General features: G+C 39.4%; 2 protein-coding genes and 1 pseudogene across 3 annotated transcripts; 1 reads left to right on the top strand and 2 right to left on the bottom strand.

Moving 5' to 3' along the window:
• Positions 1–4,926: 4,926 nt before the first annotated feature.
• Positions 4,927–6,180, bottom strand: PGK2 (phosphoglycerate kinase 2; the record flags this gene model as incomplete). The annotated part of the gene is made up of 1 exon (XM_084889350.1): positions 4,927–6,180. One exon carries the CDS (start codon positions 6,178–6,180, stop codon positions 4,927–4,929), a length of 1,254 nt encoding a protein of 417 aa, XP_084745476.1.
• A 12,573-nt stretch (positions 6,181–18,753) lies between these two features.
• CRISP1 (cysteine rich secretory protein 1) lies at positions 18,754–42,005 on the bottom strand (the record flags this gene model as incomplete). Its single annotated transcript, XM_084890471.1, has 7 exons — positions 18,754–18,884; positions 20,529–20,617; positions 22,593–22,690; positions 30,484–30,632; positions 31,716–31,806; positions 34,951–35,079; positions 41,913–42,005. The coding sequence occupies 7 exons, from the start codon at positions 42,003–42,005 to the stop codon at positions 18,754–18,756; spliced, it is 780 nt and encodes a 259-aa protein (XP_084746597.1).
• Positions 42,006–52,487: 10,482 nt separating this feature from the next.
• Positions 52,488–52,899, top strand: LOC311625458 (phospholipid scramblase 3-like; annotated as a pseudogene). The gene has a single exon. The product of its transcript is annotated as a phospholipid scramblase 3-like (transcript).
• Positions 52,900–72,089: the final 19,190 nt, after the last annotated feature.

Genomic DNA, 72,089 nt, shown 5'->3' on the forward strand with positions numbered 1-72,089 from the left:
ATTATGGGGATTCCAACTGAAATTTAAGGTGCAAGGCCAGCCTGGCATTACAGAAATGAAAAGTTTAAAAAATACCTTTAAAACTGAGTTCTGTGCTGTATCCCGGGTCTGTTATTGCCTGAGGAAATAATCTTACGTGTCAAATTACAGTGGACTGGGTTTTTTTTGAAGAAGAAGAGATACTTTTAATGGACTTAAAATATAGCATGTGATTTCCCTAATAAGAATGGATTCCATAATATAATATCTGAAAAGGTTTGTTAAAAAATCAGAAAGATGTTTGAATTTTAAAATAAATTAAAAAAAAAAAAAACACCCAATTTTTCAGGTTTCTGTCCACCATGTAAGGAGCATAGAAACTGCCATTTTTGTCATAACAAATGAAAAGTTGAACAAATATAAACAACTCTTCTTAGGTCTGTTAGAGAAGTTAAGTCACAGGGCAATCTGCTGCCCCCAACACTGCAGAGACAGACAGGCAGATACGCGAATCACAACTTACCAGAGCAGAAGCCCACCAATCAAAATCTCCACAGACACCAGTGCCTAGATGGCCACACTGTTACAGTAATTGAGGAATTGCTGGACAAGTCTGAGAGAGAAAGAAAGCATGCAGGGAACGCAGTCACTGGGAGGTCCCCATGGTCACTCTTGTGAATTTTGCCTCCAAGTACTCCATCAGGTTCTCCATCAGGAGTAAATAATAAAGAAAAATCCCCTCAGGCTTTTGGTTGGAGGCTGGAGGAATTAACCATTTTGAAATATGACAGAACATTTTGATCTACTCAATAAAGCCTGACCTTAAGATAAACCACTTTACCAGAGACTAATTTGTTTGGTGATTTATTAAGGGAAATACTCACCTAAGCCTACTCTAGCTTTCCATAGGGGGAGAGATATATCAACCCCAGCCCCCTCCGTCTATCCTGTCCAACCAAGGAGGTTGAAAACCAAACAACAAACAAACAAGCACTTGTGAAGATCACAGACCAGGGACATACATGGCCTCATTAAAAGTCTGACACTTAATCCTAGGACCATAGAGTAATTATTTCCCACCATACCACTGTATTTCCACAGCTCCTTTGCCCAACTGCATCATACTTGTGTGTCAACGAAAAATCACAAACCATATAAAGGTGAAAAGAAGAAACAATAACAACACAGTTTGAAGAGATAGAAGAACAAACATCAGAGCCAGACAGGGATTTGGAGATTATCAAACTGAACATTTAAAACAACTATTATTAACTAGGCACCAATGGCAGGAATATTTCTGCAAGACTTCCGAAGGGCTTCCCTCCCCCCACCTCTCCAGCTGAGGCAGGACAGGCGGGACAGGCAGGGCTTGCCCCACCAACCATGTGTCCACTGCTGCCACCCTCTCCACAGCTGCACGTGCTGCCACCACCACTATCCACCTCACCCTACATGCCAGATCTGCTGTACCCGCTACTGCACACCTTGCCCGTCCTGCCCCTCACACACTGCCAGTGCTTTCCCTCCAGCAGCCTCAGCTGCCTTGCTTTCCACTTTCCCTCCCTCTTCCTTCTATGCTGTCTTCAGTCTTCACTCCTTTCTCCCTCTGTGTATGCAAATTAACTGCCATCTTTGTTGGGTTAATTTGTGTATTCACGCTGATAGGCTGGTGGGCATGGCTTTATAGCAGAGTGATGGTTAATTTGCATATTACTCTATTATTAGGTTAATTAGGAAAACTCAGTTCCTCCCTAAATAACTGTTCAAGCTGCTGTTCTGTGGCTGGAGATTAGGTCAAGTGTGTGTGAGCAAGTGTGTGTGTTCAGGCCCTTTAAGAGGATGCCTAGGTCTACAGCAGCCCTCAGTCTCAGCTGGACTGAGTCCCTGCTGATTTTCACAGCTGGCTGTTGTGGAGACTTCTCTTCCTGGCACTGGAGCTCCAGGCTGGGGAGCCTGGTATGAGGCTAGGACCCCACATTCCTGGTGGGACTCTCTGCAGCAGAGATATCCCTGTTGAGTCTTATACCTTTGTTAAAACCTTTCGAATGTACAACACCAAGCGCGAACTCTACTGTGAAGCATGGACTTTGGCAGTAATGATGTGCCAGTGCCAATTCATTGATTGTAACAAATGTTCACTTTGCCTATGAACCTAGAAAACTGCTCTAAAAACTATATTAAAAAAATAAACCAAACCTAAAATGAAAAGCAAGTGATTCTATCAGGGAAAACAAATATTATCTTGAACAATATTAGAAAAGAAAAAAGAGAAAATTAAAAAGCAAGTTAATAAAACAAGTAGTATATCTCAAGCTCATCTGGTCCTAAGAAGAGTATCCGTGTAAAGATATAAAAATAAATGATTTGAATCTTCACATCTGATAAGATAGAATAGCAGGGACTAGAATAGTGCCTATCATTGGAAACTACAACACCTGAGTGGGAGGAAAGAAGATGGGCTGCTGGTTGCCCTGTTTACTTCCTGGAGAAAGTTTCCCTGCCACAGCTCAGGGAAAGGAACCTTCTGTTTTTCATAAAATCTCATATGCTTTTCTAATTTGTTATATTCCAGCTATTTCACCCTTACTTTTTATCTTGCTTTATTCTTAACACACATTGATTTAGAAAACAAAAAATTGTGCTGCAATCCAGAGAAGACTTCTAATGACTAAGATACGAAATTACTTAAGCAAAGTTAATGGTAGTATAAGCCATAAAATATAGTACCCTACTTTAAAATTTTATTTTATTATATATTTCTTAACTAATGTTGGTTGAAAGAAGTTGTTTCAATTCAGATTTTTCAATTAAAAAAATGCACAGAAAATAAATGAATAGGTATTTCCAAGCATGTGAGTTAAGTGACTGAAATTCTAACCTTGGGCAAACAAATAGGCTTCCCACTTGTTGTTTTTGCCAAAACCCAAGGTAATCCCACCATCTTACAGTAACACCTAAATTATCTAAGCTTGTTTTTTTTTCCATTTGACAAATGATCATTACAAGGAAAAAATGTCCCTGATTAATAACCACTAGTCTATAGACTGAGGTAACAGTTGTTACTGGTAAGTGCGATGCTGCCCTAATAAAACCAATAAAATATGTCATTTACTTAGGGATTAGGTGGGAGTAAATGAGTAACGAGACACAGAAGGCTGGAAAGTGGTGATTAGTGCGTTCCTACAGGGGGAGCACCACTCAGCCAGAAGCTGGGCTCACTGTTCCTTAGCACTGCTTCAGGCGGGCAGTAAGGAGTGAGGGGTCCTGGACTGTGAGAGCACCAGACTGTGAGAGGAATGTCTGCCTGCTGACTTATGCCTGATCCCCAATGGATCGGAGAGGATGCAAGCCGGGCTGAGGGACCCCTCTAAGTGCACAAATTTCGTGCACCAAGTAATAAAAGCTCAGACACCTCAGACCCAGAGATAGAGCTCACTTATTAAGAGCAATGGGTTTGTTTCACTAGTTTGACCATGAGGTTCTCTAGATGACCTCATGATGAAGAGCCTATCTAGGTGCACTAAACTTATACTCAACCAAGTAATAGGCTATAATCTTTAAATATATATATTTTATTGATTTTTTACAGAGAGGAAGAGAGAGGGATAGAGAGTTAGAAACATCGATGAGAGAGAAACATCGATCGCTGCCTCTTGCACACCCTCTACTGGGAATGTGTCCACAATTCAAGGTATATGCCCTTGACTGGAATCGAACTTGGGACCTTTCAGTCCACAGGCCGACGCTCTATCCACTGAGCCAAACTAGTTTCGGCTAGGCTATAATCTTGTTTTAACTCCTATAAATTTGGTTTTCTTTTATAATTGTTTAAAATATATACCTTAACTTCTACATTTTCCATGGAATTATAATGACATTATTAATATTGTCCTTAGAAATAAGGTATGTTTTAGGTACGCTAAGATTATATTTAAGTTCAATTATTCAGGATACTTAATATATAGAACTGATTTGGGGCTATGGAACACAGGCCATGACAGGTGGGATCATTAACTATGCATTTTTACTATTAATTTAATAGCAACATTGTCCCCAAGCAGCTCTGTCTACATAATTAGGCAAAATATACTCCAGTAAGTATTTTCATTTCTTCCACATTTCTTTGTATTTTCTTACTCTATTTCATAATGTGGAAGAGGTTTTACACCTCTATTTTCTACAATAGCTAAATTATCTTTATACATATTTCTTATGCATTTCAAAAATCCCAGCATTTATATTTAGCAGTTTTATTAGCTATTCATTAAACAGCATCTGCTTTAAAAGGAAACAATTACTTCTCTATTTGAAACCTGAATTTGATTTGTAATTCCTATTCTAATAAACATGTGTGTACACACTTGTGCATCCAAACACACAGACATACCTTCTTTAGGCTTAATGTCTTCTTTTTAACTTCATGGGTTTAATAAGAATGCTTTATTTCTTATTTTCCTTATTTAGTAAGAAATTTCCTCTTAGGACACCTTTAATGGCATTCGTGTGTTCTTAAATGTAATTTTCTCAGTTTATTTGGGCACTTTTATTGTTTAATAGTCTGTCAGCTTCTGCCCCGCCCTTCCTCAGCAATTAAGATTTTGTCTTGTTCCCATGTTTCAAATAATTAAACAATGACAGAGCTAAGCTAAAATAAAAGGAAGGAGAGATTCAGCTTATTTAACTTGCTTTAATAGGTAACCCACTTCCTATGAATCACAATGGTCAAGTTCAAATGAGATCTTTACAAGAGTAGGCCAATGCATGACAGAACTAAACTTGAACTGCATTTCTGTGCTGATGTTAAGAGTTCCTGATAGCTCATCCCTTGGTCATTTGCCTGGATCTTGATACAGGGGTAGATTTTAACAAAAGTCTAGTTGAGATGTAAAAGCACTAACTTGACAAAAGGCTGTGGGCAGGAAACGGTAGGAAGGAATGCTTTGTCAGCTACAGGTTGCTGAGGGCATCCACTCCAGGAAGGATTTTACCTTCCAAAAGCTCTAGACTGGCTCCTCCTCCAGTGCTCACATGGCTGACTTTCTCCTCGGTGTTCCATTTGGCACAGCAAGTGGCAGTGTCTCCACCTCCTATGATGGTAATACAGCCCCTGGCAGTGGCTTTCACCACTTCATCCATGAGGGCTTTGGTTCCCTTATTAAAGGCATCCCATTCAAATACCCCTACGGGTCCATTCCACACAATTAGCTTGGCTTCGTCTACAACTTGAGCAAACTTCTTGTTGGTCTCAGGACCACAATCCAAACCCATCCAGCCAGCAGGTATGCCTGATTCTACCGTGGCGTGACCAACCTTAGCATGCTCGTCAAACTTGTCAGCGGTGACAAAGTCAACAGGAAAGGTAATGGTCACACCATTCTTATGGGCTTTGTCCATGATCTCTTTGACAATCTTGGCTCCCTCTTCATCAAACAAGGAAGTACCAATCTCCATGTTGTTGAGTACCTTAAGGAAGGTGTATGCCATTCCACCGCCAATAATCATATGACAGACCCTGTCGAGCATATTTTTGATAAGTTGGATCTTGTCAGCTACTTTGGCTCCACCAAGTATAGCCAGAAAGGGTCTCGGTGGGTTTTCCAAGGCTTTGGCAAAGTATTCCAATTCCTTCTTCATCAGGAATCCGGACGCTTTCTGGGGCAGATTCACTCCCACCATTGAACTGTGGGCCCGGTGAGCAGTGCCAAAGGCATCGTTGACATAGACATCCCCTAGCTTCGAGAGTGATTGACGAAAGGCTTCTATTTTCTCAGGCTCAGCTTTAAGCTTATTTCCTGCAGGATCTTGGCCCTTCCCTTCTTCCTCCACATGAAAGCGTAAATTCTCCAGCAAGATGACTGATCCGGCGGCTGGGTTTGCACAGGCTTTCTCCACTTCTGGGCCCACACAATCCTTCAGGAACAGAACGTCCTTACCCAGCAAGGATTTAAGCTCAGCAGCAACAGGCTCCAGGGAGTATTTATCAGGCATGGGGACACCATCAGGTCGACCTAGGTGACTCATAAGAACTACTGACTTGGCGCCATGATCCAGGCAGAACTTGATGCTTGGGATTGAAGCCTTGATTCTCTGGTTGTTGGTAATGTGTTTGTCCTTCATGGGAACATTGTAGTCTACTCTCATAACGACTCGTTTGCCTTTCACATCCAGTTTGTCCAAAGTTAACTTCTTAGAAAGAGACATCTTGAAATACAACTACAATGCTGAAGAACCACTTTATGCTGCTGGAGGCTCGGTGGGTGGTGTTTCTAACGGCCGGCCCTCTGCTTGGCTCGCCCCTCTCTGCTCAGTACTGTGTCTCCCAGGCAACAGCCAAAGGAAAGCTGGCTTTGTGATTGGTCAATGGTCCTGCCAATCTGGATTTAAAGCACGTTGCTTACTGCATTTTCAAACAGCCAAATAGTCATCGCTGTGGGCGTGTCAGAACCTGCCTTGGGTGACAGTTGAGAAGGTGGAGAAATCTTGGAATAAAAAAGGTCCTGAAGTCCAAGCTTCCCGCTGGTTTTCTTTCTTTTTTTTCTTTCCATATTCCTTTTGATAATTGCACTTATTTAAAAGAAAAGTAAAGAAAAGCATAACTCTTACTGATGTGAAGTCCTAATTATATTGAGTGTAAAAACAGTTACAGGACCCAACTGAAAAGAAATTTCTGAAATAATCGGTGAAACCTTGTTTACTCAAGGCAATATAGTATGCTTCTGTTTTTCCTCTGTCTTGAGAAATATTTCTGTTGACAGCATATCTTGTGTTAGCCCTTTATGTATGGTGTAGGAGAGTAGAAATAATATATTTTTACTATCTTGTTTTTTTCCATTCTCAGATTTTTGTGAGACTCCCTTGGTGGCTTCTTTAGGAAAATCCCATAAGATCATAACAGAATCAGTGAAACACCCAAGATCATGGGACATGTTTTCAGGCTGCAAAGTTATAAGGAGGGCTCTTATTTTTTTCTTCTCTCTTTGTTTTACTCCCTGTGTAGCATACCAGTTGAGCTGAAGAGGGGAATGGTTTTTATGAGGATGAAATGTCGGTTTGAATTGAAAATCAGTGAAAGACTTTATTTTTGGAGAAAGTATAAAAGGCTGATTGATTTAGGAATGAAAACTGGCTTTGGAATTAGTTACTATGCCAGTTTCCTTAAGTTAAATGAACTCAATATGTAGCATAAAGACTTTGATGAAAATTATTTGAGGCATCACCCACTAGGATGGCTATAATAATAAAAAAGATAACAAGTGTTGACAACAATGAGGAGAAATTGGCTGTAGGAATGTAAAATGGTAAAGCCCCTTTGGAAAACATGCTGTCTGATTTCATCCATTACAATATGTTGAGGATAACACTTCCATAGAGAAAGGGAACAGGCATGGAAGGGGAGAGAATTGTAGTCAATAGTAGGTCTAGAACAGTGTTTCCCAATCTTCTCTCATGATGAGAATCACCTGGTAGAGTTGTTAAATACAATTTTACCTATATGTTCCCAAAAATTCTAGTTTAGCACTTGTTAGTTGGGATTCAGGAATCTGTAGTTTAACAACTCCACCAGGTGATTCTCATCATGAGAGAAATTTGGGAAACACTGGTCTAGAAAGGAAAAGCCAGGAGTAAGAAGGCATGCCTTTGTGCTTCCAGCATTAACTAGGGAAATTGGGAATTATTACATAAATAAATTATGGAAGCAAGGATATTTAATTCTGATAGGCTAGCATAATACAAACATCCTTTAAGAGTATTTATATTCTAAAAAAGTTGGGGAGACATCACTAGTTTTTTTTTAATAAGGTAGAGACCTAAAAAATAAATAAATAAAAAATAAGGTAGAGACCTAAGTAATAGATGTTAATTCTTAGTTCTTCATCTAGGCCTAGAGATGCAGCAATGAGACAGGGAAGCAGAGTCCCTTTTAGTAGCTACAATGTTGATATGACCCTAATATTATTTAGTTCTTCCATTCTCTGGGCAGAGAAAGAAGGGGCCTTTAGCGGAAGTCCAAAGTCTTAGGAGAGAGGTTGGGTTGCTGTACAGTATTTTCACTCATCTTTTTCTCTCTTCCATGTGTCTTACAGAGATAAGGCTACTGAATGTGATCAGGATGGGTTAATAGGTAGCAGTTGGAAGCAGTTCACAATATCTTGTAAATTTTGATGGGTTGAGGGCTTATCAAACTTGAAATAAATGATTCCCTATTTTCCCTACACTTTTTAGAATACTTTTTGCAATTTTCTTACCTAAGGGATGAGGTTTGTTATGTTGCTAATGCCTTCAAGGGAAAGTTTAATTCTATGTGCTTCTAGAAACACCACCAAATCTCCTTTTTTTTTTTTTGAGCATCCAAAGATGCATTCTTTTATAGTCACTTTTTCCTGCTATCTATTTTTAAGGCAGGAGTTGGAGGAATGGGAAGGTCATATATGTGCTTATATCCAAGTAATAAATTTGAGAAATTAAAAAAAAAAAAAAACTTGACACATAACGTAAGCTAAATCATGTGATATAGAGAAATTCTTTTGTGGAGATAGTTTTAAAAAAAACCTAAAATAATTTAATTTTATTTCATTTGGTTGCTGGAAAGTAATCTTTAATAACAATAGGCTAAGGTATCCCCAAATCTGTAGATATGGAAGTTACTAATGTAACTTAGGATAATAACTTTTTATATTATCCTACTATAGTGGCCTGGTGCACAAAATTCATGCATGGGGGAGAGTGTCCCTCAGCATGGCCTGCACCCTCTCCAATCTGGGACCCCTCAGGGGATATCTGACTGCTAGTTTAGGCCCAATACCTGTGGGATCCAGCCGAAACCAGCAGTGGGGCATCCCTTTTGCAATCCAGGACCGCTCACCTGCCTGCTAGCCTTCTCTCCTCCAAGTGCCACACCTTGCCGGCCTGATCACCCCTAACCGCCTCTGCCTTGGCCCCACCACCATTGGCTTTCTCAGGAAAGTCTCCCAGAAGGGCTTCTGATCTAATTAGCATATTACCCTTTTATTAGTATTGATAATAAAAGCCTAATATGCTATGTGTCCAGACTTCCTGTCATCTGTTCAACCAATCAAAGCGTAATATGTTAATAACATGCTAAGGCCATTCAACCACTCGCTGTGATGTGCACTGACCACCAGGGGGCAGATGCTCCAACTGGTAGGTTAGCTTGTTGCTGGGGTCCAGCTGATTAGGACTAAGTGAGATGGGTTGGACACACCCTGCAGCCCTCCCATAGTTTCCTCCTGGGCTGGCCAACCTCCCACGTTTCTCCCCCATCCCAATCATGCCCCCTCTCACAATCTGGGATCCCTCAGGGGGAGCCAGTTAAGGCCCCATTCTGCAGACCAGGCTGAGGAACCCCACTGGTGCACAAATCCATGCACTGGAACTCTAGTGTTATAATAAAAATAATCTTGTAAATGTTTTTAACATTTACTTGTGTAGGAAGTACTAATGGCTATTTTGGAAGCTAGGAGTGAACACTTAATTTATATTGCAATGATGTGGGCTTTATTTTGGCACCTAAAATTTCTCTTCTGGGCAAAGGTAACGTTGCTTATACCATATGTCTCAACTGTTCCAACCTGATGTTATTGTGATTTAGTGGAGAAAGCTAGAGTGAAAAACTTTGAGCTATAGCTAGCTGTCCATATAGTCATCCTTAATTACTCTGCACATTTATAATTTTAAGAACTTTGATACTTTTCCCCTAATAATCAGAGTCTGAAATATGTCAATTTGAATAAAATTAAAATGAAAGTTTTAACCATGTGTTAGGTCACATTCATTGTCAGTATGCTTACCAGTGAAAATACAGACTAGATGACTTAACTTACCTTTCCTTGCCTTAATTCCTGAGGATCTTTGATCACTAAGTTGTATCATTTGACATATGCCTACACTGCTTTTTTCAACATTCTGCATTTTTACATCTTCACTCTAATTTTGCACTAAAAGAGCAACATAAAAACCAAACACATGATACAATTAAAATTCACATGATAAAATCCTAGTTTATTTTTCTATAACCCCAAAGACAGCAATATGCTCAATTATTTGAGCTAAAAAATAAATGACAAGATGATCCTTAAATATTTAATTTAGAAGAGGAAGAAAAGCATACTAAAAAATCAAAATTTGCCGGGACCAGTTTGGCTCAGTGAATAGAGCGTTAGCCTGCGGACTGAAAAGTCCCAGGTTCGATTCTGGTCAAGGTCCTGTACCTTGGTTGCGGGCACATCCCCAGTAGGGGGTGTGCAAGAGGCAGCTGATCTATGATTCTCTCTCATCGATGTTTCTAACACTCTATCCCTCTCTCTTCCTCTCTGTGAAAAATCAATAAAATATATATATTTTTTTAATTAAAATTTGGTTTAAAAAAAAATGTTCAGATATAGCTGCACTTTCAGATGTAATAAGGACTTGAAGGAAGTGCTTCTAGCACAATAGATCAGGGTTAGAAACCCATCCCAGGCATTTATTAGAAGTTTTATCCTGGACATGTTATTTAATCTCGTTGTATTTCAGCTTCTGTATGTATACATGTGACTTATTTATTCCTGAGTTTGTCCCAAAGATTTAAACAGCTTTTATTAGAAGCAAGTATACTTTCCGGCCTCTCAATTAAAAATGGCAAATAGGAAAAATTAACATCTAACACAACCTATAGCAGGATCTGTTACAAATTGTTTATATATGTTCACTCATTTATTCTCCTGGCAACTCTTTAAGGGAGGCACTATACTTATCTCCATTTGCAAATGAGAAAACTGAGGCACAGTATGTTGCCAGATAGAGGTCAGCAACAGCTATTCTACAAGTCAGCTGAAAGGCAGAACCTCTTCAGCAAGTAAGTGTGGGACAAAATAGCACCCCCCAGCTGAAACCGGTTTGGTTCAGAGGATAGAGTGTTGGTCTTGGACTGAAAGGTCCCAGGTTCGATTCCGGTCCCATGTTAAGATTAGGCATGTACCTTGGTTGTGGGCACATCCCCGGTAGTGGGTGTGCAGGAGGCAGCTGGTCAATGTTTCTCTCATCGACATTTCTAGCTCTCTATCCCTCTCCCTTCCTCTCTGTGGAAATCAATAAAAAAAAAAATAATAAAATAAAAAATAAATAACACCCCCAAACACCCTCCTCTCATCGTGTACATACACTTGAAAAACTGCCACCATATCTGTGTGCAACACATTGTCAACAAAAGGTGGGGAAAAAAATGTTTTAAGATTAGGCTTTTATGAAGACTCATTCAGCTGTTCTTTAGAATAATCTTTGGAATATAAACCAGTTTAGATTTTCAGTGATTTTATCTGCAGCCAAAGAAATGTAACATCCTATGTGTATGCTGCCATCTTTTGGTCATTTTCTAGAATTACTCTTTATGTTCATAAATTGACTAAAGCAGGGAGTTATGGAAGCAGCCCATCAGCCTGGCACCGAGTATGAACATGATTTGAGAGGTTAATTTATTCATACAAGAGAAGACATGATTTTTTTTCATGACTTCTAACTGGATGAATATATTTTACAGAACAAGATATCTCAGCTGTGGGAATGTTATCGCACTCCTTAGTAAAGAAACCTTGACTCTTGTAACCAGGTTTTCCAAATGATTAGGACTGAAACCCACCCGCCTAACGCCGGGACCGCTGCCTGCCCTGGGGGCTGTGATACACTACCCTGGCCCCTCTCTGCACTGACAGGCTTACTCCTCAGCAGCTGGAGTCCTCGCAGGGTCAGCTCTAACCTACAGCCCTTTCCACTAGGAGCGAGTGTCCTCATCATGAGCATACTGCTTCTCTGGGGCAACCCACAAGCCGGAACATACACAGGTTGGCAGGAGCTGTAAATGCTAGGCTGCCTCCTTCCACCAGGAATAACTTAAAATAGCCATCTCAACTTGAGAGCTTCCTATAACCTTAGATGAGGCCTCTGTTGTGACTGCATTACAACCCAACTTGTGCGTGTGCTCCCTCCTGCTTCTGTCCTTATCTCCACAGGTAGGCCAATACCCGGAGGTTTACCCCAGTAATTGCCCTACCTAGGAATGTATATCTCCTCATGGGCTTATCTACCTGCCACACTCGTTAAATACAGCCTGCAGTTCAGACCTCTGAAGGAGGATCTCAGGGGCATTATCTCTGGTTAATGTTGATGAGATTCTCTTTTTGCTGTCCATCCCTGATAAAAAATCGCAAATGAGTATTCATGGGTTTTGCATTAACATTTGTTCTGACTTGAACAAATAATTCCATTGAATCAGGTCCTACACACTGATATTATGCTTTTCTTCTTTTTTGGGGGGCTGGAAGAATTATTTGCCTGGCAATGGTGATAACCTCTTCAGTCCTATTCTTATTCCTTAAATGTGTTGCTCTTTCTGTCAGTTGCTTGCCACACTTATCAGCTTCCATAGTCCCCTGAAATGTTAGTCCTGCTGGTACATTTATTCTTGTGTCTCATACTTTTACAGGTTAGCATTTTCTTCTACATTACCTAGCCTGCCCACGCTCCAGGTTTACAGTTGAAAGATAATTTCTCTCTTCTTTTATGAGATGCAAGGGAACTGGAAAATACATTTACCAATATTTGTCTACCTGGCTCAAATTCTGCATATCCTGATTCCCTGGTGCGTGCCTTAGGCTCTGGGCTGCTGCCCAATGATGACAGATATGAAAGGCCTGAATAACTTGTAAGCAAAGTTTGCTACACCAACAATAGTAACTGGCAGCGTCAGCATCAGCCGGGAACTTGGCCTGGTCTTCACCCCAGACCTGGCAAATCCGGGTCTCAGAGAGCAGGGCCCAGGGCCCTGTCTGTACCGAGTTCTTCAGGCGATCCTTAAGCTCACTCAAATTTGAGAAGCACTGTCCTAGGGCGCAGTGTGAATGAAGCCAAGCTGTCTGAGTTGGAATTGTTGCTCTGTTGTTTACTAACTGTAGGATTTAGTGAAACTTGCCTTCCTCCTCTGGGCCTCTGTTTCTTCTGCTAGGCCATAGGTTTGCTTGTGAATGAAATAGGAATTTTTAGGGGTGAAATAGGCAGGTTTAGGGATTTATTTATTTTTAAAATTAAGGAGGTCCATGGAGAAAGCACTTGTTGCAAAGCTGCAAAAGGTTTCATTTCCATAAGACAGGGAAATTGGAAGAGGCAGCAGTTACATTTCCATAAGACAAGAGAACTGGGAGTGGCAAAAAGCATCTATTTATAGGATAAAGGGAAGGAGGGAGAAAGCCCAGAGGGAATAGGAGAACAAAGGGGAAGAGGGCCTCACATGCCCCACTTCCCACCTGAGGTTTTGACCTTTGAGTTCAGGTGTTACTATTGTGACCAAATCAAAGGGAAATAACGACCAATCAGAGGGGACATCACGGCACAAAAAACTGCGGTCTTTATAAACCTTGGAAAAAGGAACTTGGTGGAACTCTTTCTTTCTCCTGATGTGGGAGTCTGTGCTGTGAGAATCTTTTCCTCTCCCCACGTGGGAGTCAGTACTTGTTTTTCAATAAATTCCCACCTTTGCAATAACATATTCTGTCTGTGATTCATTCTTCAACTCCACTAGACCAGAGCCTGGGAGACCATCCTGCCCAGGGGAACACCACGGGCATTCCCAGTCCAAAATTCCTGTATCATGAAGACCCAACTTTTAGTATATTGAAAGTGAATAGAACGTAATAAACACTCAGTAAACACCATTGCTATTATCATCATCATTGTTGCTGTTTAATTAATCTTACTACTTTCATGTTGCTGGCTGATGGAGTTATTTCTTTCTTGACAATATTACGTAAGGTAGCAGGTTTTTTTTTTTTTTTTTTTTGGACAGTTAGTGATTTGGTGAGGAATGTATTTTATGGGATTCTGGATAATTTTGCCTGTTGCCAGAAAAACTGTTAATCTTTCTTTAGATAGTAATTATATATAGCATTTGTAGACCTATAGGTGATATTAATTTAGTTTACAGTGAAAACAGTTATGTACAGCACCTCTGAGTTTATGATTTTTCAGTATGTTAATTTCCACATCTCCTGCACTAGTTTTGAGGATTCTTGAACCTCCGTCTGCCATTACACAAGTCCACAGAGGAGTGCAGTGGGTATTCTGCGATTCATATTTTTAAATTTATACTTTGTATGTGTAAAAATGTATACTTTGAAGCATTTTTATTGGGCAATATGAACTTTAGTGGGAGATGGCTTAATATTGCACTTTGACTAACGGACTCCCCTTCCTTGACTCATTTTCTGCCCCCTATGAGTGTTTCCTTCATTTTGCAAATAAATTTGTATTTCAGTTCTTATCTAAAGGTGTGTGCCAACATCCATTGTAAGAGAATAATTACAAATACAAGTCTCACGTGTCTTTAATTCGGTCTATACCTTTGCACTGTCCTCTGTGAGTGTACACTGTTCTGACAACATCCTGGCATTTTGTGCAGCACCTTCACCCCTGTTCTACAGGGAAAGAATAATAGCCCAGCACGTGGTCTTACTAAAGTTTACACAATAAAACTGTGTGCTTTCCCCCCCTAAAACTCCAAAGCTAGCAATATCCTTAATTGTATAAAATAAATTGTAAATAATGAGATTATCCTTAAATATTCTAATTGGAAGAAAAACATTTACGGTAATGTATCAGCCACAAAATTCACAAAATCAAACTTTGGTATTAACTTTCAGGCACAGCTGCTCTTTCAAATGTAGTAAAGAGTTGCAGGAAATGCTTCCAGGATTTAGACCCGTGTTAGAAGGCCATTCCAGCCATGTATTCGCAGTTTTACTTGGGCATGTTATTTAATCTCCTTGTTTCTCGGTTTCTGCATTTTTAAGTGTGACCCGTTATTCACATCCAAACTGTGTTCCAAAGTTTTAATGAAATCCCCATGCCATATACAATTGTGAAAGCTAAATCTTGCAATATGTGCACAGTTAATAAATGACAGTTTTGATTAGGAGCAAGTATAGTGTCAGGCATTTTGATTGAAAATGGTGAATAATAAAAAATGAATAGTGAACACAAAACGCCACGATATTACAAATTCTGTATGCTATCACTTCCTTTATCCTCCAGGAAACTCTATAAGGGAGGTACTATTATCTCCAGTTGAAAATGAGGAAACTGAGGTAAATATGTTATCAGGTAGATGGCAGCAGCAGCTGTTCTACACATAAAGTGAAAGGGAGAACTCTGCAGGCAGAGGACACCTACACTCCTCACCACTCTCATCTTCTCCTTGTACATCCACTTAAAGGACTACTGTTTATTGCCAGCGGAGCGTGGAGGTCTTTTGTTTTGTTTTGTTTTGAACTATAAACTATTATGCAAATAATTTAGCTACTGTTCAAGTAATTTTAGGGTATTAATCTTAGAGTTTAATTTCCTTGGCCTCCGAAGTTTAATTAACGTTCATACACTGCCATCTTGTGGTCATTTCCTAGAATTATTTTTTTCATGTGAATGACTTCTCTAAGCCATGAGATGGATTAATGTAACTGACCCTGGAACAGAGAAAAAATAACATGGTTTTGCAGCTTTTAATGACTTCATGCCAAAATACATATTTCTATCAATGCTGTATGTAACTGAAGGAGTACAACTGACACACCGCACACCTACGCAAGGCATAAGGTCTCTTGGCAAAGGGGATACTATTGCACACACTGGTAAGGGAATCTTGTCTGTTACAGCCAGGTTGCCAAATGCTTAGAACGTTAATGTTTCTGGCTCTCTCAAAGATAGCTGCATCCAAGTACGCTGTGATGCATGACATAGGTCCCTTCTGTACTTTCCCACTCCTACCCCCCGCAGCTGGAAGTCCCAACCAGCTCTGTTGTCTGATCTCTCTAAAAACTGTCTTACCCGTGGCCATACACTTCCCTGGTGCAGCATACCACTGCATAATGACTTGGAACACATATAATGTAAAATTATCCCTGTAATGAGTTTAATTTGCATTGATTCCTTCATAGAGGTGCATATGTTCCCCTTGTGGTGAGAAATTTCAAGATCCACCATACAGTTTCAAATACACCATACAGTAGCAGCATTCATGATAATGATCATGTTGTACATGACATCCCCAGTACTTATCTATCTTATAATAAGAACTTTGTATATGTTGGCCACCTTTCTCCTATTCCCATCTCATGCCTCTGGTAACCACAGATTGGATCTCTTTTTCTATACGTTTCATTTCTGTTTGTTTGTAGTTTAGGTTCCACAAATAAGTGAGACTGAATAGTATTTTGTCTTTCTACATCTGTCTTATTTCACTTAGCGTGATGGCCTCGAGAGCCCTCCACATTGTGGCAAATGACAGGCTATCCCCTTTAACGGCTAAGCTGTAACCCATTGCATAAATATTTCACATGTTTCTTTACCATTTATCTGTAACTGGATTTAGGCTTCCCCCCAAATGTGCCCCTCCCCAATGTTTGGCTATTGTAAATAATTTTGCAATGAACAAGGGTGTGCATATAACTTTTTCATGTCATGTTTTTGTGTTGTTTTTTTTGGATAAATATCCATAAGTGAATTTTTTAGGGATTTTTCTTCTTTATATAAACTTTCAGAAAATAAGAGCACAGTTATAGAAAATATCCTGAAACTGAAAACAAAATACCAGGTACCAGGCTCTCTGGGTAACTATACAATATACTTCACCAATTTCTTTAATGTTCACATTTAGTGGTATTTACATGTTATGAAACTAGTGGCCTGGGGCACAAAATTCATACATGGCGGGGTGGGGGGTGTTCCTCAGCCCAGCCTGCACCCACTCCAATCTGGGACCCCTCGAAGGATGTCCAAGTGCTGGTTTATAGGGATTGGGCTTAAACAGGCAGTCAGACATCCCTCTCACAATCTGGGACTGTTGGCTCCTAACCGCTCATGTGCCTGCCTGCCCACCTGCCTGATTGCCCCTAACCAGTCTGCCTGCCGGCCTGCTCACCCCCAATTAACCCCCACTTTTGGCCTGCTTGCACCCAAATGCCCCCCCTTCGAGACTGATCACCTCCAACTGCCCTCTGTGCCAGTCTGCTCACCCCCAACTGCACCCCCTGTTGGCCTGCTTGCTCCCACCTCCCCTCCCCACTGGACTGCTCTCTCCAAACTGCCCCCCCACACACACACTGTCCTGATCACTTCCAACTGACCGCCATTGATGGCCTGCTCACTTCAACTGGCAACCTGCTGGTTTGCTTAACCCCAATGGCCCCACGCCCCACCAGTCTGATCACCCACAACTGCCATCCTATCCTGGCCTGATCATCCACAACTACCCACCCCTCTTGGCCTCTAACCACCTCTGCCTCGGCCCCACCACCATGCTTTGTCCAGAAGAACATCCAGAATGTCTCCTGAAAAGTCTCCCAGTCTAATTAGCATGTTTTCCTTTTATTAGTATAGATAGAGGCCTAGTGTACAGGTGGAGGCCAACTGGTTTGCCCTGAAGAGTATCCCCGATCAGGGTGGAGGTTCCTGGGCCCTGTGGTGGTTTGCATGCTGGCCACGATCCCTGTAAACCAGCTAGGTTGGCGTGGCCAGCCTGAGTGAGGAGCTGAGCGCTGTTTTCAAGCTGGCCATAGCCGGTTCAGGGTGGGGGGTCCCGCTGGGGTACCTGGCCAGCCAGGTTGAGGGCTTGAGAGCTGTTTTCAGGCTGGCCACACCCCCTTCAGGGTGTGGGTCCCCACTGGGGTGCTTGGGCAGCCTGGGTGAAGGGTTGATGGCTGTTTGCTGGCTGGCCATGCCCCCTAGCAACCCAAGCCCCCAGCCACTCCTTTGTTTCTTTTATTTTTTCCCCCCAACACCTTCTTGAATGGAGGCCAGGGCCAGCTGGAAGCAGGTATCTGGGATTTATTTATCTTCTATAATTGAAACTTTGTAGCATTGAGTGGAGGTTAGGGCTGGCCAGGGCGGGCGGGAAACTTGGCTTCCTCCATTGCCTGGGGCAACCCAAGCCTCCTGCTCGCTCAAGCTCCATAGCCACTGCCATCTTAGTTGGGTTAATTTGCATATTTTATCTGATCGGCAGGTGGACGTAGCGGAGGTACAGTCAATTTGCATGCTTCTCTTTTATTAGATAGGATGAGGAAGACAATGTCCTCCATATTTTATGAATTATACTTTGTATATAATCAATGCTGAATCCATATTTTGTTCAATTAAGGGCACATAGGTTTTTTTCCTGCTTTGCAAATGTGTAGTTAAAGCAGTGAAACAATAAACCACCTGCAATTAGGCAATATTTACCTTGCAATTAATAAGCCTGGACTCTTTGTTTGCTTTGTAAATTACTTTAATGATTGATTTAATATAGAAGTAAAGTTGCAAAGTGAAGAATTATTAGTTCATGTACATTTGCAGGGAAGACAAACACCAGACTTATTGGAGATGTGAGAAAGCAGGGGAAGGAGTAAAACAGAAAAAGAGGAACCCAGTTATGCCATCAGGTGAATTTTGTCAACCTACAAACACTAACTTGCGTGATTTAAATATGGGGCAGGTGTTAAACTGGACTTTTCACTCCAAGAGTAAGAAACAAAACAATGTTCCTTCAGGGTGTAGCAGGGCAGGAGTGGGTGGCATTGGTGAAAATATCTGAGGCCCGTGTATGATTAATGAAAATTAGGATCTCAAGCATAATTAAAACCCAACAAAATTCAGCAACTGCTACTGAAGCAAAGTAAGGTGGACGATACAATGCAGCGGACATTTCGCTAACAGCATATTACAGTTGTAACTCACCAGGGTTACAGTTATAAGTCACCACTTGATCTCAGTGGTACAAGTGCAAGTGGCTTTGCATTGTAGTCTCACTGACAGGACTTTACATCCAGGAACCACTTTCTGTATATGGCAGTTATTGTATTCATCATAATAGATGCAGGGGTTAGCTGAAAGGAAAAAAAAGGAATGTTATCTTCAACAATCACAGGCAGTGAGGAAAGAGGTCATCTCCTTAAAGACATAAACATAAAACTGACCAACAATAGCTCATTAATATTGATTATCATGCACTAATAAAATTAGAATAGAAAACAGGTAATGAATTCAATGAGGTCAGTCATTAAAGAAAAAAAGGTGAAAGTCTCCTCTGATATCAAACAGGTTGTTTTAATCACTATGTTTTGGTCAGGCATATCTGAACAGATTGGAGATGAGTCTTTTTGAGATCATCAACATTATAAACTATAAATAATAAAGTTTTATTTATGTGTTGTCTTCTGATGATATGATGCTCTACCATTTGATAGGTAAGGCACTGGATTATTAAAATTAATATACACCCATATGTGCTAGAGTTTCTGGGCTCTCTATTCTATTCCATTGGCCTTTGTCTGTTGAATCAGCACCACTCTGATTAACATAGCTTTGTATAAGCTTTGAAATCAGAAAGTGTAAGTTATTTAGCATTATCAGTGAGAAAAAAAATACAAAGTAAAAATTATATAAAATGCGCACATAGAATAGCAAAATTTCTCAAATTATTTCTTTACCCAGATATTTTCTTATATAACAAGTCAGTGGCCTATCTACTATGAACAAGCACATATGTATATCAATATTTCTTGAAATCAGTTATCCAACATTATCTCACTGTCTTCTGCCATGTAGTATCTTAGAGAAATATGAGGTGAGAGATGTGTTTTTCTTTTAATGTAACATGGTTTTTCTTTGACTTCTTTAAATTGTTTTTACTACTCTTATTTCTTTTATTCTTTACTCTCCCTGGTTGTATTGAGATATAATTGATATATAACATTGTGTTCATTTCAAGTGTACAACATAATATTATGATGTGTGTATACCAGTATACTATGAAATGATTAACAGTAGTTTAGTTAGTATTCATAACCTTACATAGTTATACATTTTTTTTCTTCTGATGAGAACGTTAAGATTTACTCCCTTAGTAATTTTCAAATATACAATACAACATTTTTAACTATAGGCAAAATGCTGCACATTACATGTCTATAATTTATTCTTCTTTTAACTGGAATTTTATACCTTTTAATCACCTTAACTCATTCTTTCTGCACCCCATCTCATAGCTTCTGAATAACACTGATCTATTCTCTGTTATGAATTTGGACTGTTTAGATTCCACATATCAGTGAGGTAATATAGTATTCATCCTTCTCTATCTGACTCACCTCATCTACACTAATAGAAGAGAAACATGCAAATTGACCATCACTTTGCAATACCCACCAGCCAATCAGGAGTGAGTATGCAAATTAACTGACAAAGATGGTGGTGGCCCCTCTCTCTAGCTGCTCTGGGTCTATGGGCAGCATGCATGCAGGCATGAAGAGGACGGGTGGGGTGGGACCCCTGCCATTCAGGGGAGGGCAGAGGATGGAGGGAACTACAAAACTTTGGTATATTGGCTTGTATCCTATATTTAGCAACTTTACTAAATACAATTGTGAATCCCAGCAGATTTTGGTAGAATTGTTAAAATTTTCTATATCTGCAACTAAATTGACTCAAATCAACAGCCAATATTAAGAAAACTGGAATGTAAAACTTACTGCAAAGTTTGTTTTCACAGTCATGTGGACAATCTCCACATGAAACTCCCTGCTCATAAGGTTTATCCATTAAATCAGGTTCATTTCCCCTTAAGAAAAAAAAAAAGTGGTCTAATAAATTTGAAGTTTAGAAAATACATATATAATGTATTCACTATTTACAATCAACTTTAAAGACATTTTTTAAAACCACATGTATATAACAATGATGATCTTTTAGATTAATTTTATATTATTAGACTTTGTAAGTTACACAATGAAAATTTACCTCTTTAAATGTGCAACAGGCAACTCTGGTGTCCTAAGAATATTTTGAGACAGTTTGTACCTTTTGAACAGTCAAGTGCTAAGTAGGATGACTTTAGAGCCATTTTTATTAGGAAATTTTTCTTTATATCCCTAAGTACTTGATAAATAGTCACATGAAAGTAGATGGTTCTTAACAATGTTAAAAGTTTTAAGTGAGTGGAGTTGATCTAAATTTATCTTGCACTATGTTGTAAGAAAATTGATACATGTTACTGTCTTTTATAGATACATATGAAGTATTATGCAAAGTAAAAGTACACCATATTTTACTCAACCTAAAGAGTTGGAGGACAGAGTAGGTAAGACTTTCCAGTCCTGAGATAACTTTAAATTATAGAGAAGACAGGTTTGCCTTCAGATATCTTAAGAAAACAATGTGGATTATAGTTGAATCATACGATAAATAAAGTAAATGTTTTGGCTGAAAGAACATTCTATCTAATATTTTTTTCTCCTTGATCTGTATATTATTAAAAAAAATACCATATAAAATATATTTATTGCTTAATTAAATAAGTGATCATGTCAGATATACACCATGAAATCTTTTTGCTAATAAAATATTTTTGCTAATAAAAGTTTTTGCTAATACACCATGAAATCTTTTTGCTAATAAAATTTTTCAATCACAACTCCATGCTTTCTACTACTTTTTGTATTATCAGCAGTTCACCACAGACCACCAACCCCTTCAAAGATTTAGCACAATTTATGGCTTTGAAATGTAAGCAGATAATTATTTATCTCATCATTAATTACATAGATTAAAAAAATCACAACAAATACTAACTACTAAAATAAAGATGTAATGAGACAAGAAATAAATCACATGGATTTATATGAATATTAGAGGCCCAGATTCGTGCACAGATGGGGTCCCTCAGCCTAGCCATTTATCAGGACCATCTCACCTAGTCCTAATCAGGTTCAATGGGGCCCAGGGAGAAACCACGGGAGGCTGGCCAGCCAACCGGAGAGAGACCCTTGGAGGGCTCCAGAGCATGTCCGGCCCTCGGGCCTAGTCCTAATGGGTAGGACCCCAGCAGCAAGCTAACCTACCAGTTGGAGAGTCTGTCCCTTGGTGGCCAGTGTACATCATAGCAATGGTCCAACAGGGACATAAATATATTGTTTATTATATAGGATGTTATAGAAATTGATTCCATAGTGATTTCGGAGACCTCATTTAAAGTGTAAAGGTGATAGCACATGATCAGCTAAATCATTTTCATGGGTTCATATTAATCATCTTTTTATTGTGCTAAAATACCATGGGACAAAGCAGCACACCTGCCCTTCACTGAAGCAATCAAATTATTTCTTCTAAGAATTGGCACTCACACTGTGGGTAAAATATACACTTAATTTTTTAAGAAAAGACATATATCATGTATATCGACAGTTATAATAAAAAGCTAAAGGCAAGAACATTTGGCTTTTTCTGTTTATTCTTAATCCTCCATTGTATTTCTGCCTTTGCATTATACAATTACTCTGCATTGTTGAAGTAAATCACCTATTTTTTTTTTACCATCAGCTAGCTCAATAACACATAGCTAGACTACTTGTAATATTTCTGAATTTAAGTATTCTATTAGTGATATATAGATCTATTTAGAAAAATAAGATGTAAGAAAAAGTGTGTGCGTGTAAAGTTTTAGAAATAGCTAAATAACTGAAATGTAATATTTATTTGATTTTTATTCTCTCTTTGAGAGAATAAAGCTATATGAACCCAGACTGTAGAATACATACTCATGGCAATAATGACAAACATAAAGATATTGAGGTGACAATCTTTTGCAGCATGATGACACATCACAGCCAATGAGGTAAGAGGAAGCCCAAACCATCTGTAAATATAAAGAGATTATGTTAGTAAAAATTAATATTTTCTAAATGATTTTAATATGAATATTGTTATGTATGATTTCGAATGAACATCTTTGCTATTAGGATACTTTCAGCATAGCTATTTAGGAAGTCATAAAAATAGAAAGATTCTCACGTATCTAGTGGTTGGTAAGAGATGGTTGACATTTTGTTTCCTCACTTGGTTCTAATCTGCTAAGTGCTGCCCCAAGGAATATTATTTTATTTCCCCATTATTTAGAGCTCAGATGGTAAACTATGCCATTATTCAGTTCCCAGACATGAAAAGACATAGGAAAAAGTGGATCCAGCTCATTATAGCTGAAGGAGAACTGCAAACCTACTGACACCTGGAGCAAAGAACTATGCATAAGGAAATAACATGCAAAGTGACAACAAGAATGAGAAATTGTGGAAATTAAGACATTTGAAAACAGTTATGCATTTGGGAAAATGGGGAAAAAAATCAGAGACATAGTCTCAGGCATGACACTTGCTTAGAAAAATAACATGAGATCTCTAAGGTTCACCCTGGATTGATCCTCAGTCTCAAAATGTACCCTGTTAATTAATCAAGGTCATTTCTACAAATTGGCAAAGACTGGGAAGAGTTGCTTTTTGTTCAAATGTCCTTTTTTTAACAACAACAAAGAAATAAAAAATTGTATAAAGAAAAATGTGTCCCACTCAAAGAAACAGAAGAAATCACAAAAAACCGTGAATACACACAGGCATTAGACTTACTATACATAGACTTTAAAACAACTGTCTTAAATGTGCTTAAAGAGCTAAAGAAAAACACAAAAAAGAACCAAAATAAACCATGGAAACAATATATTAATGATATATTTTAAAAATTACAATGTCGCCAGGACCGGTTTGGCTCAGTGGATAGAGCGTCGGCCTGGGGACTGAAAGGTCCCGGGTTCGATTCCGGTCAAGGGCATGTACCTTGGTTGCGGGCGCATCCCCAGTAGGGGGTGTGCAAGAGGCAGCTGATCGATGATTCTCTCTCATCAATGTTTCTAACTCTCTATCCCTCTCTCTTCCTCTCTGTGAAAAATCAATAAAATATATTAAAAAAATAAATAAATAAAAATAAAAATTAGAATGTCAACAAAGATTAACAACCTTTTTAAGGAACCAAAGAAAAATTCTGGAGTGGAAAATAGCATAATTAAATTCAAAATACTTACTAGAGGTGATCAGTAATAGATTTGAACAGGCAGAAGAAAGCATTGACCAACTATGAAACAGATCATTTGAAATTATCATATTTGACAGAGGCTAGGGGGTTTGTGGGACCTCATCAAGTAGACCCATATACATTTTGGGAATGCAAGCAGGATTCAAAAATAAATGTATAATAATAATAGTGACTCTTTCTTGTAATAATAATTTGTTGCATAATCAGGGTGCTGGAATTATAAATGAACACTTTTTGTATGCAATTGGTTATCAGTTTAAAACAGATTATTATACTTTTAGAATATTATATATCGTTCACATGGCAACCAAATAGAAAATATCTATAGTAAACGCACAAAAGGAAATGAGGAGGGTATCAATATGTGCCACTATAAAAAGTCCACTAAATAAATAAACAAAAAAAGAAGGTAATGGAGAGAATGAGGGACAAAAAAGAAAAGAAAAAAAGTTTCCAAATTATAAGAAATAAAACTCTAGCCAATAACAATGGAATATACATTTTGTCAAGTACTGGAAAAAATCTCCAAGATAGACTATCAGTTAGACTTTAAAACTAATTTTAATATATTTAAGGTCTTAAATATAACTATGTATTTTTTATCACAAAGGAATGAAACTAAAAATTAAAAGCTGAAATACTGGAAAATTTACTAATATGTGTATAGTAAAAACACAATTTTACAAGTGTGTAAAAGAGAAATTAAATGAGAAATTAGAAAACATATTTGGACAAAGAATAAAAATTCAACATACTATAACTTAGGGTTAAAGCAGAAAAAAACCAGTGCTAAGATACACGGTCACATTAAAGAATAAGATCTAAAATCAATAATATAAAGTTTTAGTTTAAGAAACTATAAAAATGTAAGTTAAACACAAGCTAGCTGAAGGAAGTAACAGGTTAAAGTATAGATAAACAAAATAAAGAATAAGAAAATCAATAATGCCAAAAGTATTAATATTCAAAGAGACCAATATAATTGATAAATTAGCTAGGTTAACTAGGGGAAAATAGAATAATCAAATAAATTACATAATAAATATCAGATAAAGATACACAAAATAAAGAAGATAAAAGCAATAGAGAAAATCAATGTTACTAAGAGGTGATTCTTCAAAAAGATAAACTACAATACAAAAGTTTTTAACAAAATAAAAGAGTTCTGGCTCTGATTAATTCACTAGTGAATTACACCAAATATTGAAAGAATAATGAATACCAATAATTTTTAAAGTCATCTAGAAGTTTCAAGATGAAAATATACTTTTTAACAATTGCTATGAAACCAGTTTTATTCTAATCCTGAAGACTGGCACAGACACTACACAAAAGAATAAGCTACAGTCTTGGGCAGTGTGGCTCAATTGTTTGAGCATTGTCCTATGCACTGAAGGGTCAGAATTTTGATTCTCTGACAGCCAGTTAAGATGCATGCCCAGGTGGCAGGTTTGTTCCCTGGTCAGGGTGCAAACTGGAGTCAACTGATCAATGTTTCTTTTTCACATCAACATTTCTCTCTCTTTCTCTCCCTTTCCCCATCTCTCTCTCAAGTCAATTTAAAGAAGAAAGTAAGTTACAACTCAATATCACATATGAACCCAATATCCTCAACAAATTAAAGTCAGAATCATACTAAAAGTAACACTATTATGTTTAAGATATTTTTTTCTTGAAATACTAATGTTTATTGGATATAAAAGGCTAATTATTCTGAATCTACAATCTAGTATTAGATTTATTTTGCATATTATAAAAAAAGAATTATACACTGTGACAAAGTAGGATTTATTCCTCCAAAATAAGGATGGTTTCACACATCAAAATAAGTCAATGTAGACTACAACATGAATACAATGATGAGAAAAAGACACATGGTTACATCAATTGAAACAAGCATTTTATAAAATTCAACATCTTCTCATGATAAAAAATGTTCAACAGCTAAAATCAGTTTGGCTCAGTGGATAGAACGTCAGACTGTAGACTGAAATGTCCCAGGTTTGATTCTAATCAAGGGCATGTACCTTGGGTGCAGGCACATCCCCAGTGGGGGGTATGCAGGAGGCAGCTGATCCATGTTTCTCTCTCATTGATGTTTCTAACTATCTCTCTCCCTTCCTTTCTATAAAAAATCAATAAAATATTTTTTTAAAAAGTGTTCAACAAACTAGTAAGAAAAAACTATTATAACATAGTAAAAGCCACATATGTAAATCTCTCTGCTAACATCAGAATCAATGGGAAAGGTGGAATTATTCCTCTAAGATCAGCCACAAAAACAAAAAAACAAAAACAGTGCTGACTTTTGCAACTGCTATGAAATATGGTGCTGGAAATTCTAGCCAGAGCAAAAAGACAAGGAAAAAAAATCCAATTAGGAAAGAAAGAGTAAAATTATCTGTTTATAGGTGACAAATTTTATATGTAGGAAACCCTGACAATGCCACAAAAAAAAAATCATTATAATTAATAAACAAATTCAGAAACCTGCAGAATACAACATTAGCAGAGAAAAATCAATTGTGTTTTTATAAACTTGCAGTAAGTAATCTAAAAAAAAATTAAGAGAATAATTTTATTTAAAATAGCAGCAAAAAATACAATACTTACAGGGATGAGCAAAAGAAAGTATATAACCATAATAAAGAATGCTACCATGAGCAAAAGAATAACAGCAAAATAAACTGTGTTTTGCATACTTACAATTATAAACCTACTTTTGTCCATCCCAGTATAAATAACCCTAAATTTGTAAAAGATTTGTGCACTGACAATTAGAAAACATATCTGTAGATATTAAAGAAGACTCAAATGATTAAAAAAAAATACCCAATATTCATGGGCTGGAGGACTTCATATTTTTAACATAATAATATTACTCTAAGCATTCTACAGATTGAATGCATTCTCTCTCAAAATCCCAATGCATTTTCTTTCCACAAAAGAAAAAAAAAAATTCATCCTAAAGCAGAAGAAAGTTGAAGGTCATATACTTTTTGATTCTAAAACTTAGTAAAAGCTACAGTAATAAAATTGTGGTTCTGGCATAATGGTAGACATATAGCCCCATGAAATAGAATAGAGACCCCAGAAATAAACCCTCACATATATGGTTAAATGATTTCCAATGAGGGTGTCAAGACCACTCAGTAGGGAAATAAAAGGCTTACCACAAATAATATTGGGGCAACAAATATCCACATGGAAGCAAAAAAGTTCAACTCTACCTTACACCACATAAAACAATAACTCAGAATGGATCACTGAACTATATATATGAAAGGGGGAAATATAAATCCCTCAGAAAGTAACAAAAAGGAAAAACTTCATGAAATAGAATTTGGCAATCATTTCTTGATACTGCACTAAAGCACAAGCAAGAAAAAAAAAAGAGATAAATTGGACTTTATAAAAATTTGGAACATAAATAGGACACCATCATCAGAGAAATATGCAATTCATGCAATAGAAATTTATATTTGAAAAGTATAAACTTGATAAGGAGTAGGTATCTTACAACTAAACAATAAACAGACAACAAAAAAACCCTGATTAAAAAGCAAAGGATTTGAGTAGACATTCCTTCAAAGAAGATATACAGATATCTGGCAAACAAATGAAAAGGTACTTAACATCTCCAATTTTTAGCAAAATGCACAACAATGCCACAGTGAAATACCACTTCAGACCTACTACCCTGTTTCCCCGAAAATAAGACAGTGTCTTATATTAATTTTTGCTCCCAAAGATGCACTAGGTCTTATTTTCAGGGGATGTCTTATTTTTCCATGAAGAAGAATACAGTACACATTTATTGTTAAATGAAAATAAAGGAAATGTATTACCTGTATACGGTAAGGTAGTATCGTAGTTGTCAACACAAACCAGACAAACTGTGAATCCTACAGTATCAAGAATTTACTCATTTATTCAATGATAATCATGTCATCATCTTCTGGAACATCATCATAACAATCCAATTCCTGAATTTCCTGGTGAACTTCTTGTGACTCCATTTCTTTCAGAATCAATGGACCAAATCTCTCATGTTTAGCCCGGGGGGGGGGGGGGGGGCCGGGGGGGGGGAGGTGTGGTGTGGTGTGTGTGTGTCTTATTTTCCTGGGGATGCCTTATATTTCGTTCAGAAGGAAACCTGTAAGTAGGTCTTATTTTTGGAGGATGTCTTATTTTCGGGGAAACATGGTATATATTGTAAAATATAACAAACAAAACTCAGCACTAATAAAAAAGCAACATAAAGTACCAGAGGCCTCGTGCATGAAATTCATGCATTCAGGGGGGTCCCTCAGCCCAGCCTGTGCTTTCTCACAATCTGAGAGCCCTCAGGGGATGACCGATTGATGGCTTAGGCTCACTCCCCATACACTCTTAGCACTGCTGCAGAGGGACGAGAGGCTCCCACCACTGCAGCTGTGCTTGCCAGCCTTAAGCCGGCTTCTGGCTTGACAGGCCTTCCCTGGTTACAGTGCACTGACCACTTAGGAGCAGATCCTGCACTGAGCATCTGCCCTCCCATGATCAGTGCACATCAAAGCAACAGGTCATTGGGCTGTTTGGTCGATTTGCATACTAGCCTTTTATTATATAGGATAAGAAGTGTGTCTTAGGTATTGAATGTTACATCTCCTCCATATTCATATTCCAAAGTTTTAATCCAGAAGTATGGCTCTATTTGGAGAAGCCTCTGAGGAATTAACTTAGGTTAAATGGGGTCCTAAGGGAGGGGCCATGATATAATAGGACTAGAGGTTTGGTGTGTAAAATCCATGCATGGGTAGGGGTCCCTACGCCTGGCCTGCAATCAGGGATGATCAGGGACTTCAGCCTATCAGCTGGGGCCTTCCTTCCAGCTTCCAGGCAGGGCTTTGCTTTGTTCCATGCCACTCCCTGCTGGTCAGCGCACATAATAGCAAACAGAGAACTCCTGGTTGGTCAAACTCCCGAGGGAACAGTTTTCATATTGATCTTTTATTTTATAGGATTAGTGTCCTTCTAATAAAAGGCACCAGAGAGCTCCTTCTTCTCACTCCCACCTCTCTCCAGGTATGCACAGAAGAAAGACCATGTGGCATCTAGTGAGAAGATGACCTCATATAACCCAGGAAGAGAGCTCTCACAGAAACTGAGTATACTCCAGATGTTCAGAGACTTAAAGCTTCCAGGAATGTGAGATAATAATTTTGTGTTGTTTAACCCACCCAGCCTGTAATGTCCTGTTATGGCAGCCTAAGCAAACCAATACAGTATGGATGTGAACAATTTGAAAATTTCATTGCTGTAAGGAATGTAAAAATTTAAAGCTACTGTGGAAGACAGTATTCCAGTTCCTTAACTAATGAAACTATTAGGATTACCATATGATCCAGCAATTCTACATCCAGGTATATTCCCCAAAATAACTGAAAGCCGATATGAAGCGATATCTGTATACCAATGTTTATAGCCACATTATTCTCAATAGTCAAAAGGTAGAAACAACCCAATTATCTATTGATGGATGAATGGATAAACAGAAAGGTGGTATTACATATAATGAGAATATTTTTCAGCCTTAATATGTTGAAACACATGCTCTAAAATGAATGAATTGAGCATGTTAAGTTAAATGAAATAAGGCAGACATTAAAAGACAAGTTTTGTGTGATTGTAACTAAGTGAGGTATCTAGACCTGTCAAATTTAAAGAGACAAAAAAGTAGACTGGTGGCTTCCAGAGGAAGGGGAGAGGGAGAAATGGGAAGTTATTATATGATAATATAATATAATATAATAAAAAGTCTGGACATGGATAGGAGTGATAGCTGCAAAATAATTTTAATGTAGTTAATGACAGTGAATATTAATGGCACTCAATTTTAAAATGACACTTTTAGTAATATAGATGTAACTAGGGGCCTGGTACATGAATTTATGCACATTGAGAAAAAAATAATTAAAAGAAATATTTTAGAGACCAGAGAGGGACCACAGAGGTTGGCTCCAGGAATCTCTGGCCCATCTTTTCCAGTCCTGATTGGCTGGCCAGCAGCAGCAAGCTAACCTACTAGTCAAAGTGTCTGCCCCGCAATGGTCAGTACTCCTCATAGTGATTGATCAAGCGGTACACTGAAAGGTTGACTGATCGGTCGGACACTAAGCATATTAGGCATATATATATATATATATATATATATATATATATATATATATATATATATATATATAATTTTACCACAATAAAAGTCAACTGGAAACAAGGGGATTCTCTATATTGTTACTATTATTTTCATTCTTTACAAATATAACTTATACATTACATTGATATATTGATATTGATGTTTTACTTCCCAGGACATCAGTTATGCAAAGAAGGAAAAATCATCTCTAAGTTCTTTATTAACGGAATCACATTTCCTTGAGTTGAAACTTATAAGAGGAATTCAGTAGGTCAAGTATAAGTTTGAAAAAAGTGGGTAGAATGATTGCCCTTGGTTAACATTCACATATTTTCACACATGATCATAGTTGCTTAAGCAATATGCACATTTGCCAGTTCACAAGTTACCTGAGTGTAATGATAAACTGATTTTCCCTCATCTGTTCCTGGCCAATCACCATATTGAAAATATTTAGACTCATTGTACCAGATTCGAATCACATCTGTCCATGAGATAAGACTAGAAGTCAAATATGTATTTTCTCCACAAAAAGTATCTGAAAAAAGGGAAACGGGTTGGGTCATACTCTAAAATTTTGAAAGTACTTTACAAGAATGACTTCTTTATTTTATAAATGGGTTGCTGGCTATCCAAGCAACATCTTATAAGAGAAGGTGAGCTTAGTGGCATCTCTGCTGGCAATCTTCTCTTAGATGAGTACACTTCTGGTGCTCAGGTCTGGTGAAACATTGACAACAGGAGATGACATGAAAGGCTGAGAAATCAAACCAATCAATGTTCCAGTCTTTGTCACCTCCAAGCTGATAAGAAGGGTGAAATCAGTCAGAGCAGACTATGAGTTATAACAAGTCCTATGGTTTGAGAGGATCCACACAAAAATATTTATCATGTAAGGTCCTTGAAATAAGTACTTACTCAGTTAGCTATCCCACTTGTGAGGTGAGTTCTAATAAAATATGGCGTTCTAGAGGGATCTCCACTTCTCTGGGGGAAGGGAAGACTCGCATTACTAATTCACTGCTCAACAATATTAGGCAAATACGACCAATAACTTACAAAAATGGAGGTTTCATTAATATTTTTAAAATTTTGTGATAAACAAATATCTCATAAATATTATTAATCTCTGCATTGGCTTTCCTAGAAACTAACAGTGACTCACCTACTAAATACACCATGAGATAGATTCATGTTTGAGTACCTACAATTATTCTTCTGGGAAGTTCCGGAGAGAAGAACATAACTTCTGAACTATACTAGTGCTCCAAAGCTTAGGCATTGTGATATTGTGGGTAGCTGAGAGAACTGCATAGTGTGGACACCTTCTAGCTATCCAGCTGTCCATAGAGTCATCATTGTATTAATCAACTATTCTGTAACACTGAGAGCTTTGATTCTCTCCTTCTGATAAGTAGAATCTGATATTTGAAAAATTGAAAATCCAAATTAAACAATTAATCATAATGAAATAGTATTATTATAAGCACTGGGCCACAACTCACTGTCATTTATGGGGCAAATGTAAACACAAATGGCATGACTTAAGCTACCTTTCCAGGTGGCTTGGCAATCCATGAGGATTTGTGAACACAAAGGTGAGTCATAGACATACACCTACTTGTAATTCTCCTCTTCAGTGCGTTGCTCTGCCCCACCTCACAACACTTTGACACTTCTCTGGCATTTTTTGCAGCTTCCTCTCCCCAACTCTACAGCAACAGAGTCAAATACAAACACATGAACTTAACATTTCCATAATAAGATTCCAATTTATTGTGATTAAGAATCCAATGCCAGAAATATACTCAATTTAAATAATTGAAGATAATTTAAATAATTATATTGTTTAAATAGTCTAGTTGAAAGAGAAACAAAACTTTCAACTCATTCTTTAAGTCTTTATGATTTCAAAATCAAAATTTGGTAATACATTTCAGATGTAGCTTCTCTCTCTGAAGCATTAAGAGGTTAAGTAAATAATTCCTGGAAAACATACCAGGGTTAGCAATCCTTCCCATCACTTATTAGTATATGTCATTTAGTCTCTTGTAATCTCAGTTTCTTCCTCTGTAAAATGTAATCCATACTTAATACCCAATGGTTTGTTCAAAAACTTTAATATGATAATTGATGCAATACAATTGTGATGTATGTTATGTATCAATCTTACATTACATGCTCAATAAATAAATGTTGGCTGTGATTAGAAGCAAATATAGTGTCATGTATTTCCTATAAAATTGTGTATAACAAAGATTATAGCTAATACTACATGCCAGGATATGTACCCAATTCTGTATGTGATTGTCTCATTTTTACTCACAGGTTGCTTGTCATACATACTGTGATGCACTACCTGAGTCCCCATCTGAACTGAAGCACTTATTTCCTCTTAAGCTGAGAGTCCTGCCCACAGACAACTCTACTATCGTCTGTGCTCCCTAAAGTTGTGTTTACCCATGAGCATAATCCCCTCCCTGGGATAGCCCATATCCAACAACTAGCATACATGACAACTGTAACTTCTAAGATGCTTCCCTCCAACTCAGGACAGCTCAGAAGGCTTCTCCTGGTTGTATAGTCTCCCATGGGATTAGCTACAGCCTCTGCTGGGACTGTGTCACAATTGCATTTCTCCGAATGCCCAAGGATGCTTCTTTCTCTCCCTCCATAGGTAAGTATAAATCTGGACATTGCTCCCCAGTAAATATCCTGCATGCTAATTTCCATTTCAGAGTCAGCTTATTTTGTTGTGTAAATTTAGGGCAGCATTCATTAACAGAGTCTGTTGTTCAGACCTCTTTGAGGATGCTCTATAGGACATTATGATGATAAGATTCTCTGTTTTTGTGATACTAGGACATCCCTGATTAAATAGCAAGTGGATGTTTATGGTTATTGTACCAAAGTCATGAATTCTGGTTTTGACAAGTGGTTCTGTTTAATCAGGTCCTTACCCACTATGCAGAAACTCTTTTTTTTTTCTTTTTTTAATCCCTGGCTGTCAGTGGAGATGGGTACTTCAGCCATCCTGTCTGTAATTCTATCCCTTTCTTTCTATCCAGGTCCTGTGAATTGTTTATGAAACAGCTCAATTCCCATATTCCCCGTAAAATGTTACGCAGCTTTACTGGTGTGTCTAATTGGTCAGCTTGTTGCTGTCTCACAACTTTACAGTTTAGCACTAGAATATAGTCATTCTTATAGTCTGTTTTCATTATAGAGACCTTTAATCTTATATAATAAAATATAGCATTGGCTATATTATTTTCTATTTACTGTATCACTTCTTTAGTACCTCCTCACTACACTTACTTGCTCATCTGGAAACCAAGGAGTTTGGACCATGTTCATTCTAAGGGAAGTATTTAATTAAGAGCAGGTGCCTGAGCGAAACCGGTTTGGCTCAGTGGATAGCATTGGCCTGCGGACTGAAAGGTCCCAGGTTCGATTCTGGTCAGGGCATGTACCTTGGTTGCGGGCACAAACCCAAGTAGGGTGTGTGCAGGAGGCAGCTGATTGATGTTTCTAACTCTTTATCCCTCTCCCTTCCTCTCTGTAAAAAAAAAAAATCAATAAAATATATATTTTTTAAAAAGTAAAAAGAGCAGGTGCCTGGAGCTGGCCATTTATAGTTGACACTGTACTGATGCAGTATTTATGACTGGAGAAGCTACTTCATTTCTTGAGATTCAAATTAATCATTTGCAAAGTGGAAATGATAGTATCTAACTGCAGAATGATTGAATTTAGTGAATCAATATAATGGGTTCTGGAAGAGTGCCTGTCAGTGGTAAGCAAGCACAAGATGTATGTCAGTTGCAGCACTCACAGTATAACAATGCCTATGATAGCTTTTGATTTCTAGTAGAAAGACAATTCTCTCTCCTTTCATGAAATGCAAAAGAGCTGGACAACAGATTTGTCGGTATTTGTTTACCTGACAGCACCACCTGGCTTAGAATCTGGACATCTTTATTCTCAGAAGAGTGTCTTACCATTGATGACAGCTTTAAAAGACCTCAGAAACTTGTAAGCAAAGGTTGCTATACTGACAACACTGACTGGCAGCATCAGCATCAGCTGGGAACTTGACCTGGTCTCTACCCCAGACCTCTGAAATCAAGGTCTCAGAGAGCAGGGCCCAGGGCCCTGTCTGTACCGAGTTCTTCAGGCAATCCTTAAGCACATTCGAGTTTGAGAAGCACTGTCCTAGGGCACAGTGTGAATAAAGTCAGGCAGTTTGAATTGGAATTATTGCTCTGTTATTTACTAACTGCAGGATTTGGGGAAATTTACTTACCTTCTCTGGGCATCTCTTTCTTCTGCTAGGCCATAGGTTTGCTTGTGAAGACCCGATTTTTAGTACCGTATTTTCCGGCGTATAAGACGACTTTTGAAACGAAAAAAAGTCAACCGAAAATCGGGGGTCATCTTATACGCCGAGTATATCCCGAAAAAGCATCTCGATATGCCGCTAAACGAATTTTCCAACTCATCCCACACCAATCACTGCAAGGCTGCTCAGACCGCCTCTCTAACTCTGCCAATCCAAGCAGGCTTTTTATGCATGCAAATTATACATGTTCTGTACCCGAAGCTACACTGTGTTCTAGTAAAAAGCCTGCTCAGATTGGCCAAAGTCAGAGAGGCAGTCTATTAAACAAAGAACTGGTGTTGCCTGGGAAGTGGGGCGAATATAGGCCTAAGCCTATGTTTTAACTGTAAAATTAGGGGGTTGTCTTATAAGCCGGAAAATACGGTATATTAAAAGTGAATAGAATTAAATAAAAACTCAGGAAGCACCATTGCTATTATTTTCATCATTTCTGTTGCTTTTTAATGAATCTTACCATTTTCAGCATATTCGAAGCTGGTGGATCCACCTCTCTCCTGAAGGTGTTATGTAAATTAACAATTTCGGTTTGAACAGATAGCAAGTCAGTAAGGACTGAATTATATGGAACTTTAGCTGCATTTACCTGTTACCAGAAAATGATGAATTAGTCTTACTTCTTTGAAGTGGAATTTTTCATGTTCAATCTATTACTTGCAGACCTATACACAATTTTAATTCACAGCTTATATTGAATAAATAATGATCAACAGCATTTTACAATTTTTTATCTCAATGTGTTACCTTCCATTTTTTCAATGCTAGTTTTGAGGGTTTCTGAATGTCAGTATGACATTATAGAAGTTTATAGAATAGTGCAATAATTTGTGGTGGGGATTTTTGAAATTTATAATTGGTACTTTGGACCACATTAAAGCAGTTGTTATTGGGCAACATGAACCACAATAATCTTGATAGCAAATATGCTTCTGACTGACTTTGCTTCCTTGGCTCATTCCCCACAACAGTTCCAAGTGTCTTCTTTGCTTCCCAAATAAAAACCATTTACATGTTTGTCTTATTCATATGAGAAAACATTAATATTTGCATCTGTAAGTATAAAATAGGATTCAAGCCCTGCTGGTGTGGCTAAGTTATTGAGTGTCAGTCTATGAAGCAGGAGGTCATGATTCCACTAGAGGCCCAGTGCACAAAATTCATGCATGGGAGGGGAATGTCCCTCAGCCCAGCCTGCACTCTCTCCAATTATTGACCCATCAAGTGATGTCCGTCTGCCCATTTAGACCCGATCCCGGTGGGATCTGACCTAAAAGGGCAGTCAGACATCCCTCTCACAATCCAGAACTGCTGGCTCCCAACTGCTCGCTTGTCTGCCTTCCTGATTGCCTCTGACTGCTTCTGCCTGCCAGCCTGATCATCCCCTAACCACTCCCATACCAGCCTGATTGATGTCTAACTGCTCCCTGCCAGCCTGTTTGCCCCTAACTTCTCTCCTCTGCCAGCCTGGTCACCCCTAACTACCCTCCCCTGCAGGGTTGATAGCCTGCAACTGCCCTTCCTTACAGGCCTGGTCCCTCTCAACTGTCCTCTCTTGCAGGCATGGTGCCTCCCAACTGCCCTCCCCTGCTAGCCATCTTGTGGTGGCCATCTTTGTGTCAACATGGGGGCAGCCATCTTTGACCACATGGGGGCAGCTATTGTGTGTTGGGTTGATGGTCAATTTGTATATTACTCTGTTATTAGATAGGATAGAGGCCTGGTACACTGGTGGGGGCCAGCTGGTATGCCCTAAAGGGTGTCTCGGATCAGGGTGGGGGTTCCCTTTGGGTGTGGGGCAGCCTGAGAGAGGGGCCTGTGGTGGTTTGCAGGCCAGCCATGCCCTCCCCTCCATGACCCAAGTAGAGGCCCTAGTATCTGGAATTGATTTACCTTCTACAATTGAAACTTTGTAACCTGGAGCTGAGCCAAGCCCTCTGCTCACTCTGGCTACTGCCATTTCTGTTTGTGTATCTTCTATAATTGAAACTGTGTAGCTTTGAGTGGAGGCCTAGGCTGACTAGGAAAGGCAGAGATCTTGGCTTCTTCCATTGCCTGGGAAACCCAAGCCTCCCTCCTGTTCTCTGTGGCTATAGCCATCTTGGTTGGGTTTATTTGCATACTCGCTCTGATTGGCTGGGGTGTGCTGGTGGGTGTGGCTTGTGGCTGTAGCAGAGTGATGGTTAATTTGCACACTACTCTTTTATTAGGTAGGATTCCTGGTCAGGGTACATAGCCAGGTTGTTGGCTTGATCCCCAGTAGGAGATGTGCAGGAGGCATCTGATTAATGATTCTCTCTCATTGATATTTCTCTCTCTCTCTTTCCCTTCCTCTCTGAAATCAATGAAAATATTTTATATAGGATTCAAATCAGCTAAAATTTATAATTTGTGACTTTAAAAAATTGTTTATTTTTATCTGCAACTCATCAAGAAGAAAAATAAATATCCTTAATATTTTAGGTTACCATTAATTGCAATAAAGAGCAGCTTATTTATATTACACACCTAATTTATCATACCTAGCATATAAAAATATTAAAAAAATATCTTCTATACCAAAGCTATTGATTTCTGATCATAATAAAAATAATTTGGGAAACATTAAAGATGTCATATTTTCTTCATATCATTGAGGTATTTAGAGGTACATTTTAGAGCACCACATATATGGAACTTCTTCGTAATTATACCATTGAGAATTTTGTTTCTGTTTCTGATTGTTGAAGTTCTTGTTTTTATTTTTTATTTTATTTTTTTTTAAATATATTTTATTGATTTTATACAGAGAGGAAGGGAGAGAGATAGAGAGTTAGAAACATCGATGAGAGAGAGTCATTGATCAGCTGCCTCTTGCACACCCCCTACTGGGGATATGCCTGCAACCAAGGTACATGCCCTTGACCGGAATCGAACCTGGGACCCTTCAGTCCCCAAGCCGACGCTCTATCCATTGAGCCAAACCGGACCTGGCGAAGTTCTTGTTTTTAATAAGTAGTGAAATTCAGGTCTTATATATTCACTCCATTGTTAATCACTCCTTACTCTTCTCACTTTGCTGTTGGCATCATTAATTTCATATTTTCTTTTAATGTGTCACAATCTTGTTATAGTTACAAATCAGATAGCTCAGTTTGGATATTAATGGAATAGTTACCTTTTCTGGGTCAACAAAACAAAAGAGTGTTTTTGTTTTTGTCTTTTTCTATTATTGGTCATGAAAAATACATGGATAAATTATAAATAAGTAATTTTTGCCCTACATTCTCAACTTTTTAATTACCCAGTGGGACTATGATAAAACAGGCATGGCCCTGTGGAATCAAACTACTTAGGTGTATTTTAGGCTCTGCCATGTCCTAGTTTTCTGACCTTGGCTACATAACTGAACCTTTCTCTGTAATAAGGGATTATGAATAATAGTTGCTGCTCTGACCACTACAGGTAGGTGGTTGGAGCCTGGGCCTGTGCACTGTAGGATCTCAGGTTCAATTCCTGGTCAAGGGTACATACCTGGGTTGCAGATTCAACCCCAGGACCTGGTCAGGGCACCTGCAGAAGGCAACCAATCTATATGTCTTTCACACATCGATATTTCTCTCACACATCAATATTTCTCTCTGTCTCTCTCTCCTCCTTCCACTCTCTCTTAAAAGCAATGGAAAAAACATATCTTGGGATAAGGATTAACAAAACAAAATAAAAGAATAGTACTTGCCTAATAGGACTAGGGTGAGAACGAGGTGAATAGTAGACATAACATCCTCACATAGTGCCTGTAACGAAGTGAGTGTACTACAGGATTAGCTCCATTTCTTCTAGAAAATAATTATGAAATATACAAACCTCAGGTATTCTTATAATCAAACCAGGCAGAAAGCCAGCTGCAGCCGCCAAAAACAAGAAGTGTTTCATTTTTATACTGGAAAGAAAAGTAACATAATTTAGATTACTGTCAACTTCTGAGATAAAGTTTTCTAATTAGACTTTTTTAAAAAAAAACAAAAAAAACACCTTCATTTATAGCCATATATACATATATATATTCTATCTAATAAAAGAGTAATATGTACATTAATCATCACTCTGTCACATAGATGGTGGTGCCCATAGCCACACGATGGCAACGCCCTGTCCTCTCAGCCATAGCACAGTCCTCCGGTCCAGGGGTGGTGGCTGCTTTGAGCAGGCAGCGTGAGCAGCCTGGTGGAATGTTTGCTTTGTCACCATGCCTGGTTCATGCCAGTCCCCCGGAACCAGAGCAGACATGGACAGAGACAGTGGGGCCAGACCAAGCACAAGTCCAGACAGCAGAAGGCGAGTCCTTCTCCTACAGAAACAGTGTGGGTCCCTGCTGCCTCTCATGGAATCAATGGTGGTCCCTGTGGGCTCCTTTGGAAGTGGTGTGTCTCCCTCACACACACCTCCCATGGAAGCAGCACTGATCCTGGCACTGCACTGTGGTTCCTGCCTGCTCCCATGGAAGCTTCGGGCGGCCTACTGTGGGCAATATCGTACAATGGGCTACTAGTGTGTGTGTGTGTGTGTGTGTGTTTATATATATATATATATATATATATATATATATATATATATATATATATATATATATATACTTACACACACATTTCTATATTCATACGATGTTATTATTTATGTTAGGCTCCCTAATGAGGCTGTCCTTAATATCTATTGTTGCATTTTCTGAGGGAAGTTTTTTGGGGATGTTATGTGTGCTCTTTTTGTTATGATGTTTTATGGTAAACACTAATGTGCACCTTAATTATACCTTGGCATAGCAGGATGATGCTCTAACCAATTGAGCTATTGCCCAGGGCCAAAGGCAGCTTTTCTGAACAGAAGTATCTCAGAAGCAGCAGAGGAATCATCATCACCTCATTGGCGTTAGCATTTACTTACACTTATTTTATACCCAATAGGCAATTTTAAGTTAAACTCTTAAAAATATTCTCAGATAATAATACTAGACACTTGACATAGGATTTAAATTTATTTTCTTATATGGATGTTTCAGGATGTATTTTCATTAATATATAAACAGAACTTTGATATTTGCAAGCTATAATTAGTTGAAGGAAAGATCAAAAATGAGGGAAAAAATTGAGGAGCACTGTGTTCTGCTCTCTGGCATGTCCCTAGATAGGCATTCTGACAGATTAAATGATTAGACCACATTGTTTTTGAAAGTACTTACTGGAAGAATAGTCTCTACCTTGTCTTAGCCAAAGACTTCATAAGAATAGACAGTACAAGGAATATAGTGTCAATATTTTTATCTTCTTTGCCTCAGTAATTTTGTCGATTAAAAAATTACTAAGGTAGAACTTACATTTAGTAAAGTACAGAAGTATTAATATTAAGTGTACAGATTGATAACTTTGTAAATATGTACATTCCCATGCAACAAACACCAAAAACAATATATGTAACAGTTTCAGCAGCCAAGAAAATTACTGGTTTCCCCTTCCATTCAGTAACTCTCCAGAGTAAAAACCATTTTGATTTCTATAATAATGGGTTAGTTTTATCAGTTTTGAAACTTTATATAAATAAAAAATATATTTTTGAATTAATAATCTCTTTTGTTTGATATTCATCCATGGTGCATGTGAAGTTTATTTATGTTAATAATTAGGCAGTATTCTACTGTATGTTACCAATATAATTTACTTACCCTTTCTATTAGTGAACATCTATAATAATAAAAGCATAATATGCTAATTAGACTGGACAGCCGAATCACCTTCTGGACATCATTCTGGACAAAGCCGCAGCAGTGGGACCCAAGGCAGAGGCAGTTAAGGGTGATCAGGCAGGTGTGTGGTTAGGGACACTCAGTCAGGCAGGCAGAAGGGTTGGGGGTGATTGGTAGGAAGGCAGGCCAGTGGTTACGAGCCAGCAGTCTGGATTGCAAATGGGATGTCCAACTGCCGGTTTTAACCCTGAGCCAGCAGTTGGATATCCCCCAAGAGGTCCCGAATTACAAGAGGGTGCAGGTCAAGCTGAGGGATTCTTCCCTCCTCCCCTGCATAAATTTTGTGTACCGGGTCTCTAGTTGTAAATAAAACTTCTATGAAAATTTTATGCATATGTCTTTTGTACATATTGTCTTGTATACTTTTTTTGAATATATATTCAAGGGTAGAATCATTGAGTCATATGGTGTACAAATGTTTTCCTTCAGTAGACACCATCAAATCTTTTCCTAAATGATTTATAAAAAAGTTATATATTTTTTTCTCTCATCTTCATAACTTCACCCATATTTTGTATTCTCAATCTTAAATTTTATTTTATATTTTGTCCATTATGTTTGCATAATGGCATATATCACAGTTTTTAATTTGTATTTGTATAATAATGACTAATGATATTGCACACATTTCTATATCTTTATCAGACATTTGGTTACCATTTTTGATGAAATATCTGTCAGATCTTTTGCCCACTGTTGTAATTAGGTTAATTGTATCTTATTGATTTGTAGGAATTCTCCATATGTTCTTGATATGAAGTATTTGTCAATATATATATTATAAATATCTTTTCTTAGTCTGTGGCTTACTTTTTGAACTCTCTTAATTCTATACTTTATTAAACATAAGCTCTTAATTTAAAAGTGTCCACTTTAATCTTTCTTTATGGTTAATGCTTTTGTTATGTGAGTGTGTGTGTGTGTGTGTGTGTGTATGTGTGTGTGTGTGTGTGTGTGCTCATCCCATTTAAGAAATTCTATTCATCCCAAAGTTATGAATCATGAAGTTATTTTCTTCTAGAAGCTTAATTCAACATTGATGAAATATTTAAAATGAATAAAGCTGGATGACTTATACTATTAGAAGTCAAGACTTATTACAATGCTATAGTAAAGGAGACAGTATTAGTGGCTTAAGTATAGATAAATTAACCAACATGACATAACCTAATACAGAAACAGATTCCCTGTACACAGCTACCTAATTTATGATAATCTATGAAATCCAACCTAAAATTTGAAAATAACCTGCCTTCAGTTATTAAAAAAAAAAAGATAGGACCACTACCCGTTTGACTATAAATCTCGTTATCTTGCCAGAAGTGTCATATAGTTCATAAAATAAAAGATGCCCACCTTGCACTTTAAGATGGATATAACTACATGGTAATCTGCCTAGCCACAAGAAGTTCATGAGATTAATCTGAATAAGTTATACTGTTTTATATTTGTATAACATGTCTAAGTTTATGAGTTCCTTTATTAAAGCATGGAAATAATATTTAGATGATTATTGATGGTGTAGTAAAGGTAAGACTACATGTATTTCTCATTTATCATTCCAATGGTTTTATTAGATAGGCATGTATCATTAACCTCACTTTTCAAATAAGTAAACTGACACTCAAAGACATTCTATAACTTACCCAGGTTGACAAGTTTGTAAAACTCAGTAACCCAAAGAGAACCAGATCTATGACATACAGTGAGTGTGCTCTTGCTTTGAAGCAACACTCCATGGAGCTATTTGCTCTATGGGGAAGTCAGTGCAAGGAAAGTGCTTATAAGAAATTCAGGAATTTATTGCAGACAAAGGGCATGAGAGCTCAATAATCAGAGCAATGTTAGGGCTTGTGAAGATTATGCATCATGATTGTTGCTGCATTTACAGTTTACAATCACAGCCATGTTTTCAAAGAACCTCATCGTTCTTAAATGTTCATTGCTGGAGACTAAGTCCAGAAGCAGATCATAATAAATGAGAAAAGTCATCAAAAGGCTGGCTGAACAGCTGAGGGCAATTTTTCTAATAGTCCATTACTGTTTACCAAACCTTACCTTTGTTATGTGTATCTGCTTTGCCAAACGGAAAAATGTGTGAATAAAAAGCGGTGGGTCCAGACATTTGGTGAGGCACTCCACTAGAGAGAGCTGGTTTCCACCTGGCTTTCCTCAATGCCTTCCAAATTTATACTTCTTGTCTAGTCTCTCTCCATTTATGTCACAGTCCCTTCTCCAGGTTTCTGAACCCTTGCTGCTAAAGGACTGCAGAAGTCCACATTTGGGACAAGCTGCAAAGATTAGCTACATGAGTCAGTGTAGCCACAATCAGATAGCAAAAGCTCTGAAAGGGAAAGTCCACATGCTAACATGTATCAATTCCATAAACACTTTTTTTTTTCAGTATTAATATGAACCATGCTTTTTTCTAGACATTGCGGATCCATAGAATAAATAAACACAGAAGCCATAATCTCATGAAGTGTGTAATCTAGAACCTGGCAAATAATGCATACAGTGCATTTGTGGAAACTGCACTACAAATACCAGAGAATCTGGGAATTCAAAGGTAAAGAGTCCATTTCCATTGCTCCATAGGAAAACTACCTCTAAGATAGGAACATTCCAATATAAATTGGTCCAGAAGTGATGTGGAAGCTACTAACTGCCTTGAAAAGTCCACAAATACTAAGAGGATATCGTACCAAGTAGTAAAATAGTAAATACTCTCTATGGCATTTGTGCTAGATGATGATAAATAAATAGGACTTTTAAAGCAAAAGACATTGTTACCCACACAGAAACCATATGTGAGAGCAGAAAAATCACTTCAAAACCAGGTATATTCAGTTGTTTTTTACTTAGTTTATTATTCTGAAAACTTGGCAAATGTCTATATATATATATATATATATATATATATATATATATATATATATATATGCATTGCCATTTATATTGATGTCTCTGTCTACATGGCTTGCTTGTATGTTTTCTTTCCATTTTGGATAAGGCCTTTCTTCTTTGGAAGAAAGGCGACATTATTATTTAACAAAAAAAATTTTCTCAGATCTTTCCTGAGAAAGGTCAATTGAATATCAATAAGAGAACAAAACAAAATAAGGTAAAGAATGAGTACTCACCAGTTATTTTGTGTTGTGTGTTGAGGTGGGGGTATAAAATAAAAAACAAGATAAAGGTTTCAGGCTCTTGAGACGGAGTTTTCTGGCCTTGCCAACATGCTCTTAATGAATGCCTGGAAAACAGTCTGCGACATAGGAGTGCTAAATGTCATTTAAAAATCACTCACCAATAGCCGCAAGCATATTGTTGGAGGAAGATGGCATTAAGCTGGAAGCATACCAAGCTCAACCAGAAATCGTTATGCATTTTGCAGACAGAGAATTTTGTATGATCACTGAAGGAAAACTCACAAATTACTGAGCAACTTTTTTTCTCCCTTAATGTAAAAAGAAAGCTGGAAAAGAGTTGCATTACTTTCTCAAACCAGCATGGTGTATATATTGGAAATGTATGATTTGTCAGTTATGCTTGCCACACTGCTGCTTATCAAGAAGAGTGTTGATTCAACACCAAGTCAAGTGTTTGCAGAAACTTAATTGCTTTGGTTTTATCTGTTGATCCTGTCAATTCCTGGCATTGCTCTATCCAACACAATGCTGTCTGTATTTATATCATTGATGTCTTCTTCTGGAGTTGCCATCCAGCCTCAAATATGGTTTTTATAAAAATTGGGAAGTGTTGGAAAGCAAAGAATAACTTGATTTCCATGTGAGCCCCAAGCATGGATGCCAGTTGGCTACTTCTGCTCACCTCTTTTATTTTCATACATTGTTCTTTTTATGTTTAAGCTTCTTACCATAGCAAGAAATAATCTGCAACGGTTTTTTTTTTTCCAAAACCAAAAACCAAGACACATTGGTTTAGCATATGACAACAACATGATAGAATATTTTTGATTGGAACTATCCCAGAAAACCCGATAGCTGAAGAATAATGTTCTCATAAGCATATCATGTTTGTTAAAATACATGCCTGAAAAAAAAAAAAAGAAAAAAGAAAAAGAAAACTGAAACAGGATAGTAAGAAGCCAGGAAAACTCCTTAGCAAGTAGGATAGGGGAACTGAGACAGCTGATTCAAACTTGCCCCCTCTGGTACCCTGACTCACCTGCCTCCTTCACCCTAACACAACACTCTTTTTTAAGCATTAAGCCCTTAGGACAATGAGGTTCTCATCAATATCAAATAATTTTAGGAATAAATTTCCGGTCTGCTGACCACAGAGACAGAGTTTTGAGCAAACAAGAGATAACATCTAGGCATCATTTGTGCTTTAGCTCAGGCCCAGAAAGCAGCAAAACCAGATGAAGTGATGCCATGGCTGGCATCTGGGCCAGATGCAATGACCAATCACCTTTTACTTTTCACCAATCAATCGATAGAGACCAGGACTCAGACTTTATAAGCTCATGTTGTGTTGGATCAGCATATTAGAGACACCTGGAAAGCCTATGATTATTCTATTGAAATCATCACCTGAGAACATCCTCTAAAAGCCTTGCGTTTAGAAAACAGATCATAATCCTTAAGACAAAGGACCCAGTGCCTGCTCTCTCTCTAGAGCAATGTTTCCCAAACGTTTGACATATGTGTACCCCTTCTATAATTTTTGTCAAAATTTCATCAAAAAAATAAAATAAAATGGATGTATTAGGCGCAGCTAAGCATGGCGCAGTGCATATCCCCACCAAACTCCGGTGCAACATGTACCCCCACCAAACTCTTCCCGTACCACTGGGGGTATGCATACCACACTTTGGGAAACACTGCTCTAGAGCATGCCTGTGACCTCTGTCTTTAGGTATGTATCTTTGTTTTCTTTTTTCTAAGTTTTAAACTTTCCCATGAGACTTGCAACCAGGGGAGCAGTGGTGAGTTGGTAGCTCATCCTGGCCTCACCCCCTGAACCTGTTTCCAAGGCCCTTATTTTGCCTCTGTAACTTGTTTCCTGAGTCCTCCAGCCCAGCCAGCTTACTTTGTCTGCTTCTGTGACTTTCAATAACACCAAAGCAGCTCTCTGAACAGCCTGCTCAAATCTCTTCCAGTGTACTTTTGTTTTGCAAGCTAAGCAAATTTCCTCTTGTGTTAGAGTTCTTGGTTCTGCATTCTTTCTTTGCCAAACTCAAGAACCAAGAGGTGACATTGCCCATAACAGAATCTTAAAAAAAAAAAAAAAAAAAAAAAAAAAAAAAAAAAAAAAAAAAAAAAGATGTCACTAGAACTTGGCTACCAAAGGTTGAAAACACACACACATATATAAACACAATAAAAGAAGAAACCAGCATCTACACTAATAAAAGAGAAAAATGCTAATTGTCCATACCTTAACTACACCCACAGCCAATCAGAGCAAGTATTCAAATTAACCCTAACAAAGATGGTGGTTAATTTGCATAAATTGAGGGAAGGAGGAGTGAAGACTGAAGGCAGCATAGAAGGAAGAGTGAGGGAAAGTGTGGGTTGGGCAGGCAGCAGCAGGAGCAGCGATGGCGGTGGTGGCATGCCAGGTGGCAATGGAAGGGAAAGTGGTAGAGGGAGGAAAAGTGCAGGGGGGGCAGTAGCTGAGGGAGGGAAAGTCTGAGGTTGGGGGCAGAGATGGCGGGAGGGAAGGGAAAGCACCAGGCAGCGGCAGGAGGGAAAGCACAGGGCATTGGTGGTGGTGGGAGGGAAATCGCGGAGGGTGGAGAGGGAAATCGCGGAGGGTGGCAGCAGCAGGAGGAAAATTGGGGGTTAGGGGGTGGGGAGCAGAGGTGGCAAGGAAAACGCAGGGCTGGGGGGGTGGGGGGCGGAAGCGGTGGTTATGGTGGGCGGGCAGCCCACCAGAAGCCCTGTTCTTGCAGGAATCTTTCTGCAACGGGTTTCTAGTCTATATCTGAAACTTAATTATAAAATTATAAAAGCAGTTGCATACATCATGGCTATAACATCTTGCGGGCAAAATTCAACCTAGTAACTGGTCAAATCAGTCCACTTGAGGCTGATTGTTGCTTTATACTATTCAGTAAGATTGTGTTCGTGCTGCAAAGGTCTCTGTATCGCAGGGCTACACATCTCTAAACTTGCCTGGAAACTGGGGCCCACACACTTAAAAATTCTCTAGACCCTACGAAATCCAAACATCTGTCATCCACAGAATAAAGTGAAAGTAATTTTTTGTTGTTGTTGTAAATTTGAATTCCAAGAAACCTGAACATCATACCCCTTTGAATACTTTTTTCCCTCTTGTCCTACAATTTATAGCTTTTCCCTTCTTCCCCTCGAGGTTCTTTCATTGATTTCATAATTAAATTGACATAAGACAGATGCACAGGAGAAAAAATGGGAGCCTCCTAAATGTATGAGACTCATAGGTAGCCAGGCAGTTGAGAAAGGGATGGATAGGGTCAGGGGCTTCAAAGGAGAGAAAGATGATTCATTCATAGGACAAGAAGAGCAGAGGTTTGATAAAGACAAGTTTGACCACCCAGAAAGACAAATGAGTCTTTCTGATGTAAACAGTTATCTCTGGTGTTAGTTCCCTTCCTGGCAGAGGCTTCCCCATCTAAACTTGTTGAGGCGCTTGAAAGAGAGACACAAAGCTTCCCCAGGATCTCAACTGCCTTGCACTCAAAGCAAACCACATGACAAAGTGGCACATTTTGGGGGGTATACCCTAATCCCCTCCACTTCTATAATCTGGAATGTCGGTACACACTCCTATATTTAATTTTGTTTTAGTCTTTTCTTCTTGTAATAAATTATACGAAAGCTTACTGGCTTAAAATAATAAATATGGCCTCACAGTTTCGGAAGGTCAGGCATTTGGGATGGCTTGACTGAGCAGTTTTGGCTTTAAGTTTTTTATTGCAACTGAATGCAAGGATCTGTAGGCTCCAGGCATTTATCTCTCTGATGGTTTAGCTGCTTTGTAATTGACTCATTATGACATGCAAATTGGTTCTGCTTGTTGGTTGGAACACTCTTTATTGGCCTCTCCACAGGAATGCTTGAATGCTCTTATGACAGGGTAGTTACTGAGCCCCAACAAGTGATCCAAGAGCACTAGGCACTATAGAACCTTTGATGACAAAGTTTGGGAAGTCAGCCCCTATAGTATTCTGTTGGTCCTCAGGTAAGAAAGAGGTTACACAAAAGCATAAATAATGAGGCAAGAATTACTGAAAATGTCACCATCATCCTAGGAAGTAGAGCTTATCCCTCCCAACTTCACATTCAACAGTGGTCTGGGTGGAGACATCTGTCCATTCAATAAGCATTCAGAAGAGACTTGAGTTCTCAGAGCAAGAAAGAAATAAGAAGGACAAGGGCTGCAAATCTATTTTCAAGAGCTAAGGGATAGCAAGCAGAGGAATACTTTAAAAGATGACAGATGAAAGACTCAGGTCCCTTAGAGAATCAAGAAAAGAAAGAGACAGAAGTTAGGAAATGCTAAACAATTTGAAAACCACAGGAAGAAACAAAAATTCTTAAGTCTCCACAGGATAACTCATGAATTTTATATATTATTGGTACACGACAAATTTAGATGAGGAAGGCGGCTCCCCAGTTTCTGAATAGTCAGTGGGACAGTAACTCTTTTTTTAAAATATATATTTTATTGATTTCTTACAGAGAGGAAGGGAGAGGGAGAGAAAGTTAGAAACATCGATGAGAGAGAAACATCGATCAGCTGCCTCCTGCACACCACCTACTGAGGATGTGCCTGCAACCAAGGTACATGCCCTTGATCATAATCAAACCCAGGACCCTTCAGTCCACAGGCTGATGTTCTATTCACTGAGCCAAACCTGTTTCTGCAGGACAGTAACTCTTTCCATCTGACTGTATGAATAGTCAGTGAGCTTAACTCGCCAAACTGGAGGACTTGTGAAGCACACTCCCTTCTACTTCCCTAATTGACTGCCTCTCTTCCATCAGCCTCCATCGACTCTGGAAAAGGGAGAGACCTTCTTATCTGGGTTATGCAGCACTAGTGTTGGTACTTTGAAAGTGTAAAATCTAGAACCTAAATGAAAATATGGGCTTTCACTTCCAGAAAAGAGTGACTTAGAAGTAAATTGTTAGTGACTCATTTTAAGCATTTGGTTTCTTTCCTTCAGGTGGAACATTAGCAACTCCTGAAATAAACCTCTAATTGGTTATGTTTCAATAATGACAATATTTGTGGGATCACTTTATACACTACCATCTCCTACACATTTACCGAAATGAAATATCTTAAATAAAATAATTTTATTGTCATTATTGTTATTTTTAGTATTTATTATTGTTATCATCTGAACACCACCTGGCATTATAATTGCATTTGTGAAGCTCTGTATTTCTGCTGTGGCCAGCAAGACCGAGATCCCCTCAAATTTAAGAAATCACTAATAGTATGGAATTTTTAAGTGGGAGACAACAGGGAAAGCAAGTCCTATGGATGTTCCACAAAGGGCTTTCCTAAATCTAAGAGGAGGAATGACCTGGGAATTCCTGTGTGTATGAGTGGAAAGTAAAATGTGCTGTAACTTGAGCAGTGCCAAGGAGAAGTACAGATGGATGAAGAGATAGCCAGGCAGATGGTGCCAAGCACAGCAGCTGCTGGGAGTGATTGCTGAGCAGGTGGTGTGATGGCATAGGCCATAACAGCCATCAGCGGTGAGAAGTCTAAGTTCATGTTAGAAGATTCTGGAACAGCTGTCTTGAACCTGGTACAAAATGAAGTCATTAATTTCAGTGACCATTTGTTAGTGTACACTGGTTGTTGAGTGTTAGCTAAAGACAACCAATGGTTATCGATCGGGAGTATGCCTCTCTAGAAATACAGTCATTGATTGCATATTTCCAGTAATCTGATTGAGTAAAACAAATATTACTAGCTGAGTGTATCCTTTCAGGAATAAGAAGGAGAGGCAATATTTCACATTGGGATTATTATTGATTTTTTTTAAGTACTACTATATTACATAATTTATTAATCATTATAGCAAGTGTTCCTTAAGGTATGGAAACCTTCAGCTGTATAACAAACGCATGGGATAATGGCTGAAAAAGTACATGCTCCTGGGTTCTTTCCTAAAATGGTTCACTCACACATTCTATCAGTAAAGTCCCAACTCTGTAACTAACGGCCTTCTGTAGGGGAGTCCCATGCACAGTAAGTGTAGAGTCTCCACCATAAGGACACTGGGTGAGTGGGTGGCAGGGTGGGTATAAGAGAAATGAAAGTTTATGTGAATAGGTAGAGTTGCAAATGAAAGGACATATTTGCCTTCTGTATATGGAAATTCAAATGGGATACTTATGAATTTCATTTAAGGTTAGATACAAACACTTAAATGCTCTTTCTCCAGGTTTCTGCCGGCTTTCTCTGCTGGACTGTGCTCTACAGACTATTTAGGTTTACTTTCTGAACAACTTCTTTACTCATCTCTTAAAGTGGCTCCACTCATACTTGGGTTATTTGCTATAATTCCCAGGTCTGCAAATTGGCAAGTGTAATGACGGGAGAGATAAGTAAATATGGATCTAATTAGGAAAAAAGATGAGGAGTGGGCCTGAAGAATCAACAGAGATTGTTACTGGGACCTCCATTTATGTATGTATGTATGTATGTATGTATGTATGTATGTATTTAAGTCTGTGTGGCTTCATGCACTGACCCAAAGAAATTTTTGAATAGGAATTTGCAGAACAGAAAGAAAAAACTGTTGAAGACTGAATTGGCAGATAAGCCCTGACTCACTGATGGAATGTAGGTTACAGATTGCATTGGGCAAATCTCAAGACCCCCTGGGGTTAGGGTATTGAGTAGCGCTGGGAGCTGATTGGTTGGAGCTGAGGACATTTCTGAGGTTTGATCCCACATCCCTCAGTTTGCTCTCACAGGAAAGTATTCAGGAGGTGGTTCTACCTTAGCGCTCAGGAGCAGAAACATAACTTAAGTCAAGATGTTATTTTTAGGTTCAAGCTACTGTTTTATGCTGCCTTGAGGAGTTAGTAATCCTCTGGGGGAAAGGTTAGGTCTCTGGGGTAGGGAGGAAGCAGGAGGATGAGAAGGGGAAATGATTTTTAGAACTTGGATTTAGAACTAAATTTAATGAAAGTCATATTAAGTTTCAAGAACAGATTAAAATACTCATTGCTAAAAAAAATTGAATCTTCAGGAAATTAAAAAATGAAAGATTTATGTAGGTAATTGGATAATTCTGCAATGTTTTACTTTTAGACAAGAATAGTAAAGTATATTGCCCATATTAAAAAAAAAAAGAAGAAGAAGAAAAAGGAGAAGAAGGAGAAGGAGAAGGAGAAGAAGGAGAAGAAGGAGAAGGAGAAGGAGAAGGAGAAGGAGAAGGAGAAGGAGAAGGAGAAGGAGAAGGAGAAGGAGAAGGAGAAGGAGGAGAAGGAGAAGGAGAAGGAGAAGGAGAAGGAGAAGAAGAAGAAGAAGAAGAAGAAGAAGAAGAAGAAGAAGAAGAAGAAGAAGAAGAAGAAGAAGAAGAAGAAGAAGAACAAGAAGGGAAAGAAAGCTATTCATATAATTCAAATAAAAATCATCAGCCCCTCATCCAGGCTGGCCAGACACACACCCTGAAGAGGGTATGGCCAGCCTGAAAACAGCCCTCAGCCCCTCACCCAGCCTGGCCACACCCCCATGGCCGGATCCCTGTAAAGGGGCAGTCAAACATCCCTTGAGGGGTCCCAGATTGGAGAGAGTGCAGACTGGGCTGAGGGACACCCTCCCCACCCCTGTGAACAAATTTCATGCACCAGGCCTCTAGTTAGGATATAAATGACCAAAGGCTCAACCCAATGCCAGGCTAGGGAGCTGAGGGAATGGGAGCTGATCAATCAGTGGCAGCAGTGACTGGCAAGCAGCTGAAAGGTAGACTTCTTGGCTCCTCCTCCTGGCCCTCAGACTCCAATCAATAGGTGGTGGAGGTGGGGCAGAACTGGGGACTGTCCCCCTTAGTAGTCCTTCAGGTTCAGTCTCAAGAGGACAGGCCAGACACCAATGGACCAATGCTGCCAGCATAATCCTGACAGCGTTGCTGGCCTCCTGGAACTTGGCCTCAAGCTCTATGGCCGCTTTCCCTCCCTAGATGTTCCACAAGGAAGAAAGGATACCGCCAACAGTGCCAGGGATGACCAACCGTGACTGTTCTCCCCATGCTTCCTCCAGGTCACTCAAGCCTGCCCTGCTCCAGAGGAAGTGTGATCACTGCACCTGGAAGAAATGTAGTAAAAAAATAAAAACCGATGACCAAGGGCCTGCCTCCATGAGCTCTCAGGAGTCTCCGAGCGCTGGGCACCCTGACTATTTTAGGTGCTTCAGGTGAGCGGGGGATGCACAGGGGTCAGGAAACCTTCTGGAGGTCAGGCCATTGGTCTGATCATGTATCCATCCATCCTGCCATCTGCTAACAGTCACCTCTGCAGAGAATGGGAGAACAAAGAAAGGAAACCCCAGAAAGAATCCAGGGTCCCAGGTACCGGTACTCTGCCCCACCCGCTGACACTTTTGGTTTCTCCCAGAGTCAAAGGCGCTGTCACAGAGACCCTGGACAGGAACCTGGTGCAGCTGCCTCTCTAAGTTTGCCTGTTCGTCTTTCTGTCTATCTCTGTGTCTGTCAGGCTGTCCCCAAGGTTGCCTCCACTTCTAGAACTAAGCTTCTGGTATAGCAACAACCCGTGAACCTTCATCCCTTTCCTATAGAAGGATACTTGCCGCCCACCCCACCCACAGGCTATACCCTTTCACCCCCTCCTCCCTACCCTGTGACCACTGGGTACCCGGAGCAGATGCAGCATCCTGGGCCCAGACCAGTGCCAGCACCCGCCCATGTGCCTGCCCCTGTGCCCGGCTTCACTCTCTTTCCTCACCCGGCCCCAGTGCCCTAGAGTCTGCTGCTGGGCCCGCTGCTAACCTCTTGCCACTGCCAGAGTGTCCTCTGGCCTCAAATTCTTGGTGCTGATTGACCAGATTCTGATTCACCAGAGGGCTGCTCCTAGGCTGGGAGACAAGTAACTGGTATGAACTGCGCTAAGGTCTGGACAGCCTCTGTGTCAGGCGGCTGAAGAGAGCAACTGCTGTGCACGTCTGTTCTGCAGGCCCTCCGGCTCCTTCGCATCTGTCTGGTGGACTCCGGGGATTGAGAGATGGAAGTACAGTCACCACCAGGCACCACCATTGGCCATACGCTGCAGACCTGGCATCCCTTCCTCCCCAAGTTCTCCATTCAAGACACCGATCGCCATATGATCCTGTGAGTGGTGGGGCCCTGCTGGACCTGTGGCTATGGCACAGACACCAACTCTGTGGTGAAGACTCTATATGAGCCCCGCAATGTGGGCCGCATCAGCTAGCGGGGGGGAGGGGGAGAGTGAAAAAGAAGGGGAGGGAGAGGGGATCTGCTCCAAGAAGCCCTCCTGGATGCAGATGACTCTGGCTTGCAGTTCCTGCTGGATCTGGACATGAGAGTGAAGGCTGTACTGCTGGGAGCCACATTCCTCAGTGACTATATTCTCTGAGAAGTGAGGAGGCACTGGTCACTCTGCCATCACCAGTTAGATGGCATCTTAGGCTGAGGACTATCACCTCAGCCAGAAGTCAAGATGGTCACCTGGCCAGGCCCCTCCTCAGAGGCAGCCCCTTTCCTCTGTGTGCACTGCAGAGGACAGACAGGGATGCCTAAGAGGCTGGGGCCATGGTGCCCCATCCTTACCCTACTCCCCTGGCCTCCTTTACCTTCACCTGTGGCCCCCACAGAAGGGTATGTATGAGAACCCTTCCCATACATACCCTCACACCACTGTCTCCGGCCATCCCTCAGCACACAGGCATATCGCTTTCAAACTTGCCCTACTCACTTCCTCTCATCCCCTTCGAGGGCCTCTACTTTGGATGGGGCCTTTAGAATCCAGGGCTCTGGGGTTTTACAACACAGCTGGGGTTGGAAAGGGCAAATAGCACCAAAGATGGCTGATATGGCCATGTACCTTTGCCTTAGCTTGACCAATTAGGTCAGCTCAGAATGTGTCACTCAGTAGGGATCCCTACTTCCCCAGCAATGGCTCTAGAGCCTTGGCTCCAGTGCCAACTTTCTCTCCCCCTTGGCCCTCCTCACAGCTGGTGCTTGCTGCTGCTCCGTGTGCATTACTTAACCACCCCTTCCTTCTCTGTTCCTACAAAGGAGGCTGCATCTTTGAATGTTATATTCATATAAACTTTGTAACAAACAAACAAAAAACGATGACCAAGAGAATGCCACAGTCAATGTTCGGAATCCGGTTCAGGAGAATGGAGAGAAGGGAGAATCCATAAGTTGGCAGGTGCCAAGATATTTCTGAGTGACTGCCTGGCATGTGACTGCAGAGGAAGGAGTCCAAGTTTCTTAGCAGTGGTAAGGACCAGCAAGCAGGCGGGCGGTAAGGAGTGAGGAGTTCCAGACTGTGAGAGGGATTTCCCACTGTCCAGGGCAGACATCCCTTGAGGGGTCTTGAACTATGAGAGGGTGCAGGCTGGGCTGAGGGACACCCCTCCCAGTGCACAAATTTTGTACACCAGGCCTCTAGTATATATATGTGTGTATTATATATATATATATATATATATATATATATATATATATATAATTGATTTCTGAGAGGAAGGGATAGGGAGAGAGAAAGATAAGAACATTAATGATAAGAGAGAATCATCCATCAACTGCCTCTTGCACATCCTCTAACTGTGGATCAAGCCCGAAATCTGGTCATGTGTCATGACTAGAAATTGAACTGTGACCTCCTGGTTCATAAGTCAATGCTCAACCACTGAGCCACACCTGCCGGCCCCAACAGAATATTTTAAATTTGGTATCGGTAGTAATACATTTACATGCAATTTTAACTCATTTATTTTAGCCTAGCAACTAAAAGGGAAAGAGATGACAGGACAATGATAAGAGTTTGGAGATAGAAAGTATTTATTATGAGTCCTGTTTGAATAAAATGAATAATTATAAAAAGATGCAATTTTGTAATGAAATGAATTAAATCTGACAATTGAGTTCTCCTTTTTCTCATTTGAAACATCTCATCAAAGCAGGGTAATCTTCAATAGCTAACAAAGGGCTACTGTCAACTCAATGATCTCTTTTATTTATTTGATCTCAAATTTATCCTTCAAGGGAACTAGCCTTGTTGAAATGTAAAAATCTTGGGGGAGAAAGTAAGAAAACAAAACTGGATATGGATATTATTTAAGAAAAAAAACAAAACATAAAGGGCCCCAAATAGCCTCACTTGTGCTGGAAGCCTATGATACAAAACCTACCCTGTTTCCCCCAAAATAAGACAGTGTCTTATATTAATTTTTTCTCCCAAAGTTGCGCTAGGTCTTATTTTCAGAGGATGTCTTATTTTCAGGGAAACACGGTAGATTTAATACCTAGCCTATTTGCAATTTTAAATTTCTCCAGAAATGAAAAATTAATCAACCAGTCTGGAATTTTCTGGTCAATACTAAGGTAATCTGTGATAGGGGTCCTATCCATTCTCCATGAAAGAAGAAGCAATCTGCATGCTATAACCTTTGCCTATCTCTTCACCCCCAAAAGATTTTCTGGCTTCAAAGCAATTCTTTATTTTCTTTTGCTAATAGCTCCCTTGCTCCACCCTTCATCCTATAAAAGCATTTTATTTTGTCTAAGCCATCAAGTGCCCTTCTAGTGGCTAGATGAAATACTGCACTATCCTTGAATCTTTTAATAGAGCAAACTATATTTTTAAGTTTACTGGGCTGAATGTTGTTTTTAACAGCATGTAAATCTTGGTATTTTAGAAAGAAAGACCAGACTTCTAACAAAAATAGGATTGGAAATCTCAACATAATCCCTTTATAAAAATGTATTTAATTTTTAAACAAATAGACAATAGAAAGGATAAAACTGGGAGCAACTAAGAAAAATATTGACACGTAAAATTTCTGTGATATTTTCTGTCAAAGGCAATCTGGAAAAGACATATGGAGTGGTGGCAGATGCTATGTAATCAAAAAGAAAAAAAAGCCTTTATCTACATATTTCAAAGGCATTAAGGGTAGAGCACATACATTTAAGGAGAGACAGAAAAGAGAAGTGAAGTCCTGATGGCTGAAATTCCCCAAATGGTAGTCACTTAAATTTAAAAAGTACAGTACTTATTGAATGCTGGACAAACTCTCAGTATTGGCTTACAAATATAGAAGTTGTGTTCTCTACAAGCCAGAAAATAATTAAATATCAGCTATGATGTAATCGTTTTCATGGCTTTCTCATTCTCTTAAAGTCATAGTTTCTTTCTTATACTCTTGCTATTTTTTACACTCGTCATCCATTTTTAAATTATATGATAAGAATGATTCATGATTTATTTTAATAGCTATTTAGAGTCTTCAGTCAGTGAAAGTTAATATACCAGGTTCAAGTGTTCTATGAGATAGAACATTTCTCAAAGAAAAAGATGCAGTGTAGATAAAAATAGCAGGTAGTTAGTATAGCAAAAGTTGTATCTTAGTTTGTGCTGCATTTAAAATTTAACTGTGCTCTGTTCAGAATAGATATGTCAAAAGATTTATTGACTGAGTGAATGAATGGTTCAAATTTATTTATACACATTTTACCACATTCTCATTAAAAAACAAACAAACAAACAAACAAAAAAACCCAAAACAACAACAACAAAAACTAGCATGCAACATTTTTAGTTTGGCCACAGTGAAATTTTGACTTTTGTATAGTCTTATACAGAAGATCAATACATAAATACATGAAATATATTCTTTCTGATGAAGAAAAAATCATTCTTTCTATTTTGGTTTCTGCAACTTTAAATTGAATAAACCAGCAAGAAATTTGATGCATACTGTTGGTGGCAAAAACAGCATCAGAATGTTACTGGCAATTTGACCTCTAGGTAGCAAACTTGGTACTTGAGCTCTGGCTCAGAAAAAAATTCAGAGCCAAGAATCAAATACAAGCAAATATTTATTAAGAAAGTCACAGATGTAGGCCTGGCAGTGTGGCTCAATGGTTGAATATTGAGCCATGAACCAGGAGGTCGAGGTTTGATTCCTTGTTGGGGCACATGAACAGGTTGCTACTCGATCCCTGGTAGGGGGCATATAGGAGGCAGTGGCTCAATGGTTTGTCTTATCGTGGATGTTTCTAACTCTCTCTCTCCTTCTCCCTTCCTTTCTCTGAAATAAAAACAAAAAATGTTTTAATTAAAAGAAAGTCACAGAGGTAGAAATAGCAAGCCATGGAAGTGAGATAGAGCAGTAAGCCAGGACAACTGAAATACAGAAACTGAGACAGATAGCTACCCAAAATGACAGAGCAATTTACAGCAGGTACGGAAGGCCACCTCCCTAGAAATAACATCTAGGCCTCCATTGCATTTCAGCTACGGACCCAGAAAAGCAGCAAAACCAGGTGGACTATACCAGGACCAGCTGCAATGACTAATGACCCCCTGCCCTGACCCTGGCCAATCAGTGAAGATCAAGATCCTGAAGGAGCACACCTAGAAAACTGATGAATATTCTGTTGGAACCCTCGCTGGAGACCTCCCCTAAGATTCCTGCATTTGAGAAACAGACAAAGCCTCAAGACAAAGGACCCAAGTGTGCTCTCTCTCTCTGGGAAGCAGTCCCTGACATTCCCTTTCTGTCTTCTTCCCCCATGGGCATGCTTATCCTAAATGCTAAAGGACCCCTTGATGCTTGCAACCAGGAAGCCATGGGCAGTGGGCAGTGACCGCTTATCCCAGGCCAACCCCTGACCCTGATTCCAAGGCCCTCTTTTCCCTGACTTCCCAGCCAGCTAGGGACGCCCAGCCTAGCGCGCCCCCTCCCCCCCATTGCTTCTTCTATGCTAAGCCCTTTCTTGTTTAACTGTCCCCAGCTTTAATGAACATTCCCTCCTAGCCACCTGGACTTCTGTTGTAAAATTTTTCCTTCATGAAGTTAAGAACCCACACACTACTGGCTGGTCCTAGGCAGACCCGCCAAGGGTCAGGTTTCCTTTCTGGTCACAAAAGAAGTGAGCCAGCTGGGCTGTGTGAGCTCAGGGAACAAAAATAACAGAGGCTAAAGTAGGGCCCCTAAAGCTTAGGAGAAAGAGAAGAGCAAGGAAAATACCCTCGGGGAAGGGGCTTGGGAAAGGAGTGGGCATGTTCCATGTGCTCCATAGAGACAGCCACACTGGATCCTCTGTCTTGAGGATATTTATCTGAAAGTCTCAGGGGAGGATCCCAATAGAATATTCATCAGCTTTCCAGATGTGTTCTGGGTCATGGCCTCTACCGATGGGTTTGCAGCAGGAGAGGGGATCACTAGTCATTGCAGCTGGTTCTAATGTCAGCCATGGCATCACTTGTTTGATTTTACAGCTTCTTCTGGGTCTGGCACTGAAATATCACTGAGCTGGCCAGCAATATGCTGGGGAGGAAAGGTTGCCCTGGGAACAAGGTCCTTGTTTTTCCAGTTTTGCCTGTTCGGCACCTCGAGCTTTCAGCCCTGATGACCTTCTGTAACAAGAACAAACACATAGTTCTTGTTCTTCTCAAGTCTGTCTAGCTGCCTACCACAATACTATGGCTTATTCCAAATATTCATATTTTAAATTTAATCTTTTTTTTAAACTAAAACAATAAAATGTTTTAGTGTGGTATTAGATTCTTAAAACCAACATTTTGTATAAAAAACTAATTGATGATGCTTTAAAATATTTTTACAGAGAAAGGAAGGGTATTTTATAGATTAAAATATTTTAAAAGATAAAGACAATTGTACTTTATTAATAGAATTTTGAGCATTTTTTTTGTTGAGGAATTATACACCCAAGAATTATATATTCAAGTCTCAGAATTCCTTAAATGATGCTCATAATATATATCTACTAATAGATTATAGATAAATCCCAATAGGCATGTTTTGATATTTAAAATATTGTATTTATGGGTTAAATATATTTTTTGTTGTTGTTGATGTTAAATATCTTTTTGTTGTTGTTGTTAATCCTCACCCAAGGATATTTTCCCATTGATTTTTAGAGAGAGTGAAAGAGAGAGGGGAGAGACAGAAACATCTATATGAAAGAGACACATTGATTGGTTGCCTCCTGCAAGTACCTGAGGCTGGGGGTTGAGCCTGCAACTGAGGTATGTGCCTTGACTGGAATTGAACCCAAAAACCTCTAGCTGATGCTCTACCCACTGAACCATACCAGCTAAGGATGGGTTAAATATCTTGAAACTGTAAAATATTCTGTGTACCAACTTTGCCAATTATTTTCCATGTCTCTCCACACTTTTATCTAGAAATCCCATGCTCAGATAAATATGCTTTTATTGTATTCTTTCTGATCTTTGGATTTTGCAGTAGACAATAATTATTTTAATGTGCCATGTTATAAAATTATATTTTAAAATGCTTTTCTTCTGATAAATATGTTACTGATGGTTCCACTGAATTCCCATACTCAGAACACATAAGACAGATAAAACATTATTAATATATGTTTAAAAAGAAATGCCTGTGTCATAAGCACAATATCTTTATCTGAGGAGCAGAAACGAGATGATCTGCCAGAAGAGCAACTGGAAGAGGAAGCCTATAAGGCTGCTCTACTGGAAATGATTCTTAGCATCTTTGTATTTAATGCCTACAAGAAGCAGCTCTAACAATATTCCAGCCACTGTGAGGGAACAGAGCTCTCAGTCTGCAAATGGAGGCTAGAGACAGCTTTGTCTGGGGTTAGGATCTCTGGAAGGTCAAGGAAGGGACATAAATATCCCTCCACCAAGAACTGGGCCAAATGATATACTGACTCTGGAAATGGATTGGTTACTTTTTTTTTTTTTTTTTTTTTTTAATTCTTCACCCAAGGACATGTTCATTGATTTTGGAGAGAGAGGAAAAGAGGAGAGAGACAGAGAAACATCCACATGAGAGAGAAATATCAATCAGTTGCTTCCTATTCATGCCTCAACCAGGGAACGAACCCAAAACCTAGGCATATGCCCTGGCTGGGAATCTAACCCACAATTTTTGGTGTATGGAATGATGCTCCAACCAACTGAGTCACCTTGCCAGGCTGGTTATATGTTCTTAAGACAACAGTTCAGAAGCAGAAATGTAAGAGCTGGTTTTCAATGAGAATCCTGAGGTATAAAACAAACAAACAGTGAGGAAGGAGTATGCATGGAGAGAAACCCACAAACCAGCCAAAATATCCCTTCCCCAAATAAGGCTTCCACAAAAAAAAAAAAAAAATAATAAATAATGGAAGGATCCCAATAAGAGATCACTCCCAAAGTCTCAAAGTAATATAAATAAAAGCATAATCCAAGAATAACTTAAAATAAAACTGAATTAGCTTCTCAAAAAATAACTAGCATTCTAAAAAACAAATGGAAGGTTATGAAGCAAAAAAGTTGGATATATATCAAGTTGAATATGGAAAAAGAACACATTAGTAATCTCAGCAACAAGAAAATACAGTTTCTCAAAGATAGATCCCTCATTTGCAGAGGAATCTTTGGCTACTTCAAAATTGAAGAAGTGAAGATTATTTTATCCTGAAAGAGTCTGGGATTTCACAGGGTTATTACCCACTAATTGATCTCTGTTTAGGATTACTCTCCATAAAGCCTTGAATCTTCATGGTAGAAAAGCAAAAAGCATTAACATTAGATGGCAGTTTCCTAAGTAAATGACTCCTCTTCCCCCTAATCCAGACCAACTATCCCAAACCTATCAATATTTGGGAAAGTCTGAATTGGTATGAGTTTCCTGAGAGGAACAGAGCTAGCAGGAAAAGAGAGCGGCATGTCTGTCAAGCATTTAAGCCAATGTCAAGTAAAATGCCATTGCCTTTAGAGTCTTTAATACCTAAGGTCCCAACTGTTATCTACTTGAAATAGTCATGAATCATAGCTTTTACCCAACTCTGACCATCTATTATCACTTGCAGAGTCCTCCAGGTTAAATGGGCCACTACTATTTCATCTAGGAAAAAAGAAAAAAAAGGCATCGCTCAACTAACCATTGTATTTATTGCAACAGCTTAACTGGTTACAGAACATTCGTTAAAGCATTTTATGCATACATGACTCTACTTAATGCTAAGTAAGAAGAAAAATGTAGGTGCAGCCCATTTAGGCCCTCAGGGTGTGGGTTGTGTGCCATGTTGGAAACGTTCCTGAGCCAAGAAGCTGTCAGCACCACGCTTGCTGGTGCCAAGAGAGGTCTGAGCAGACTGCTCAGTGTTGGCACTCTTCCTTTCCTGACAGTAATACTGATGATGAGATGGACACCACTGCTGTTGTCCTGGTCCCTGTCAGAACAAGAAATCACAAGTAGGTTTGCTTGAAACAGCCCTTCAGTATCTTCTAGGAAACAAACACAAAATATTCTTAGCTGGTGTCGGGAAAGAGGGCTCAGAGGCAGGCTGAAGCTAAGAATAGAAGACACAGTGTTTTATCTTCTACAGAGAGTATTCTTTCTAATAGTAAATAAAATTAATGGGAATTTAAGAAGAAATTCAACTTTTTTACCTAATTCTCCAAATTATATGTTCCATTCTACCACTGAGTTTTTTCCATAGCTACCCAGAGCAAATATCAAGTCAGATATAACTTTAGGATTTATTCAAGTAGTCAGTGTGTATAGCCAATGAGGAAAAAACAACCCCCCAAACATGTGAGTAAAGAATAATTAAGGCACCAATCAAGTCTGACCCAATCTTTATATTAGAACTGACAACATTCTGTTAAGACAGGTATTCAGCAACACATACATTATAAATAATTATTCAGCAATCAATCAATTATAAAGTTATTACTGAATGTATTGCTATTAATTTTAATGATTTAATTTATACACATTATAAGGATATGTTTTGCAATTTGTTTTCCTTATTAATATTGGGTAATATTTATTTGCTTTCATATTAACAGCAAAATAAAACTCTATTACAGAAAACATAAGTCATGATATTGGTCTTTCTTCCTGTATCTTCAGGTGACTGAGATTTTGTGTGAAGCTCTGAGAGTCCAAATGCTATCAATTTTTATTAGGTATTGTAGAGTAAGCTGTAAAAACATTATTTTTTAAGAAAACATCAATAAATTTAGTACATACATGACTGAAAACTCATAAAGCCTAGCAGGAAGTGAAAAAAAAAGAGAGGAAGAAATGTTTAATTAAATTATTTGAGAACCTGTATTTACATTTATTTGCCTTTAGACAAAGTTGGTTGAGGAATTGCCAGCTTGATATCTGTATCTTCTATAGATGTAACTGCCCCTAAAGCAAAGGGTGCTTCATTCCAGGCAAACCTTGAATGATAAATGATGGATAAGAGATTAAACTTTATCCTGACCTTGCCAACTAGGCTCTGAGAACAATGTGTGGTTAGCAAGTTTCCTAGAGATTGTATTAAAACACACACACACAAAAATAAACAACCTGCTAAGAATGAAAATTCCCATTTAAACAATATCCAGATACTGATAATACTTTTCAATTCATTGAGAAAGATGCCTGTCACTCTGAATTATGATGGTCTTGAAGTATATGTGTGCGGGTGGGAAGGTGGGTGCCTGTTGGGTCAGTGTATATATGTGTTGGCCACATGAAACTGTTACAATTACTCCCATTTAAAATCAAGATTCAATGACCATCAACTTTTGATAGTATGTTTTTTTCTCCAGCGTCTCTCATATTCTGAAATAATATATAATTTTTAATTTGAGAGTAGTCAAAAGAATTCTGAATTAAATGTAGACTCAGGTTCAAGCCTTGGATTTGCCATTTACCACCTGGGTAATCTTTTATCTTTCTTTGAACCTTGTTTTCCCATTTACAAAATAATGTTACTCTGTAACAGATGATCAAACTATCTTCTTGAACTGAAGCCCATGATTCTGTGATTCTTAGTTTCTAAGTTCTAATGTTATGGCTCAGTTTCTACAATATAATCAACAGGTATGTCACATATCTGTAAAACTAGCTGAATGATTTTTTTGGGATAAGATTAGTCTCAACTAATTCTCAGAGAACAGAGATATGTTTATTCTACAATAAGCATGTCAAACTCACAGCCTGAGAGATGCATGAGGCCCACAATGAATATTTTTGTGGCACAGCCAACATAACGGTATGTAAGACATGTTTTAATAAAAAATGTGTAACTTAATTTTTACAATATCCTGTTATACATTATATATATATATAAAAGCCTAAGTGACCAAATGACTGAACAACTGGAACAACCAGAATGATAGGAACGACTGATTGCTATGATGTGCACTGACCAGTAGGGAACAGATACTCAATACAGGACCTGACCCTGGTGGTCAGTGTGCTCCCACAGTGGGAGCGCTGCTCAGCTGAGACCCATCCCTGCAGCCCACCAGCCCAGTGGCAGGTCTAATCTCCAGAGAATGGGCCAGGCACCAAAGAACCAATGTTGCTGCCATGATGCTGACAGCATCCCCAGCCTCCCTAGACGCTCCACAAGGAAGAAACAACATAAAAGGCCACCAGGTGGCTCCGACAACAAACACAAATGTCAGCAGGACAATCTGGATCCCGGGCCAGCAAGGATGTCCGTCCCACTGCCCACCCAGAGCTCTGAACATGTCCTGCTCCCTCCCGCTGGGGATCCCACCCATTCACCAATTTGTGCACCAGGGCTCTAGTTATTAATAATGAACTACAACGTTCACTAATGGCTGAGTATTATAATCGTATTACATTTATTTCCCTTATGCACCTTACGTGCAGGCACACCATTTCTCTCCATCAATACTATTGTAGTAGCAAATATTTTAGTAGCCAATTTCCCTGTCATTAGTCTTGCACCGACTTGTTTGGTGTATGCAAAAGGAAATATTTCGCTTTCAGAGAACAAGAAAAATAGGTTTATTTGCATTATGCTTATTAATTTGTGCAGTTATTCAGTGTCAGGTAAGTAAATGTTCAAAAAAATATTAATTTTTATTAAAATGTTCTATTATTTTATGTTAATGATTACTTATTTATTTCAGCCCTTTGTATTCAACATGTATATCAAAATAAACCAACATTTCTATGAAAATTGAAGTTTTTTTGTTTTGTTTTGTTTTTTTGTGGCCCGCATAAACTTAACCTTGTTTATTTGGCCCGTGTTAGCTTTTGAGTTTGACATGCTTATTCTACAGCTTGGAGTACCCACTATTTGTGAGGTATTGTGATAAGTCTTGGTAGGGTTTAAGCATCTTAGTTGAAAATCCTTAGAAGGGGATTGCCAGAACCTGCCGGCAACGAACGGTACCTGAATGAGGGGGTGAGGATGAGAAAAAAGACAGACAAGAAAAGATGGGGTCGGGAGGACTGCGACTGAGTCTGCAGCCCCGAGTTTATTTCTCAAAGCCTTCTTATACAGTTCTGTAAGAGGAAGTGTTTCCTTTAGGCAAGTATTGTAAGCACAATAGGTTTCGAAGCCCACCCGGGTTTTTAACCTTATCACCCTGCCAACTTCCTTGCACAAACACTCTATCTTCCTCTTAACCATAGTTCCTTCTGTGTCAACAGGCTCCCAACTATTTTTTAACCTATAGAATAAGCCAGGATATCTGCAGTTAAGCAAGTATCAGCATTCCTAAAAACAGCAGTAATTTCCCACTTAGGTTAATACAAAGGGTACATAGAGAGCTGTGTCCCACACTTATGCCTGCATTCAGGCACACAGGACCCCTGCATTCAGGGCAGCTCCCCACATCTCCCCCTTTCTTTTTATTTTAAACAGGAGTACCTTTGTGGGCTTTCAGTTGTAAATTAGTAGAATGCAAAGCTGCTTTTATCATTAAAATATTCTTGAATAACATGCGAAGGAGAAGCGGAGCATAGCATAAGATAATACCTATAAGGCCTAATAACCCTAACACTACAATAGCAAGATGTTGGAAACTAGTTAAGGATGGTACTTGACCCAATAGTAGTTGGACAACATCTTCTGCGCTCTTTGCCACACCAGTGTCCAAGGGAGGATTTTTAATGTCTAATACCTCTTTATGTAATTGCAACAGGTCCAGTGAGACATTCTCCACATGCCATATACCGAATAGGTGTTTCTGTGTTCGTCCCTAAGCGTGCTGGCTATTGTTATACTGATTGGAGGTAACACAGATCCACTGACACTCAGCATGGTACCGAAGTTGATTTCTAAGCTTTAAACCTTGAACCTATTCTCCCAGGACTTGAACCACATCGTATAAGGCATTTAATTTCTCCTCAAATTTCCTATCTATAATATATTTTCTTGGATTCCTAGCGCTTGGGAGACATTCTTTGATAGATCATTAACATAATGCGGTGTTTGAATGGACTGTGTCAAAGCAACAGCAGCCACTGTTGCTGAAGCAACAAGAGTAATGAGTGGTGTAATTCCAACAATCAATAATCCCACAAATCTTTTGGTATGGGCTAGTGCTGTGTTAACCTCTTTCCATATCTGCAATCCCTTTTCTTCATACCAAGGTCCTGTAATATTAACTGGTATCATAGTTACCAGTTAATATAGCACTACAGCTGATATAGCACTACAATTTTGGTATCATCCTCAACTGAGGTAACACAGTTAGTGAGATTACATTTGATACAAGAAACATTATATACAGAGTCATGGACAGTAATATGAACATTCCCCACAAGCAATGCATAAGGTTCAGGAACACATGCAGTAATTTTAGTGATCTTTAGATTAGAGCTGCCCCTAGCTATGGTCAAAAAGAGTCCCATACTAGCACTTAGTTTCCACAAGTCAGTCTGATAAGTCTCATGGTCTAATGTCCATAGCCCTTCTACAAATCCTTGCAAGTTGTCTTGAGGGTTGGACTTGTTTACCGGGATCCAATCATAAATGCTGAGATTAAGTCCTATTATCGGTATTTGAGTCACAGTGTCCCCATAGCACTGTCTCCATGGAATATGTCGTTGGGTCGCAGGAGGCTCCTTCTCACAGGGTAGGTATCCTACAGGCTTTGGGGCAGTAGTAATTTGAGCCTGATTTCTTCCAAGATATTGCATAAGCACAGTCCAACGGGTACCATTTCTACTGGTGAGAATAGTCCCATTGATAGTTACACATCCTTTATTATCAATCCCCTTGCTCAGGCATATAGGGACATTGTCAGTCATCCCAAAGTAGGTATAATTTCCCTGACTCGTGGTTTTAATGTGATGGCTAGATGGTAATAGAGCCTGCAGGTCATTCGCATAAACCGAAACATTTCTCTCATTCCAAGACACTGGATGCAAGAGCAGAGGATTGAGAACGTAGGCCCAGTATGGATCAGCAGTGGTAGGCTGTACTTGCACTGAGAGAAGCGCCAACATGGCTAAAAATAAAGTGGTGGGTGTAACCAGCTCTCCAGTGCTACCAGCCATCTGCTGGGTCCTCCAAGTAAGGTTCTTTATTTTCCCCCAAGTAGGCAGCTCAGCCTTTTTGCTGGTCGCCATAGGCTCTGGGTTCTCAGCTTCATTCAGATGTAGCCTCTTCATTTTTTCCTCTAGGCTCTGGACCTGTTTGGCGTACCAGCCTTTCTGGGAGCCAGCGCGGACTTTCAGCATCCTATGGGAAAACACGAACATGCCCTCGCTCCCAAATTAGCACCGAATCTGGTCCGGACCATTGCCCAGTAAGAGGATATTTAAAATTAATTCTGGTCTTTCCTGTTTGATGGCTTGTACCCAGTATGCATCTGAAGATCCAAAACCCTGACTCCTTTGTTGGTGACCAGTTTTTGTTTGCCCAGTTCTTACTAGTGGAAGCAGGACGAGCTGTGCAATTTGTTGCCCGGAATTGATGACTGTTGTAGAGTTTGGTCATAACCTTAATCTCTCTGGTATAATCCTGATCTATTACCCCTGGAGCTACTAATAATCCCTTCATGACTGTGCTACTTCTTCCTAATAATATCCCCACCGTCCCTGGAGGGAGGGGTCCATACACCCCCTTGGGAAGAGCTTGCATTCCCATCTCAGGAGTTAGTACTGTGTAGGTGGAGGTATTGAGGTCCAGTCCTGCGCTCCCTGGGGTTGCTCTGAACAAGTCACAAACAGATTCCCCCCATTCATTTGGGACTCCCCCTGTAGGGACTGTCCTGGATTGCCCCGTAACATTGTTGCGGGGCTTGGGGCTGGCTCCGCTTCCAGTTTCCCTGAAGGGGAGGCAGACGGTTCCCTTGCAAATCAGTAACTGACTTGCAATCCTTTGCCCAATGTTTTCCCTTCTTACAACGAGGACATATCCCCGGTATCTTTGCCTGGTTGTTATGGCCTCCCTAGCTACTAGGACACTGGGCAACTCAATGTCCCATCTGTCCGCAACTGCCAGGGGGACCAGCAACTCTAGGCTTCCTCTTTTTCTTCTGTTGTTGCTGGAACAGGACCTCCTTGACTGATTTCCCTTGTAGGGCAGCAGCCAAAGTGATGCCTTGTACATACGAAGGTCCTATGTCCGCACATAATCTGATAAACTTCCTTTCTTTCAAAATGGTCTCAGGGCTGCCTGACAAGCGGAATTAGCATTCTCATAAGCCAATTGTTTTTACAAGCATCATGCCAGCATCAGTGTCATTAACAAGCTTCCCAGTAGCTTCTAAAAGCCTAGAAACAAAATCTTGATATGGTTCATTGGGACCTTGTCTTATTTTTGATAAATCTTCAGTCTTTTTATTGGTGCTAGGCAGTCTTCGCCACACTCTGAGCTGCCGCATTAATTTGAGAATAAGCTCCTGGCACATAGTGCAGCTGCTGATCAGTAGCCCTATATGCCCCTTCTCCGGCCAACATGTCAAAATCTATAGGGTTGTTCTGTGCCCTGTTGATATCTGCAGTGGCTTGACATTGCTCCACAAATTCTGTTTTCCACAGCAGATAATCCCCCCCACTTAAGCAGGCTCTAGCCAGCTGCTTCCAGTCATTGGGGGATAGCGCCTAAGTAGCCAGCGCTTCAAGCATCGCCTTAGTGAATGGAGCTGTAGGTCCATACTGAGCGCATGCTAACTTCAGGTCCTTGAGCTGTTTAAATAGAATGGGTCGGTGTACCCGCTGTTGATTTTCCTCAAAGACTGGGTATAACCTAAACCTCCCAAGTCCTCATTGGCAGCCGCCACCTTCTGAAGGGCCCCCTGTAAGGGGGATGGACCTGGAGCCCAGGGAATATCCCTGTTGGGTTGTGCTGGAACGGCTAATGGCTTAAGGCCAGGTCGCTCCTGTAAGGCAGCTATGACTGGCTGGGGAGGGTCGAGTGGAATCAGCGGTGGAGGATCTAATCCCGAGACCACTGATGGTGGATACGACCCTATCTTTTCCATTTTGGGGACAGTTAAAGCCTTTAGACCCTTAGGGCTCTCGGGAGGAAGTCTTCCCAGTACTTCTTTTAGCATCCTATTAACTTCTCTAAGATCTTCATCTAGTCCTGCCTTCCAGTCCAGCTCCCTCATTCCCTGCTTAACACTCATCATCAGCATCCAGGGCCCTGGGTCATCATCATCATGATAATGAGCAGCCGCGTCCTCTAAATCTTCCTGATCTTGGGGTGTTAAGCCATCAAATGGATCATTATAATGATGTTTCTGAGCCAGCAAAAGTTCCTCTTTAGCCTCTTGATTAGGATTTTCTGGTGGAGGGGGTGGCATTAATTCTCCTTGATCTTGTGGGGCAGTAGGGGTAAACTCCCCAGTCTCTTTTATGCTACAGGTTGATGTACTCTTTCCCCTTATAAGACCCTCAGGCCACCGGTGTCCTTCATGCCTGGGATCAAGGCAATCCCTAATTAGATTCCATAAAGAAAAAGAATCTTACTGGGACCTTCTTAGGTCCGTGGGCAGAATAGTAATCTTGTAATCTTTTTCCCACTCTTTTCCATGTTTCAAGATCTACCGTCCCTTCCTCTGGGAACCAAGGGCAGACTTCTTCTACAAAGCTTAAGAAATTCTCTAACTTTCTCCGCTCTGCCTTCACGCCTCTAGAAGGAAGCATACTCTTAAGAACTTGCACGAACAGCGCACTGCTATTTCCTGTCCCATATTTCTTACTCCCGACTGTTACACTCCCTGCCCCAGTCCTACCTTATTCCGGACGCGTCCTCGTTGCTCTCTGGGCAGTGTCCTCTACCTTTGTCCCAGGTTTTCAGGTCTCTGTTTCGGGCGCCACCTGCCGGAACCTGCAGGCAATGAACAGTACCTGAATGAGGGGGTGAGGATGAGACAAAAGACAAGAAAAGATGGGGTCGGGAGGACTGAGACCGAGGTCTGCAGCCCCGAGTTTATTTCTCAAAGCCTTCTTATACAGTTCTGTAAGAGGAAGTGTTTCCTTTAGGCAAGTATTGTAAGCACAATGCGTTTCGAAGCCCACCCGGTTCTTTAACCTTATCACCCTGCCAACTTCCTTGCACAAACACTCTATCTTCCTCTTAACCATAGTTCCTTCTGCGTCAAGAGGCTCCCGACTATTCTTTAACCTATAGAATAAGCAAGGATGTCTGCAGTTAAGCAAGTATCAGCATTCCTAAAAACAGCAGTAATTTCCCACTTAGGCTAATACAAAGGGTACATAGAAAGCTATGTCCCACACTTATGCCTGCATTCAGGCACGTAGGACCCCTGCATTCAGGGCAGCTCCCCACAGGGGATGAAGACACACATAGAAATAACTAAAATCTGATTTAAAATATAAACATAACAAATTCTCTTGGAGTTCATGCCTAGCCAGTATGGCTCATTGGTTGAGCCTTGACCTGTGAACCAGGAGGTCAGGGTTCAATTTTCAGTCTGGCATACACCTGCATGTGGGCTCAATCCCGAGTGGGTTGTGCAGGAAGCAGCCAATCAATGAGTCTCTCTCATCATTGATGTTTCTCTTTTTCCCTCTCCCTTCCTCTCTGAAATCAATAAAATATATATTTTAAAAATTTTTTCTTGGAATTCAGAGTAAATAAAAATTGCCTTAATAGTCGAAGCCGGTTTGGTTCAGTGGATAGAGCATCAGCCTGTAGACTGAAAGGTCCCAGGTTTGATTCTGGTCAAGGGCATGTACCTTGGTTGTGGGCACATCCCCAGTAGGGTCTGTGCAGGAGGCAGCTGATGGATGTTTCTGTCTCATTTATGTTTCTAGCTCTCTATTCCTCTCCCTTCCTCTCTGTAAAAAAAAAAAAATCAATTATATATATATATATATATATATATATATATATATATATATATTTAAGTTGCTTTAATAAGTAAAATCAGAATCTGCTTTATGCTATAGGTTTAAAGGAGTAAGAGAATTTCAACAAGTGGAATATTTGGGAATAGGATGCTCTTATTACAGAAAAAACATTGGTAGCATGACACAGTTTATAAAACACAGAACATTTTAGGTAAGAAAGTTCATTCTACCTGGAATGTAGAGCTTGTGTGGAGTGTGTTTTGCATCTGAGGTAGGTAGAGAAAGTTTTATCTTTATTTGAAAGAAATTATCATTTTAATTTTCTATTTTTATTTTTAAGAGAACAGGTTGTTAACAGAGAAAAAACAGGTGAAAGAGAATGCTGCAATCTTTATTTCTGTATTCTGAAATGGCTCAAATAATTATCTTATACAAAATAATGAGTAATTTTATCTCTTGTGTAGAGTACTTTTTATGCAGAATTATATGTTATATCCTGTCTTTGCTGAGAAGATGTGCAAGCTTGACGTTTGTAATCAAACAATTGATATAGAATTAATATAGAATATGTCAGGACATGTAAACCATTCTGGGAACAATAGTCATGGAATGAAGTGAGGAATCACCATTATCTTATGAATTTATTATTTGTGATAGATAAAAATAAAACTCTAAAAATAAAATATTGTCTTTATATGTTTTTTCTATAGTTAAAAGGATTCTATAAAATTTCTATAATGATGAAATAAACACATTTTATTATTAATTCATTCTTTTTTGTTAAAAGGTAATTTGGAAGTTGGGAATTTCATTTGACCTTTTCATTTTTTTGTGAGTTTCTATTTTTTCTTCTTCCTCTCGCTTTCCTTTTCCTTTTTGCCATATTGAAGATATAAATTGTGTCACCGAGCTATATTTTGGAGAATTCCCATGTTGCTTCTTTGGAGACTTAATATTTTATCACCTTTGCATCATTACACAAATTAACCACAAACAATCTCTTTCTCTGGGTTACTTTTGCAATTGTAAATGGTATAATTCCTTTGTGGCTTGCACAAGCCATTAGTCAGGGACATTTTTAATTAAATGTGATGTGATAATTGCCTTTCATTGAAAATTTAGTGTGGGGGACCTATCAGACAAACTAAAAAAATGAACTCTTGGATTTTTGAATTTGGGTTTAATAATATAGAAGTCTTAAGTGATTGCTCAGATCTTCAGAAGAGCTAAGAAGAGTAGGAAAAAGTCATAGATGTTGTAAGTTAAACACACACACACACCCTCAAAACAGCATTATTATGAATGAACATGCTTCCCTTCTAATGTGAGCCTTGTGCTGGCGAGAGGTGACAAATTGTCAACATTGGGAAAAAAAAGTCTCCCATCCAGAGAGGGGTAGCAGATTGACAGTGATGGGGCTAAATCCTTCCTTCTCACCTCCACCAGCTGGTGGGCACCAAGCAGGAAGGAGAAGCTTGGCAGCTTCTGAAATGCCTGCTCAGGATTCACGTTCTGTGACCTGCTCAGCTCCTGGCCTCTCTGCAGAGCCCACCACCAGCAGGGGAGTTAATTACTGCCAGTCTGTAACGTGGATGCCCCCCTCTCCCTCCCCGGGAGTAGCTGACCTGAGGTCACCTCTTTCACAGCTAACTCATGTCCCAGCTGTGAACAGCTATTAACCAGTGAAGACTTGTTCCCACAATGATCAGACGGAGAAATGCATTGGAGACCAGAGTGAAGGCTTCGTAATGAATTCCTGGAGTCATCCAAGTTTCCACCAGTCTTGCTAGAGTTCTAAAATGAGATTATAAAAATCTCTGCACACTCTTATGTCCTTGACCATGTGTACATTTTTGCTCTCTGTCTGGTCTCCATTTCTCTCTGCATAAGCAGTTGTAGGCTTTACTTAAGTGTTGCATTTCCAAGTGCTCATGACTTTGTGCAGGGCTCGACACACATCACTCATGCCTTATTTTCCAGGGTGAGCGGGTAATTAACATCTTTTACAATTAGCCAGGATTTGTTCTGCTAATTTCATTCCCGGATGAAGGTGCTAACTTGGCGTGAAACTGTAATGTGTTGGCTGATTTAAATCTCCACTGATGGGTGGAAATCACATGTCATGCCTTTAATGTTGAGAAAGTGAACAGTGTCCATTTGTAAGAGATGGTATTTGAAAAGTGATGTTGGTGTGATTGAATGTGTGAACGTATAATGAAGTCAACCCAGATAGCCCCTTTCTGATAAAATTGTATTAAAATGATGTGGCAGCTCCTTGAAAAGAGATTCTTAAGAAAGATGTGCACTCATCTTTTAAGAGTAGTTGTCAGTCACAGTGTCACTGGGGGCTAAACGGGAAAGAGTTATACTTGTGTTTTAAGCACCAAATAGAAGAAGACACCAAACTGATATGAAGGGCCTTTTCCTAAACAAGCTATAACATATAGCTTTAACAACTTAGGGAGCAAACTTCTTTAGGAAATTTTCAGTTGAGCAATTGGCCACATATATGAGTAGATTTACTGTAATGATTCCCT

The sequence above is a fragment of the Pipistrellus hanaki genome, assembly GCF_964339955.1.
Source record: "Pipistrellus hanaki genome assembly, chromosome: 7".
NCBI classification, from domain to species: domain Eukaryota; kingdom Metazoa; phylum Chordata; class Mammalia; order Chiroptera; family Vespertilionidae; genus Pipistrellus; species Pipistrellus hanaki.